The sequence below is a fragment of the Hordeum vulgare genome, chromosome 1H, assembly GCF_904849725.1.
Source record: "Hordeum vulgare subsp. vulgare chromosome 1H, MorexV3_pseudomolecules_assembly, whole genome shotgun sequence".
Classification (NCBI taxonomy): domain Eukaryota; kingdom Viridiplantae; phylum Streptophyta; class Magnoliopsida; order Poales; family Poaceae; genus Hordeum; species Hordeum vulgare.
In genome coordinates, this window is record NC_058518.1 from 9,876,159 (window position 1) to 9,948,247 (window position 72,089).

At 43.3% G+C, this 72,089-nt stretch overlaps 3 protein-coding genes, 1 non-coding gene and 1 pseudogene across 4 annotated transcripts; 1 reads left to right on the top strand and 4 right to left on the bottom strand.

Moving 5' to 3' along the window:
* Positions 1-16,684: 16,684 nt before the first annotated feature.
* LOC123404386 (horcolin-like) lies at positions 16,685-17,825 on the bottom strand. Its single transcript, XM_045098310.1, has 3 exons — positions 17,778-17,825; positions 17,425-17,613; positions 16,685-17,184 (listed from the first exon to the last, which is right to left on the bottom strand). The coding sequence occupies exons 1-3, from the start codon at positions 17,778-17,780 to the stop codon at positions 16,948-16,950; spliced, it is 429 nt and encodes a 142-aa protein (XP_044954245.1). The 5' UTR covers positions 17,781-17,825; the 3' UTR covers positions 16,685-16,947.
* Positions 17,826-24,088: 6,263 nt separating this feature from the next.
* Positions 24,089-26,563, top strand: LOC123442077 (purple acid phosphatase 22-like). The gene is made up of 5 exons (XM_045118211.1): positions 24,089-24,189; positions 24,386-24,500; positions 24,671-25,543; positions 25,885-25,973; positions 26,092-26,563. Exons 2-5 carry the CDS (start codon positions 24,405-24,407, stop codon positions 26,297-26,299), a joined length of 1,266 nt encoding a protein of 421 aa, XP_044974146.1. The 5' UTR covers positions 24,089-24,189; positions 24,386-24,404; the 3' UTR covers positions 26,300-26,563.
* A 10,874-nt stretch (positions 26,564-37,437) lies between these two features.
* On the bottom strand, positions 37,438-37,998 carry LOC123404393 (annotated as a pseudogene).
* A 4,110-nt stretch (positions 37,999-42,108) lies between these two features.
* TRNAV-CAC lies at positions 42,109-42,182 on the bottom strand. The gene has a single exon. It is a non-coding gene; the product is annotated as a tRNA-Val (tRNA).
* A 6,337-nt stretch (positions 42,183-48,519) lies between these two features.
* Positions 48,520-52,014, bottom strand: LOC123442184 (receptor-like cytoplasmic kinase 176). The gene is made up of 6 exons (XM_045118271.1): positions 51,394-52,014; positions 50,407-50,723; positions 50,182-50,317; positions 49,840-49,982; positions 49,623-49,746; positions 48,520-49,209 (listed from the first exon to the last, which is right to left on the bottom strand). Exons 1-6 carry the CDS (start codon positions 51,458-51,460, stop codon positions 48,776-48,778), a joined length of 1,221 nt encoding a protein of 406 aa, XP_044974206.1. The 5' UTR covers positions 51,461-52,014; the 3' UTR covers positions 48,520-48,775.
* Between the last annotated feature and the right edge of the window lie 20,075 nt (positions 52,015-72,089).

The following is a 72,089-nucleotide window of genomic DNA, read 5'->3' on the forward strand; positions in this document are numbered from 1 at the left end:
CATACTTTACTCACAAGGTATCACACTGGTCCAATGGTAGTTAGTTCCAAGTTGAAAACTACATAAGTTCTGAATCATCCATATAGATAACATGAAAATGGAAAATAAAAGGGTAAATAAAAACAATCCATCCTAAACATTTTGCATTAGATAAATTATCTTGAAATATCAATCCCTCTCTAAACTGCACCATCAAAACGTCACTTCATCTCAACACTTCCATGAAGTCAAAGTCTTAATTATGTGCTTTCACTCTCGTCATTGATATTGCCACCCTCCATATGATTGTCACCAGATCCGGCATTGCTTCGAGGGCCCTAAAAATGATCATACTTCTTGTAAGAGATGAAATACACGCGATAATATAACGGAAGTGTTTTTTTAAATACACAACATGTTACAAAAAGAGAGAAGATATTTTCATGGAAACTGTTACCAAATATACAACTTGCGAACATATAAAAGGGTAAATGGAACAAGAAAACAAGGCCCAGACATCTTCTGTACGTAACATGACTTCAGATGTTTTGAATGCTAAAGTTTTTTTATCATGACCAGCTTCTAGTAAATAGTACAGTTTGCAATCAGTATTATCTAAATCAACAAATTAACAAGTAGGTTTTAAAACTCAACACTGATCAATTATGTATAACCAAGGAAAGTACCATTCCTTTACCATCTCTGTAGTCCGTACAAGCAGCAATATATAAGTACTTCAAATCAGTAAAACGCATAAGCACAAGGCAAATTCAATATCTAGGATCAGTGGTTAATTTATAAAAAGGATTTACTTGGGCAATGTATAATAAATCCAAATCTTACATAGCCCATAGCATTTCTCTTCTACGACTTGTAATTACCCCAATTGTCAAATTTATTAACAATTATTAGTTGCACTATGTGAATATTAATTAGCAGGCTAAGAAGCCATGCCCAAAGAAACAGAGAGAACCAATAAACAAACTCATGTTTCTCATACCAGTTCGGGTCCAGTTTGATCAACTTTATCTCGCTGCCTTGCTAACTCGTCATACAAATCACTATCACTGTAGTACTCATGTTCAGAATCATATGTACCCTATATATTAAAAAACAAATATTAAGTATTGGTTTGAGATCAAAAATAGAAATTTACATTAGAATTCAAGTTTCTGGAACTCTACATTTGAGGTCATCATTACTGTTTATCACAATCAATTCGTTTTGTGTTAAACTTACCGACTCATGTTGTGCACCTTCCTCCATTAAAGTATCATAGTCCAGACCTCCTCTATATATCAATGCCTATAAATACACACAATTAGCAAAATCACCTTTCTTTATACTCCTATTCACAACAGTAGTAAACCTTACCCGCACAACTTGTGCCACACCTCGTAGCTCTTTGTTCTCATGCCTCAATTGTCGATTTTCCCTCTGTAAACGCTCTTGTTCACGAGCTGATTGTTCCTGCTGTGATACCCTGATCTTTGTTGCCTTAATAATGGACTTATCTATTTTGGTAAATGCCTCATCAGCAATTCTTAGTCTCCCATGTGGCATTCTACCAGTTGTTTCATAAATGACAGATCCATCGAATTCCGGATGCTCTTCTTGCCAATTTTCCCCATGCATATTTTTCATTCCATTGTCAAATGTTTCCTTTTGCAAGTAAGAAGAACCAGTAAGTAACACGAAGATTGGTAGAAGAGTAGTGCAAAATGGAACTAAAAGGACTACAAACTACATAATATGCACACATGTTGAGCCAGCTATGTAATGCAACCGGATATGAATCTGTAGATTGATTGCTCGCAACATGCATAGGTTCACGGACCATAAAGTATAGTCGCAAAGACTAACCCAGCGATCAGAAGCTTTTTGGCTACACATCTCAACACGTTCATTGCCTCGCTTCAATCTATGAGTGTGCTGCCAAGCACCCGCAAGTCCTGGGTCTTTACCAGTTTTTTGTTTCTGCTTATTAAAAGTGATAAGTGTTATCAAATATTATTATTTAGTATTGAAATATAGAAATATGCATTAGTGAAAAAGTACCAGATACTGGCGCGAAGCCACTATGCTTCTTGCACCACTGCAATGGTAAATGGTATCTCCATTAGCTAGCCTATTCCTCTTCCCACGTAAAGAATTGTTTCTAGACTCCTGAGTACTCCAATGTTCACATAGTAAACGCCAACCATCATCGGTACCAAAGTCATCTGGCTTGGTTGAAATTAATTCTACAACAGTTGGCCAGATATTACCCTCCTCATCTTTTTCCTCAGTTACATTGCCACGCTTGTATAATCTTTTCATAGCTGCCTTCTTTTCCTCATGTATCATTTGCCTCACTTTTTCAGCAAGGTTCAACTCCAAGGTTTCATCTGCATCACGTTGGTCTGATGGATTGCACTTAAAACGCCACTGTCAAAATAATAATGGATTGATTTGAGAACAAATGAATCTACTAAGAAATCATAAATAATAATGGATATCCAGATTACCATCAGACCAATTTAAGTGCTTTAGACTGATGACAATACAAACTGAGAATTATGGTGTAGTGCACTTCTAGTTTTGACAACATAAATGGGCACTTTTTATATGATATAACTACATTAGGGAAAATCAGAACTGTTATTTGTTCCTAACACACATATTAAAGTCCAAGTTTCTAATAAAGTGGTGGGGAAATGAAAAATCTCCAGAAGCTGGCAAAACTAATCAACTTACCCAAAATTCATCTTTAATTCTAGATGCTGCAGTTTGCACTCTTGGGTTGCTGGACCACTTGTAGTCCTCCCAAGTCAATACAGGTTTCTTATTATCATCTGGACCAATTGGTTCCAGATAATACTGGCGTACTAATGCGCCTTGCACCGTGGAGGGTTCACGAGATTTGAACGGGTGCTTTTCCCATCGACTGTCATGAACACATACTTCAAAGCATTAATATTTGAATATGCATCCAAGAAGAACTAAAACACTTTAAAAAGTTTAATACTAACATGCCAGAAGGTACAATGAGAGGTCGATCAATCTCTTCAAGTCTATCACCACTTCCTGTCCTAGACCTGGGTGTTCTAGCCTTCCTAGTTTGTGAAGCTGGCTGAGATGACCCATTATTTCCAACCGAACCAGTGGAAGGTCCATTCCGTATAGGTCTTGAGATAGGTCTATGAGTCAAACGCCTAGTCATCCTGTTTACAAGGCTCCATGCTCATTAGTAGCTATACAAAAATGAGAACAAACCATTATGAAGAACATGTGTGCAGATTAAAATAAGATGGAACACTTTGTAACCACTTAAATTGTAGTGAGTAAAACTTAATATTAGTAAGAAACAACACTAAGAAATGAACTGAGAAATTCCAAAATATCTAATTAACGGTACTTCAAGAAAAAACTATAATAGAATATCTCATGCACTAACAAACTATATGTTCAGTAGTCATCATTATCATATTCTAAATCATGATCCAATGTGGTATCCTTGTCTTCATCCTCCTCTTCTCTTCCCCCCTGTGGAAATTCTTCTCCATCGCTACTGTCATCGATATAGATATTGTCCAAAGGATCCTCCTTACTGCTATCTTCCTTACTGTTGCGCTTTTCTATGGTTTCAATGTCATAGGGATCAAGCACATCATCGTACTGATTTGTAGATGTCCTAATTTCATCAATAAAGTCCCCAACATTTGCCGAGAAAATGCCCTGCTGTGTATCTTCTTGGAAAAAATCATTTTCAGCGGATGGATCATGTGCACTATCATCAAGGTTGCTCAAGCTGCTACTTGGCTGTATCTTGTACACAACCCGCCAATCACGAAGATCATGCCTTTGAGAAGCATATTTCAAATAATAAGCTTGAGTAGCTTGGTGAGCCATGGCAAATGGTTCAAAGTTCGCAAGCCTTGAAGATGGCCTAATCTCCACCAAACCTAATTTTTCTTCACACCTCGTACCCTTAGTTGGATCAAACCAGCGGCATTGGAAGAGTACCATCTCAATTTTTCGCCCTGCAGTGAAGGATAGTTTGATAATGTCCTCGATCACACCATAGTAGTCAAGTTGTTTGTTGTCGGACGTGAAGGATGCCAAACAAACTCCAGTGTTCACTGTTCTCAACCTTTTATGGAGTTTCTCATATCGTTCTGACCTAAAACGAAAGCCATTCACGTCATAGGAACTATATGATAATACTCTAGAACTGCATCCATTAGCTAAATTCCACATGTCCTCGTCAGAACTTGGGTCTTTTTTACATTGCCATCAATAAACAATATTTCAAGTTAGTAAACATAACATTGATCAATCTAAGTCAAGAAATCAATGAGATAGTGATTACAACAGTCTTAAACCAATCAACGAATTCTTCCGTCATCATTTTATCCAGGCCCTCCAGAGACAAATTGGGGTGCTTCGCATACTTCTGTTCAGAAAATGCTCTATAGATGGCATATAATTAGAAAATTATGGCATATAAGGGTGAAGTGTAAAAATAAAATGACTTACTCTCGAAATTTATCAACATCAGAGCAATTGGTCAAAATGTATAGCTTCGCAGCATTCAGTTCTTCACGTGTGAGGTATCGAGACTCACCCCTACCATGAAGGGTGCCTTCATATTGGAACACATCTAGTGAGCAACCATCATTTTGAACCTGCTTTCCTCCATTGTTGTATCTAGACTTCCTATTCCATGTACTGTGAACATGGTCACTGAAGTACAAAGATACACAGTTTGTTATCTCTTGTACTATGCAAGCCTCCACAATTGAACCCTCTACTCTTGCCTTGTTGCGAACTTTCAATCGAAGATGGTGCATTGCCCTGCAATAAATAACTTGAAATAAGAAAATTATAGCTAGAAGAAATCCACAACATTAGATTATTTGACATACCTCTCAAAGACGTACATTCAACGGTATGTCACAGGGCCCCCAACCCTTGCCTCGTACGGGAGATGTACAATTAGATGTTGCATCACATTGAAGAAGCCGGGTGGAAACATTTTCTCAAGCTTGCATAACAGAATAGGAATCTCCTTTTCAAGTGTACGCATCCGTTCTGGATCAATCTCTTTAGCACACAACTGTCGATAAAAAAAACTTAACTCTGCTATGGCCCGCCATTCACTCTCTGGGATGAAGCCCCGTAGAGCAACTGGCAGGAGGCGCTCCATAATTATGTGGTGGTCATGGCTTTTGAGTCCAACAAACTTTCCTTGGGTCAAGTTAACAGCTCTTCTCAAATTAGCCGCAAAACCATCACAAAACATCAATTCTTTGAACCACTTCAGGATGATTAGTTTGTCATCCTTACTCACACAATATTTTGCTCTTGGTTTCTGCCACCCACCATTAGGTTTCTGTATTAACTTAAGTTTTGGTCTGTTGCATATTTCAGCCATATCAAGACGTGCTTTAATATTATCCTTAGTTTTATCCGGAATATCAAGGCACGTGCTTAACAAAGCCTCAGCAACATTTTTCTCATTGTGCATTACGTCAATGTTATGGCGAAGCAACAACTTTTTAAAGTACTCAAGCTGCCACAAACCACTTATGCCAATCCAGTTGTGCCCCTTCCCGAAATCAGCAAAGGTATTTTTTCCATTTTCATCAGGAACAAGGCTTTGGAGCTGTTCATATACCTCTTCCCCGGAGAGGCGCTTCGGTGGAGGATCAAGAACTTTTGTTTTCTTACGGAAACAATTCAAACTCCTACGGAACACATGGTCAGCTGGAAGGAATCTCCTATGGCAATCAAACCAACATGGTTTATGCCCATTCTTTAAGGAAAACGTATCTATGTCACATCCACATATAGGACAAGCAAGTTTGCCATGTGTGCTCCAACACGATACTAAGCCATAAGCAGGAAAGTCATGAATAGTCCATAAAAGGGCTGCCTTCATTAGGAAGTTTTGCTTTCTATGACAATCATAGGTAACAACACCACTTTTCCATAAATCATCTAATTCATCAATCAGGGGCTGCATGAAAACATTTAAGTTCTTCCCTGGATGATCTGGTCCAGGAATTACTAGTGCAAGGATCAAGTTATTTTGCTTCATGCACATTTCAGGTGGGAGATTGTAGGGAACAACAAAGACAGGCCAGCAAGAATATGAGGCTGCTGAAATACCAAAAGGTGTGAATCCATCGGTCGCTAGGCACAGCCGAATATTCCTCACCTCCTCAGCAAAACCAGGAAATTGTTTGTCTAGTTCCTTCCAGGCTTCTCCATTGGAAGGATGAACCATTACTTTCTTGTTATTCCGTGGCCTAGCATGATAGTCCATGTGCTTGGCACTGCTCTGTGACATGTACAACCGCTGCAGTCTAGGTGTTATAGGGAGATAGCGCAAAACTTTGCGTGGTACCTTCCTAGATTTATTCCCTGTGGTTGTTTCCTCGTATCTAGGTTCATTGCAGATTGGGCATTTCTCTTTGTTTTCATTTTCTTTATAATAAATCATGTAGTTTTTGGGGCATGCATGAATCTTCACATATGGCATGGCTAGACTATGCACAAGCTTTTTTGACCTATGGAAGTTTGTAGGGAGTTCTTTTGCAGCATCATCTCCAAGAACATCATGTATTAGGGTCATCGTTTCATTGTAACAAGCTTCTGACAAATTATGTTGTGTCTTAATAGTCATTAGCCGTGCCACAGTAGACAAACGAGTTTGTGATGTCTTCGCATGCAGTTGTGTGTCAGCTTCAACCAACATTTTGTAGAACTTTTGGGCAGCTTGTGTTGGTTCTTCACCTGGAAAAACTCCTTCCGCAGCAATTGCATCAACTAACATATCATCCATTCTATCTACATCTCTCACAAAATCGTCTTGCTCTATGTTTTCAGGTATATTAGGCTCCCCATGACTAGTCCATTTCTCATATCCTAACTGAAAACCATTGGCGCACAAATGGATGGTCATCTCATCCCTTTTGCGCTTATGACGACAGAAACACTTAGTGCACGGACAATGGGATTTCTCATCTACAGTGGCTTCGGGCAATGAAAATGCATGATCCAGGAAATTCTCCAAACCTCGTCTCCAAGTTTCACTGAACAACTTTCCTTTTCTCTCTCTGTACATCGAACTACGGTTGTTGCCCATAGTGCTACACACACACACACACACACACACACACACACACACACACACACACACACACATATATATATATATATATATATATATATATATATATATATATATATATATGTGACAATTTGAAGTTTAAAAATTAGACATATTGAGGCATCAAAGTAATTGGAGGAAAACAACTAAGCACATGTATTAAGTAACATTGGCATGCTCAAGTTACAAATCTATGTTCAGTTTCAGTAAATCTGTATCTGCATCTTGAAAGATTAAAAGTCATAACCAAAAAACAAATTACATGCTGGATAAGCAAACGTGTAAACCGGACATGTGAAAACGTAGTCCGTGAATGGGATGTCATTAAAAGTAGATCAAAAGAACAATGCACAATGGCTAGCAAAGCATAATCACAGTTCACAACGAAACACAATGAGGAATGCAGTTTCAGAAGTGTGATGGCAACACACAAAGTCATAGACCGGGCACATGGCAGATAACAAAGCGTAGAGAAACACACAAAAAAAAGAAAAGAGAGAGATACCTTGGCACATCGCTAGCGTCGCCTCGTGTTATTTCCTCCATCGCCGCGGAAGCAGAGGAGCCGCCGTGCGTTGCTTGGTCGTCCTCGTCCATCGCAGGGGCAGCAAAGGAACTCCTCCTCAAACGTCGTAGATGAAGCAGACTTGGAGGCCGGACATAATATGTTTTGGAGAAAGGTGGATGAGTTCGTTATGATCGGGAGAGGATTGAGGAGACCGCGAAACTTTGGGAAGAAGTGGGGGTGAGGGCGCGAACGCTTTTCGTGCGCGCGCAAAAAGGAAATCAGCCGCTAGCCCACCCGTCCAACCTTTTTTTTCTTTTTGAGAAAATACCAGGGTGCGAGAAGCCCCACCTGATTTTTTTTTGATAATATAATCCCCCACATGAATATATTTTGGTGTCAACCTCTCATTAATTCCTTCATCACAAGTAATAATCCTTCCTTGTTAGCACAGTAACAAAAATTGCACGGACTTTACATGTTAATTTTGCAACAAACTATCCCTGCTCTGTTCTATTGACACAAAAATTTCCCCAAAAAACTCAATCACCAAATTTATTGTTCTTCTTATCAATTCTCAACAAGTTAGACCTTCCAAAGCTCTGAATGCAAAGAAATAAATTAAGAAATAAAAAGTAGAATTAGGGAAGGGGAGGAATATCATGAAACCTGGAAACTGGACTTGGTTTGGTCGTCGACGGCGCCCTGCTTGTCCTGGCCTCTGTATGAGTGATAGTGACGGCGGCGCAACAAACGGTACCAAGCCGCAAAGTCCCTCCTTCATCTCCGCGACTGCAGAACCAACCAGTCCTCGCCGGGTCCCTGCAGCAGCACCCATGACACCTCGGACGCGCGGGGGCTCCCACCACAAATCTCCACCTTCCCAGTCCAGTTCATCTTCACGACCCGCGATCTGGCTATTGCTGTTGCAGCTTGGCGCTTCACCATGGGGGTACTTGGATTCTGATGAGACATGATTTGGATTGGGGCGGTGGCGAGCAAGATGTTGCTTTTTTTAAGGAGAAGAGCAAGGTGTTGCCCGGAGAGCGAGTGGACTGAGGTAAGTGACAAATACTGTAGCTGACCTTATCCCTTCCTCTTCTAAATTAAAAAATGGGTGGCTCTCTATGACATTTCGTTTCTTAAAGAAGGTAGTTGGCACATGCTTCCTATTCACCTACTCCCTTCATCCCAAATTAAATACTCAGTTTTATACTAACTTTAATACAAAATTATATTAAAGTTAAAACACTTATTTTAAATTGAAAAAATCTGTATAAGTTAATTAAGATATTATGCTCCCTAAATAATGTGGAGCCTCTTGGTGCATCAACATCGTGGGGGGCCAAATTCACAAACATATTTCAATTTCACAAATTTTTTTAACTTTATGAATATTGTTAAATTTGCTAATTTATTTCAAGTTTGCACATAATTTTTCAAATCCAAAACTATTTGAAAAAACATGTTTTTTAATATAAAAAATGGAAATTCATTTAAAAAAATATATGAACATATTTTTTATTTAACAAAAAAGTCCAGGTAGTCGGCCTTTATGAGCTAGCAGTGGAGCAAGTGAATAAAAACTAAGAAAACGAGTAAAGAAGTGAGCCTAACTGAGCGGGTGAGAGTTTCGTGTGCCTACCAAATCCTACGTTTTCACCATGGAATGGAAGCTCCCAAGGTTATGTAAAAAACAGTTTTGAAGGGGCTCACACAACTACCATCGGCTGACACCAAAGCCGAAGGACACTTTAACATCAACCCATCATGATATACGAATGAAAAAACGCTACCAACATAATTAAGACCCAAATCAAAACAGAACAACTAATCACAATAACCTGTTAGTAAAAAAAGACACTTCTTCACTGAAGAATGCGGTGCGACGAAGCGCCCATTGGCCTCTAGTATGGTTGATATACTCTTAACATGACACCTCCTAATGTGCACGTCAGTCACTCGTTTGAATTGATCTTTTAGTATACTCGACCGAATGAATATATTTATTGATTGAACTCCATTGTAGTTGGTACGATTGAATTCTTGTCGTCCCCACAAGATGGCATTGGATTTCGCAGATCCGATTAGCAAGTCGGCAATATCGATTGAATTTTAATCCCTTTTTCCTTTTTCAATAATGTTGAAGTTCTCATTTTAATATTAGAAAAAGCAAGACAGACTCTCATCTACTTTAAAAATCCAAATTTGGTTCTTCAACTTATGTTAAAATGATCTGGATTGGGCCTTTTTTGATGCAGATGACAATGTCGCGGCGGTTTCACGCGTGGCATCCCAACATGAAAGGTTGAAAACATAGAAAAGGGTTATGTAGGTCTCATCAAGCTAGGCGAGCGTTAAGATCACTTCGGGGTAGCATAGGCCCTCGGTCCGACAAGTGAAGAGGTCGAGCCGAGTCAACCTACTGGGTTCCTTTGAGATTTGGGCTGAGTCAAGCCTTGGATTCATTCCGCTACCGGAAAAAAGGGTCGGAGACTAACCTAGCTAAACAATATTATTGCAAGCTTTAAAAAATGTTAGAGAATATTAAAAGGGATCAAGAATTACAATATTGTTCAGTTTGGTTAAGCAACCTATAGTTAATGCAACGAATAATTTTTGGAGTTCTAATGGTTATAAATATCTAACAATGAGACTACAAAAGAATGGGATTCTACATATATGTTGTAAAACATCGATAATTTTGGTTTTGAAAATCCTTAAATGTTTTAAAAAAAATATATCCATGCTTTCTCAAGATTGCAACATTCAACATTGACGACGGTTTAATCACCTTTGATGAGATTAACAGTAGGCTATTGAGGATCACTGTCGGGTATATGTATTATCAACGGTGAATATACACCGTTGGTGAATAAAAAGAAGATATGATTATAGAATACTGGTTGGTTTTCCCTACCACGTTTTCACTGTCGACTATTTGCACACACTGTTAGCTATCATGACAAATAACTGAGCGATGTTACCACACCGTCGACTATTACAGAAAACCGTCATTTATAATTACATATAACTTAGAGTTAGTTGTGCCCATCGGTTATGTGTTTTGACCATCGATTATTCGATCAGATACCCATGCGCTAAGAATAAATTGTCGGGTATAACACGGGATAACCATGAATTGCTAAGTACCAGTCGGCTAAGTAGTAACACCGTCGAGCAATACGGTGCATAACTATGTGTGCACTGGAGACCGTCGGTTATTCTTCATACCTCTCGGTTGATGTATCCTATGAACATGTGTGTTTTTATCCCCGTCGGCTATTAATCAAGACCGTCGGTAATTAAGTATCATAGCCTTGTGGATGACTTTAACTGTAGGGGAACTTGGGAACGGTCGGATATTATGGGAATCCCCTATGGTGTGTCGGTTATTTAATTTCACCGTCGAAAAAGATTAGATATCTAGTAGTGACAGTTCACAATTTGCAAAAAACAACATTTCAAATCTCGTGTTCTTATTGCGTTTTGCGCCTTTATTACCAGTAGTTGATGTTTTTTTTGTCACGCAACAGGAAATAACAAGTGGCACGTAGTTGAGCCGGCCCAGGCCTAGGACTGCCGGCATGAAACCCAGCCATTCTGCCGCACTCTGCGGCAGATAGGAGGCCCTGAAAACGAGGTTGTGGCAATCTGCAGCCTGGGCCGGCACAATTCACCCTTCCTTTCAGCATGCATTCCCTCTCCACTCGCAGAAAGCCGAAAATTCAGAACAGTTGCCAAATTCATGAACATGTTTAAAAATTTGGAATAGTCTCAAACTCATGAACAATTTTCACATTTACAACTAGTTCAAAAGCTTTGTAAAATTCAAGAACATTATTTCAAATTCTAAACTTTTGAACAATTAGAAACACATTTTATCTATTTTCGAGAGGCACAACTTCGCCTCTACTGGAAGCAAATATGTGTCTGCATTAGAAGCAATTTTGCATCTTCCATAGAAAAAAACATATTTTTTTTCAAGACGTATATATGTGCCTCTCACAGCAAATCTATGCCTTCACAGAAAGTAAATATGTGGTTCTCATGAAAGCGAATAAAAAGACCCTTCCTTAGACACACAATCGTGCCTCTCACTCAAGCAACCATGTGCCTCCGCGAGAAGCAAATATGTGATTTTGAAGAAATAATCACGTAAAAAAAACCTAGGGAAAATGTGGCAAAAACAAAAACCTAGAAAAGGCAATGCAAAAAACCAAAAATCCAGAAAAACTGAGAAAATATCCATCTAAAACCTACAAATGCGCGTAAAAAAATCTTAAGGAAGCACACAGCGCGCGACACGTGATGACGATCGAGAGCGCGCCAAGTGACATGCTCTTAGCCCACTAAACCGACCCTTGCGGGCCTCCCATGAAAGGTAGACCTTGATAGTTGCTCTCATATTCCCGCGTAGGTCGGGGAGTAGGAGGCCCTCTGAATTCATCTCTTGCGAAATTCAGGACCTCCTATTGAACGCCCCGTGTGCTTCTTGTAGATATTACTTCGCTGAAGTGGTCGTTATAGGAGGTTGGCCATTTATGGGCGTTTACCAAATGACAAAATGTGACGAAATAAATAGAGCGGACAAGGAGTCAAACTCCCGGCCTCACTATCGAGTTGTGGAGTTCTGTCGCTAGTCAGCCAAGCTCGCAACCAAGATTTGCAACTAGCGAAGCACAAGGTCTATAGTTTAAGTCGAATGGCAAGAACGCTGTTTTTCTTCAAAATTTCAATATTTTTGGGGCAGAAATTCTATGAAAATCTGAATAATATATGAAAAATCATCACAAATTTGAAATTCTAACTAATTTTCAAACGTCAACAATAATTGAAAAGGTGAAAACATATTTGAATACTAAGATTTTTTCTGAAATTATGCACATTTTTTGAAAAAATTATATACAATGAAAAAAATTAGATATATATTTAACATTTTTAATATATGCTGCACAATTTTTAACATACACAGTAAACATTTCTGTGATATAGGCTGAACAATATTTAAATATACATTGACCATTCTTTTACATATGCTATACAAATGTTTAAATAGACCTTGAACTTTTTTATATGCGCTGAACAGTTTTGAAATACATGGTCAACATTTAAGAAGTCTATTCAACATTTTTCTGAGATAGGGTGAATTATTTTTTTGTGTAAACACGCACTTTATAAATGCAAAACCAAAGAATTGAAAATAAATAAATAAAATATAAAAATATAAAAATATAAACATAAAAAGAATAAAAAACAGAAAAAAAAGAAAGATAAATAAAGACAAAATGAAACAGAAATGAATAAAAACATTCTTGCGAGCGTGGGCCGGCCAAGTTTCGGCGAAGCCGCATCTTTTTGACGCTGGCGACCGTCAAATAGATAAGTCTGCTATCAACCATATTTTTTTAAAGTCTTGCAAACAAATAGATGCCACGTACGCAAAAAGAGTGCCAATGATATGACCGCTCCACCGGCCACGGTAGATTTTCCATAATTAGAAAAGACCAACACTGTTAATTTGATTTTTTGAATGTTGTTATTGTTTTTTCAATGCTTTTATTTTTCCAACAATTTGTATTTTTTACTTCCGATTTTTTTGGGTATTTTCTATTTTAAATTTATCTTTTCTTTCCATTTTACCGATTTCGTTTGGGATTTTATTTTTTCCTTATCTACAATAATTTAAAATATTCCATAAATACTTTTTAATAGATATTAAACATGTTTCTATGCATTGAACATCTTTAGTAGATGGTGAATTATTTTTAATATATGGTGTATAGGAAATATATAATAAACCGGGGAGGAGGTCTACCTATTCATCTAAAATTTCTTTTAGAAAACCATAGAGCAAAATTCATGGAAATGTATATTAAAAGAAAGTATATTATTAAAATAGATAACCTATAGGAGGAAAAAAATAGGGGGGAGGGGAGTTAGAGGGCGGAAGTTAAGAACTCAGTTGTTTGAAAATAAATAAAAGGTAAACCTTATCTCAAAGATTCAAGGAATTCTAGGAACAAACTACAGGTTCATATGGATGTCTTCTACAAGCGTATAAAGTTTTATGATGAAAGAAATCAACATGTGAGCTGCACAAACATGACAATTTCATGGACTGAAAACAAGTGTACGGTTCACCATTTTCAAAATCACAAATTTGTCTTGTATTGCGTAGTCCGTACGTTAACCTACATGGTCGCCAACTTTACCCACATATGGTACACATCCGTTTGAACACGTGGATTTTTTTTTTTTTTGGAGAATTTTGTTAAACTTAAGAAGTTAAGAATGTGAGTTTGGGAGAGAGAGAAAAAACAGACACTAGTGACTAATTAGCTGGTCTGCTAGTGGATCACCGTGCAAAAAGCTGGCTGCTCCGCTTAAGTGATCTACTAGCCGAGGGCAAGAAGTACTAATTGCAAGTGCAAAACGATGGACCTGGTGGTGAAAGCTACACGTACGTATGTAAGCATCTTGCACTGCATGCCATCTGAAAGTATCGCCATGTGATTATCACCTCTAGGGTTTGCTATGTCGGCACGTGGGGTCGCTGGATTTGATTGGATTGGGCGCCCCACTAACGCGCGTCTGTTGAAGATACTCTGGTCCCCGCGTCAAGCGCTGGAATCGCCGTGGCCGCCGCAATGGCCACCAGGTCGCTGTCGCTCCCGGTATGGAGCCAAGCCACAGGCTCGCCGTCGTATGGTTGAAGAGCCGTCAGTTATATATATTCTCCATCAGTACATCAGATTGAAGACGATGAGTCAAAAGGTATCATTTGTGTTCCTTTTTTGTTGAGGGAATTTGTGTTCCTTCTTTTTTAAATCGACGGAATCGTTGAGAAGGGGGTCATCGGCAAATTTGATCTAGCTGGTCTGTTGTCCTTCTGATGGGCGGAAAGAAAAATAAAGTTTCCAAGTTTTCATCGGATATATATATATATATATATATATACACACACACTTCAAAACTTTCCAAATATATCTGCTACGTATAAAATAAATCAAGAAGCGAAGCAATACTATAAAAGATGTGCAGCCGGAGAGGCGGAGGACATCAAACATGCTCTCTTCACATATATGCACACCACCTAAAGCTAATCAAACCATTGAAGACGCGCCAGTCTGTTGGATCGTTCTGACTCTGAAATTCTTGATTTCCTCCTTTGTGATCGATCAACCCAGCTAGCTATAGTGTATGATGATGTGATTGAGTTGCCGGAACTAACAGCAACCACTTGCTGGTATGTATATATGCTGGCAGCAAAGACAACATATACGAGGAACACAACGATCAGCGGCGGCCATACATGCACTAGTGTTGAACTTTACTAGAGCGGCTCGAAAGGGAACTCCTGTTCCCAAGAAGAGCATATGCCCATTGGTCTTAGCCCCGCAACAACTACTAAATGTAGGCGCCTCTTTCAACGAGGGCTTCCACTCAAGATTGATCATGCAGAGCAATCGTAAGGGACCATAGAGGTCAATTCATTGCTGGTTCCACCTCACAACTCCAACATGTGGCAAATGTTGTGGCAGCACAAGCAGTGGCGCTTCATGAAGGATTGAAGCTACTCCAAAATCTAGGATGTAACAATTTACAAGTGAGGATGGATAATATTATCGTGGTCGAAGCCCTACGTCTCAATGATGATTACTCTATGCTCGCAGCTTCGCTACTTGACGATTACAGAGACTTAATACGAAAATTCGGAAAGCTTACTATCAAGCATTGTAATAGAGAATCAAATGTCGTGGCTTATGAGATAGCTCAATGTGGACGTTTAAACAATCCGCCTGTTTGGATTGATGCACCCCCGAGTATTATTGTTACAACACTAATCGTTACAACGGAGTAAGATGGGATGGATATGGAGATGGTCCTGGCGGTGGAGATGATGTTGATGATGATCACGATGATGCCCGATGTTATGACGATGACGATGGCGACGATTTCCTCCTCCTGGAGGGAAGTTTCCCGACAGGAATCTGCCTGCCTGAGTGCTCTTTCTCTCTATCTCGTCTCCATCCCGAGACGGCGGCGGACGAAGAATGTAGAGATGCCCCTCAATAAATTAGGTCAAAGGAAAATATACGTCAAAGGTGGAGGAAGGGGGCCACAGGCCCCCCACACAGCCTCCAGGCATGTGCCATGCTGGGCCCGCGCCTGGCACCCGTGTGGCCTAATGGCTCACCTCCCGATGGTCATCTTCTGGCTCCTGGGGTTATTTTTCCCGAAAGAATTTCTGTGAATTTTTTGAATTTTTTTATCGATGAAAATTGGGTATCTCTTTGGTGTTTTTGTCCTCCTGTTTCCTGACTCTGGTGATTCCCTCCTCTCGACGGTGAAACATGCAAAATACGATAGAACAACATTCGTATTGCACTCTAATATGAATATATCGATGAATAGAGGAAATTAGGATATAAAATAGTGATGCAAAATGGCAGCGAGGAGGTGCTCAACTGAAACTGGTCGGACGTCGTGCTCAAGATATGCTGGATGAATAAGATGTCATTGTCGTCAAGCTCACTGCCACCTTCTTCAAGCTCGCCATCTTCAAAAGTGCCACCTCCGCGACCAGGAGATACAAGTGTCCTTACCACGGCTAGCTCCAGCGTGGTAAGTTCGTGTAACTCCAACGGCGTATTGGCAGGAGACATTGCGGTGCCAACTCGAAGTGGTGGAGGCAGCACCACTTGGTGACTACTCCCTCTTTACCTAAATAATTATACTCGGGTAGAGAACTAGTCAGTTTTCTCCAACTATAATTATTTAGGTACAGAGGGAATGGAACTTAAACTTAACATATTGTCTTGTTGTAGAGATCGGGTACTTGGTTTCAACTTGGGATGTCGTCCTCCTACAGGTGGCATGTCGTGGAAATTTGCATCATTTTGATGGAAAGGTCAATTAGTCACTTGGGGTGTCTTATCGCGGCAACACGTTCCATATGGACAAACTCACTGGAATTCGATGAACACGAAGGAGAATTTGGGTCGCCAACTGGCTAGGAGTACATAAGATCTTTTCGGTGCCTTTATTCGTTCAAACCTGCGCGTGTTTACAATGCAACACCACAAACTTGCCGCGCCATTCGGTGACATGTGGATCTACTAGGTCAACATGCATGGCGCACACGATCCCAATAAAGTTCACGCAAGCGTAAGCCCTCCGTTAACATGTAAAAAAACATGCATGGCGCACATGTACATGCGCTATAGTGCCGTGCAAGACACTTTAGTGAAAGTTTATTTATTCCAGTGCGTACGGTAGGCACTCCTCCGGTCGAGTGGAGAGATTAGTTGTTGATGTATAACCCAATCGCGTCAAGGACGTCGCTAGAGCGTCCAAAGAAGCCAACGATCTTACCCCCGTCAAGCACCGGGATGCGGAAAGGAGTTCCCTTAGCGATGCCAAATGTGTTGGGATTCCCCTTGTAGGGCACAATTTTAAGAGACGGCACGACGTCGTTGCCACCATATGTACCCATGGTCCCGGAGATTTCCTCCACATAGTTTGTAGGGTCAAAAAATATCTGCAAAATTAGCCATGCCGTTAGATTGGATGTGGAATTCTCAGCCGAGTTTCTTTCTTGTGCAAAATTAGCACTTCTAAGTAGAATTAGCATGTCTCTTCATTTGATTTGCAGGCAAAAAATTCTAATTAATTCCAACAATAATTAAAGCGATTCTTGTGCAAAATTCATGTGAATCATGTGACCATGATGAGAAAAAAGAGAAGAAAAAGGAAAAAAAAAAGAGAGGCACTTATATACCTGGACTTGCTTGCCGCCAGTGCCACCCCACGGACCCACAGAGTAGACGCGACCATCGCTGCCCAGGTAGACGAAGGAGATCGCGTTAATGGTATCTCCGCTACGGATGGTCACACTAAGCATCACACTGGACTTTGTGTCGATATCGCACTCACTGCCACCCTCTCCGCCCCATGTTCCAATCTTGGTCTGAATTCATTATTAAGGAGGAGTACATGAATATATATACCGTCATGAGTAGTATTTATCATTTTGAATGCAATTCCTCCAAATTTTTGTCAAATTCTCCACTCTTAATTGGGCCTTTTCAAAATAAACAAATAAAGGCCCAGATGAGAGGATCGAGCACATACCATCTTGGCTTGCAGCAAATTGTGTATGGGTTTCGAAGAATGATGCACTTAGCTGGATGGCTTCCTTGAGCAATCAAGAGCCTCCTATATATAGCCTTGTACCCCCTACTGCACTACCACAGAATCGGCATCTAAGGGCATGTACAACGCTGTACAGTCAGCCGTCTATAACAAGTGCCAACTAAGATATTTGATTATGTGGAGGAAAGAGAAATAGGAGAGAGGACTAGTCCGTCGGTAGAATTACAGACAGTCGATAGCCCTGAAATCTCGTCCGCTATCGACGGTCTTTTCCCGTTGTACCGAGGCTGTCTGCACTCTCGTATTTACCCCTTCACGAACGATCAAATATTTCATTGGTGTGAAGCTCCAATCACTCTCGCCGGTGGTGACAGTCCTTCAGGCTTTAAGAATGAGGAGGGAAGATGGTGTGAGCAGCGGCCGGCGGCAGGCTGTGGCGATTCGCCGGCGCCGCCACCAGTGCTTAGCTGACATTCGCAAATCCGCCGCAGGTCCGCATCTCGTCAGGCATACATGTCACTAGCGCCCAGATCTCCTTCGTGTTCACCATGGCCGCAGTGCAGACGTTCTGGCTGCCGTCCTTTAAAGCAAAGTCCGGCTCCGTGTATGTTCAAATGACTTCACGGTCCACCCATGACATGCCCGATGGTTTTGGCAGATTGGAATCATTCTTTGAGGGATTTGATTGCATGCATACCGGACAAGAATTACTCTATAGTTTTTCTTGCCCCGTAATCACGCCCCTGCTAATTGTATAGGCATCTAAACAGACGCCGCGTTGAAGCAGTTGTCTTTAGCCCAGTCTAGACATGATATGGCAGAGCACTACAGACAACTACTGTCTAGACTATTGTACATGCCCTAACGACGGTCCCAAACCCCTCCACTCACGGATTTGGGGTCATGTCACTATCCAAAAATATCGGTGGTACTAAAAACCACCAATGTTGTGTGATGATCAGGCATGGGCTCTAGCATTATGTGAGGTTTATTTGATCCTCGGATTATTGTCAAAGGCCTCGTCTCGCGTGCAAGTTGTTCCTACCCGCAGGTGATCAAGGCCAGGTCGCTGGTTCCTTCCGGTGGCTACTACGGCGTTAACAACGAGGATTTTCCCTGTATAGGTCTATGAGGGCGACACAACTGATGCTCTTCTCTTCTTTGTTCTCTTCAGCAGCGGCACACCTGCAACCAAGCGAGCAATGGTGGATTCAGTTCAGAAGGACTTTCTTGTGCATTTAGATGTACTTTGAAGGTTTTACATGGTCTTCCCTATAAAAGTGATGCCAATTGTTCTACATCAGGATATTTTCTTTCCACTCATTTTTCTTAATTAATATAATCCGGATATTGATGTGAAAGAAAAACCATTGAGATTGGACTGTTCTTTTTTTGCAGAACACGAAAGAATATTTTTTTTTGCCGGAAGAGAAACTAATGTTGATTGTGACCTAGAGACACCTGCAAACATGTCAATGGTTAGACAAGATGCAAGGTACGATACAAATACCTTTACCTACATTCAAACAGAAACTAGTCATTGTCACCACCAATATTCCTTCCAGAGACCTAGCAGGACATTAATGCATTTGTAGCAAATTAACTATGTGGATAAGAAGGTACATTACTAGTAAGCTTTTGTATTTAGTGTCAAATTCACCAAGCTCGATATATTTCTGATGCCTAGACACAACATATGCATAGTCATAGATTAAGGAAGAGCCAACTTTTGGTGAACTTCTATCTTGGTTGTACGAGCTTTGATCATGCCAAATCACAACTCTAGATAAATTATGTTCAAAGCCTGCATGAATTCCATCTTGGTAAAGGCACACATCATCCCAAATATCTATTGATTTGTCAAAAATCAAAGTAAAAGGAAACCACTCGACTATGTGTATTCTGCCGAAAGTCAAAGTAAATGTAAACCAATTGATTATGTATCTTCATTCTAGGTTGACGATCGTGACCATGCTGATTCTATCTACAAAAAAAACTGGTGACTTGATCATCACCGGGGCCGTGCTTTCACCACCATGCGAGACCATGAAAGCACATACTTCCTCCATCACAGTATATTGGGCGTATCTCACAGGGCTCTGGGACCTAGATGTTTTTCTATTGGTAGGAAAAATCGAGCCGACGAGCTATAGAAGCGCCTAATTAATCGCAAAACTGACGCATTAGTAACCCCCGTCTACTAAACAAGCGACTTCCTCGCATGCATTGGTGGAGACGGTTTCCAAAACACACTAATTAATAGGCTAATTAATGTCATACGCCTTATTTCCTTCTAATTGTGAAAAAATATCGTTTTGGAGATACGGCTAATATACTGTGATAGAGGGAGTACTATATATAAGATTCCTCCACTCGCATATGTGGACGAAAATTCCTGTAAAAAATGGCTTACTGAATAAGGTTGCGTAGCTCTTCCAACTATCAAAATCAGATAAAATGGAACATATACTGGCCGTCTACATCAATAACGAGTGGTATGAGTGGTAGTAAAGAATGTCAATGAGGAAAAGGCTTGATAATTAAAATATTCTATCATAAACTATTTAACGTTCTCTCGTTCTCTCTCTCTATATATAATTAAAATATCCCATAGTTTGACTTTTGAAATATTCAGATAGTGCATCAATTCAATATGATATCAGATCCAAGTGTTCTCAAGTTTAGGACCCGGCCAACACACTATTTAGTATAAAATTGTTGCGGCCTTTCATTGTTCACAAGTACTTGCACGTATGTAATATATGATCTGTTATACTTATGGTTCTTTTATGCTGTAGCAACTAACTATTATTTTCATGTTCTTTATTATCTTACTTTATGGTAACTGCTTTTTATGCAACAAACTTTTACATCACAAAAAATTAACTTCCCTTTCTTCATTTTTTTTTCTCTTTTTGACACCAAACCGATTCCACAACAAGAAGTTACACTAGTGGAAAACGGGCCTTTGGCCTAGACCCTTTAGTCCCGGTAAGCCACGCTACGATATGAGATGCTAAGCCACGCTTAAACCTCTTCCTCTTTATTTCTACTTATTCTAAAAGGCTAGCAACTATATTTCCTCGTTTAGACCGTGCGGTACTAATTTTTAGGATCATGATTGTATTTGATATACTGTCGTATAACATAGATGAGCCATCCATGGATGTACGGTGATCGATGCACAACCGCTTACAGAGAAGGCGTGCATTCTTTTCGAGATGCAGCCGATGCGAACAAGCATGGTGGTGGCTATATGTTTTGTCCATGTGTTGAATATCGGAATGAGAAGGATTACACTTCCTCAAGAGTCAATCAGAGCCACCTGCTTCGGTCCGGTTTTATGTCGGGCTATAATGTTTGGAGCAAGCACGGAGAAAGAGGGGTTATGATGGAAGACGACGATGAAGAAGAAGAGAACGATGATGACAACTACCGATCTATGTTCCCTGAGTATGCTGATACCGCAATGGAAGACAATGAAGAAGAAGATCAGGATGAAGAACGGGAACCAGATGAGCCCGCTGATGATCTTGGCCGGGTCATTTCTGATGCACGACGAGGTTGCGGCACAGAAAAGGAGAGGTTGCAGTTCGAGCAGATGTTACAGGACCACAACAAATTGTTGGTGAATCGGGACTAAAGCCCCTTACGGGCCGGGGCTAAAGGCTCCGTCTCCACTAGAGTTAAACACTTGCACTTAACAGAATTTAACCCTATGAAAGCCCACGCTATATATATATATATATAAGATTGCTCGCCGGCATATGTGGAGGAAATTTCTTATACACAAATGGCTCACCGAATAAGGTTGCATGACTCTTCCAATTTTCGAAAGGTGATAAAATGGAACTATATGCTAGCTGGTCGTCTCCATCAACAAGGATGAGGGGTATGGGTGGGACCGAATAATAGTTAGACGCATTACAACACACATTGTCTTTCCTTCTTTGAGAGGCGCAACGGGCAATATGGATTTTGTATGCAGCCATCTGCAGACGGTTACTCGGGCTATGTACACCGTGGGTGGCTGGCAGCTTACTATTTGCTACATGAAGCATAGTCGATATATGTTTCTCTTCTTCCGTTGGCAGATTTTTATGTCTATTTTGCAATAAAATAGTTGTGCGCATCTATGGATATAGAGGCCGGGGCTCAACTCCTCTTTTTGAAAAAACACGAAAGAAAATTCTTCCAATGCCCACACTATAGAAAAGATTACTCAACTGGCATATGTGCAGGTAAATCCTTGTACACAAATGGTAGATCAAGTAAGGTTGCGTCACTCTTCCAACCATATGACGGCCATCACCATCAACAATGAGAAGGGATATGGGTGGCAGTGAAGAATGCAAAAGAAGAAAAATGGAACCATATGCCGGCCGTCTCCATTAACAACGAGGAGCTGATAAAATGGAACCATATGCCAGCCGTCTCCATCAACAATGAGAAGGGATATGGGTGGCAATGAAGAATGCAAAAGAAGAAATATGAAACCATATGCCGGCTGTCTCCATCAACAATGAGAAGCTAATAAAATGGAACCATATGCCAGTCGTCTCCATCAACAAATTATTCAATATTCTCTTATTTATATATAGGTAATTTTTTGACATGGTGGTGGACTCTGCATGCTTGAATACTTCTGAACTTCTTGACGGACCACCCCGATTCTTTGTTTTTCAGGGAGATTATTTCTAGCATGATTTTTGAACTGGTAACTAGAGAGATGCATGTTATATATCGTTGGATAGCTACAAAAATTAATCAACTTTTTTGTTCAACAAGTCAAATATAGTAAACAATGTTTTCTCAAACTTGTCTATTTTTTATTGTATTTTGGGCGCGATTTTCAAACTGCTATTCGGATTTGTTGAAATGATATGGCATTGGTAAGCTGTAGACTAGGCGGAGCTTTTTCATTTCATTCATTTTCCAAATTTCTAAGCGATTTAAGAGCAGTTTTCAATATATTTTATTTCCTTTTTGCATTTTTGATTTTAAGCACTGTTCTTGGAAATTATTTTCAAATTACTTATTGATAAGTAGGAGATGATATGGCGTTAGAAATATATTGACTTGCTCCAACGTATTCGCCTAGAAAATTTCCAAACTCGATACAGCTTATGATTAATTTTAAAAATACAAAAAAGGGAGAAACGAGTCTACACCGGAACGGCTTGAAATTTGCCATGGTTGTGGTGCTCGGGTGGAGCGAGGCAACAAGGGAGTATCAACTTAGACTTATATATCTACCTATTGCACGAGGTAGCGGTCGATTTAGACAAACGAAGCTACTAGGGATGATTTCTAGGCGTAAGATTTCTGCCTCAGGAAAACAGAGTATTTGAAGTGTTTTGGATATGGCAGTGTACTTCCCTTTATTTTGCATGTGAATTTTTCTGTCCTAATAGAGAAGATTTTTATTAGCACACAGTTTTTGTCGTAATTTTGAATCACTTATCAGAATAGTGCATGATATACAGTCGAAAAACCGGGGAAATTCCGCTTCTTTTTCATGTTGATCATTGTTTATGGTAATTATTGATGATCTAAGAGCTGTTTCAAGTAAAGTAAATTAGCACACATTATTTGCACATTATCTTTTCCCCTAACCACCCTATTTTTGCATTATTTTCTCATTATGGAGTTCAACGTTTTATAGGTTGATTTTGCACTAGATTTAAATTAACCTGTTGGTCCAAATACAGTGGAATGCAGTGGATGGTAGTCCAGTACCAACATCATAGAAGCTCAGCACAAAACTTGCAGCAGTTTAGCATTAGCACGGCGCTCTTCAACCACGTGTGCTGCTCTACTCCGCGAAACCGGCGTACAAGCCCAACCGTGGGCCGCGCAATTATATTGTTATCTTTTTATGCCACCTCTTATATTGTTATTGTTGATGGCATGATTGAGAATAATAAAATATGGTTTTCTAACACTCTACATTTTTATGCTCTTTTATTGAAACGGTGTTTTGCCTTGTTTTCAGACGGATGTGTGGTTAAAAATAAACACTCATGTTTGAGTCTTCGTAACCCGTACAAATATGTCTGTAAAATACATAAATTGATAAATATCCCAAATAGACGTTCATTACCTATAATTAGGACACATGGCTAATCTCCATTCTCTGCTATTTTTCCACCAAGAGATATTGTTTACTGTCTTATTCCTTGCAACCGAGAGGTGTAAGATTCCCTGTGGAAACCCACTACTTTCTATATTGCTTATTCACAACATACGATGCAGAACTTTTCATCCCATGGGTTTTGTAAACCACAACATCACGAGGATCACCCTCTATAAATACAATACATCCAATGCCCAATTGTCTCGTCAGCGAGGACGATCTCCCACCCCATCTCTTGTGGCATTCTGGCCATTGGTATTTGATTCCAATTCCCACGCTTCTTTCGCTCTACTTCAATTTGATTTTAAACAGAACAATTATTTAAATGTCTTCTTAGCTCGTTTATAGTTCTTTGGAATAAGTATGAGCTACAACACAAATCTTACTTTGGATGAAATTTCGTTCTTCTTAGTTATTCCCAACCAAGCTAAATTATTACATTGATCTTCAGACATCGTCAAACGTCGGTGATGTTCAGGCGCACCCAGGCCGATGAGTATGTCCGGCCGCCGCCGAGACCGCTGGTGTTGACGGCGCAAAACAAGCCGCCAAACTATCCACAACAGGTAAGGGTCGATCATAACTCTTGACTTGTGGGGTGCTTGGAGTTTGCAAGAATTTGGAATTATTAGTTGCTTTCACCTGACAAAACTTGGGATTTTTCTCGACCCTTATAAACTTCACTCACGTCTTGGAACTTGAAAATTGAAATGACATGCATGGTAATTACGTTTAGGTGCACATTTCAAGCGTGGGAAGCAAGCACATGAGGATCTCGTGGGTCACCGACGACCGGCGTACTGCGTCTGCGCCGTCGGTGGTGGAGTACGGCACATCTCCTGGGAACTACACGGCGTCCGCCGAGGGAAGCCATACGACGTACCGCTGCTCCTCCTACTACTCCTCCGGCGCGATACATGAGGTGACGATCGGCCCGCTCAAGCCCAGCACCACCTACTACTACCGGTGCGGGAAGGTCGGCGACGCCGACATGTCCCTCAGGACTCCTCCGGCGAACCTGCCCATCGAGTTGGTTGTCATCGGCGACCTCGGGCAGACGGGCTGGACCAAGTCGACGCTGTCGCACATCCGCGACGCAGACTACGACATGCTGCTGCTCCCCGGCGACCTATCGTACGCGGACAGGGTGCAGCCGCTGTGGGACTCGTTCGGTCGTCTGGTTCAGCCGCTGGCCAGCGCCCGGCCGTGGATGGTGACGGAGGGTAACCATGAGAATGAGCATGAGGATGGGTTCGTCGCCTACAACAATCGGTGGCGCATGCCGCACGAGGAGAGCGGCTCCAACTCCAACCTCTACTACTCCTTCGACGCGGCGGGCGGCGCGGTACACGTCCTCATGCTGGGCTCCTACGCCAGTTTCGAGCAGGGGTCGGAGCAACATGCATGGTTGAAGAGGGACCTCGCCGGCGTGGACCGGCAGAGGACGCCGTGGCTGGTGGTGCTGTTGCACGCGCCGTGGTACAACACCAACGAGGCGCACCAGGACGAGGACGTGGGCGAGAGCATGCGCACCGCCATGGAGAGGCTCCTCTATGAGGCCAACGTCGACGTCGTCTTCGCCGGACATGTCCATGCCTATGAGCGCTTTGTAAGTGGAGTAGTACTCCTCTATATATATTGTGTACTCTACATCTTTTCTACTCTTCAACCATCCCCTAAATATTTGTTCTTGTTGTTGGAAAACACTAATTCAAATACTCCAGCTACAAGTATTAGGAAGTACTCCCTCCGTTCCAAAATATAAGACCTTTTAGAGATTTCACTAGAAGACTACATACGGAGCAAAATGAGTGAATGTATACTCTAAAATATGTCTATATACATCCGTGTGTAGTTTATAGTGTAATCTCTAAAAGGTCTTATATTTAGAAACGAAGGGAGTAATAATTAATCAAGCTAACTAACTAATTCCATGCATGCATGAGGTAGACGAGGATCTACGACAACAAGGCCGACGCCCGGGGTCCAGTGTACATCACCATCGGCGATGGTGGCAACAGGGAAGGCCTTGCTTCCAAGTACGTGATTGCTACTGCTCTTCATTCATCTGCGCCGTAATTAATTAATACTATAGTATTTCAAATGATTTTTCTCTATACATACTATATGGATTCTTCTTCTTGTTTACTATTGAAGATTCATCAAGGATCACAAGTCGGCGCCGCTTTCCTTGTTCCGTGAGGCGAGCTTCGGACACGGGCGACTGAGGATTGTAAACGAGACAACCGCCGTCTGGAGGTGGCACCGTAACGACGACAAGTTCGCCACCGTGGCCGACGAGGTCTGGCTGGAGAGCTTGGCTACTCCAAAGACACCAACCCAGCGCCGGTCGTTGCACAGATGAGTTGCAGGGTGCCACCACTCGATCCACGTTGGCTTAACTGCAACCTATCAGAATTGGATGGTTCACTACTATCTTTACCTAATAACTAAAAAAAGAGCCCGTGCGTTCCAACGGAAGAGAAAATAACACACGCTTTGAACGCAATATATTTTCACATGACATCACATTTGTGTTGCCGACGATGGCTTTAGTGCTCACACAATGAAAACACATTTGAATATACAGTCACTCGGAATAAGATAAGAAATACGTTGTTTCTCCCCACGACGTTTTCCAAAGGTGTGCATGTGTTGTTAACGATGTTTTCTTTTCACTCAATTTGATTTTAATTTAATGGATGTTTATTGCAATTCGTATCGTCGTCGGAAAAAAAGAGAAAAAAAAGGACCGTGCACTACAGATTAAGTTTGCATCAAAAATAATATTTAAGAAGTATTCAACAGCTAAAAATAACATCCTATTTAGATTCTACACATTTTTTAATCAAATTTCATATATAACATGTTAAAATCAGAGTTACGGTTTAAAAGATATGGATAATTTTGTTTTAGATAAAATGTGGATTGATTAACTGAAAAGTTAGGATTTTTTTGTTAAAATATGGAGGGCGGGTTGATTACCTGAAACATCAGGGGGTTTTTGAAAAAAATACAAAAAAAGATTCATTTTCTGACTTAAATCCGGACTGCAGGTTGATTACCTGAAACATCAGGGGGCTCCTGAAAAATGCAAAAAAAATAATCATTTTTTGACTCAAAAACGAAGTACGGGTTGAATACTGGAAAAGCGAGGGATAGTTTTGTAAAATGACCGGTTTCGAACGTTTTTCTTCGCCCGACCAAGTTGTAGTAGAGGTTGGAGCCGCAGTGATCTGCCAAGGATGAGCCCGGTATCGTGCAGTGATCTGCCAAGGACTAGGCCAAGTCCTCACACATCAGACTCAGATCAGAAAATAGATGGAAATTAAATAGTACCACCATGCTTTTTTACATCAAGTCCTACTAATTTATATACGTTCACCAGTTGCAAGGTCAACAAGCCAACAAAAGAAAGATGAGATATTGTTCATAGTTAACCAGAGAGATGAAAGTGTCTGCCATGGCTCACAAAAAAAGGTAGCCTAAAGGATGAACTGCAGCCTAGAATTGGGTTATTCAGTTGGTTCCCCGGAGTAGTTCACTACTGCATACATCTACATATAAAAAGAACTTTAAAGCCAGGTTAAAATATTTATCCTAGCTGGTTTTGTCACTGACTGTACGAAAATGGCTGTGATATTGGTTTTTATCTCACACGCTTCTATGACTGGATGTGGTAACAACACAATTCAGCCGCTTCTCTACGGAAAATTTAAAAATCAGGTTTTATACTATAGCCAAAAAACAGATAAAGAAATAAACATATGTTTATGTGTGTATGGACTGTTGGCCCACCCTGACCTAGTAGGTTGGGTCCGCCACTGCAACAGATACTATCTATATTACTATCTTCGCCATAGTTTATAAGGCACAATTAAATTATTAACCCATAAAACCATCATGCTACCTTCTCGTAATCACATCACATCCACCTTTTCAACATATGCAATACATCTCCAGATAACTTAAGCCACTAGTTGGATATAACATCTTAAACTTTGTTGAAACAATAGGATACATTATGCAATATGATAGTAAACTATAAATGCATATATCTCCTACTAGTAACATCTTTAATTGCAGTAGTCAATTGATTCTATCTCCAACAAAGTTCAGTTGTACAATCAAAGTTCAGTTCTACAATCAATTTTAGAAACAAAAACTTTGATTTCACACAATCAAATAACAAACAATTGTATTCATTTATCACCTTCTCAATGAATTCAATTGATTTCACTGGATTCTCAATGAATTCAATTGATTTCACTGGATTCCACAGTTCATAAATCATGTCTTGCAAACCATGTCTCAATGAATTTCACACACCTTTCATAATTCATTCCAAATTCATTTCATCCAAAAAAGAGTGAAATTATATTTCAACAACTATTTCAATACATATCACACTGAAATAACAAATTACAAATAAAAGAAATCTTAGTTTCATACATTTAAAGAATTTATTTCAAGAAAATAGTTTCACAACTTGCAACAACACATTGAAATATGAGTTTCAATTGCTTGCCACAGATCAAAATCACTTCGAGACAGCGATTGCCACATTTTACTTCTCATCAAACATCACTTTCTTCCATAAGCTATATTCCAGTTTCAGCAGGTCATAGTTATTCATCCATATGAAAACTAGTCTTCATAATCAGCAATTTTTTTCGAACTTCCAATCATGCAACTTTGTATCTGATGGGGGGAAAAGCAAATCTGTTTGGGGGAAAAGCAAGGTAGAGGGGAACGGGAAGCATTACCACATCCACATGCAGCAATCAAGATTCTAATTAAAAAACCTAAGTCTCATTAAATCTCTGTAGCATTCAAGCACATCCCTAGTTTTTGTATTTATTGAGACAATCACATCTACAAACACCTCTACCTTGTTTTTGTATTTGCTGTCAAATACAACCACATCCCTAGTTTTAGTATTTGCTGTCAAATACAAAAACAATGGTCTACAGAGATGTTAAGCATTAACCCAGAAAACCTCATCTAAAAAACCCCCATCTATAAATCCCCATGTAGAAACCCACATCTAAAAATCCCCCATCTATAAATCCCCATCTAGAAACCCCCATCTAGAACTCCATCTAGAGAAGACCCCATCTACAAATCACCATCTAAAAAACCAAGTAATCTAACCCTGCATTCTAAATATTAGAAGGAAATAGAACTACCTCCTCATCGCCAGCCTGCACAGCACCGCTCGAGGCCGTGACCTTCTGCTCCGGCACCTCCTTCTCAAGATCCGCAGCAGCGGCAACGGTTGCGGTATGTCCCGCACCTCCCTTGACGTCGCCAACGTCCTGCACCGCTTCTGCCGCGGTCGCTGTGCGAGGCCTCTCCTCCAACACATCCCCGGCCGCAGCGGCGACAGCGCGACGAGCGTCCTCCATTGGGTGAGGGAGACGAGAGTAACGGGGAGACAAGAGCAACGGGGAGACGATGCGACGGGAGAGAGAGAGAAGACGCGGTGGGAGGAGCGGGAGACAAGGCAGCGAGGGAGACGATTTGGGGGGGGGGATGGTGGGGGCGATGCGCCCGGAGGCGGTTCCCCACCTCTTAAACGATGGGACACTTCTAGCAACGACGGCCGGCACGTGCTATCCAACGACCGCCGTATGCACACCTCTGGTTCCATTTTATCACCTTCCCAAGATCCGCGTACGTCGATCTCACCATCATGTACAACGTGATCGTGGAGGAGGTCTTCTTCCATAGCTAGTTAGCTACGATTGCTACCTACTGTTCACCCCTCTGCCCAATGTCGTCTTCCTTCATGGCAATGCACTTTGCTTCCACGTTTGAATGATGTGGTTTTTCCGCACTTAATATATGGCGAGGCAACATATTAGCACTAGTAGAAAAGAGGTCTTTTGTCCACTTGATGAAATCCCAATAGTCCTGGTTCACTCACGAACCGGGACCCATGTGAACATAGGTCCCGGTTCGTGAGGCCAGGGCGCCGGCCGAGCCACGTGGGCCATTTGTCCTGGTTCGTTTGTCACCTTCGGTCCCGGTTCGTTTGTCACCTTCTTTCCCGGTTTCAGACATGAACCGGGACCAATGTGTCTCGCTCCTGGACCACAACCAGTAGTCCCGGTTTGTGGCTGGAACCGGGACCTCATGTTGTCCTTTGGTCTCGGTTCCAGCCATAAACCGGGACCAACGGTTGGCCTATCTATACCCCCGCGAGCAGAGCAGTGCACTTCTCTGTTTTTTGGCCGGCCGTGGGAGAGCTTTGTGGTGCTCTAGCTCATCTCCTATGCACATTAGGTGTTTGCTGAAATGCCCGAGCCACACTTAAGCTTTCTCCTTTACAAGCTCCTTGTCCAAGCTCCATTTTCATCAAGATTTGTGTTGTTTTTAATACACTTTATTATATAACGCACGCAGATGAACCGTCAATGGATGTACAGTGACCGACGCACCTCCGAGTATATTAATGACCTGCATAATTTTCTTGAAGCGGCTAAGGCAAACAAGAAGAATAGTTTTATGCATTGTCCATGTACTGTCTGTGGGAATACGAAAGAATTCTCCAACTATAAAACCCTTCACTTCCACCTGCTTCAGAAGGGTTTTATGCCACACTATAATGTTTGGACCAAGCACGGAGAAAGAGGGGTTATGATGGAAGACAACGTAGAAGAAGAGGATGATGAAAACTACCTGCCCCCTGAATACGGTGATGCTGCAATGGGGGAAGCTGAAGATCAAGAGGAACCAGACGATGTGCCCGATGATGACCTTCGTCGGGTCATTGTTGATGCACATAGAGAATGCGAAAGTGAAAGGGAGAATTTGAAGTTCGATCGCATGTTAGAGGATCACAAAAAAGGGTTGTATCCAAATTGCGAAGATGACAACACAAAGCTCGGTACCACACTGAAATTGCTGCAATGGAAGGCAGCCAATGGTGTATCTGACAAGGCATTTAGTTCTCTACTGAAATTAATGAAGAAGAAGCTTCCAAAGGATAACGAATTGACTGGCAGTACGTACGAAGCGAAGAAGGTTCAATGCCCTCTAGGATTGGAGGTGCATAAGATACATGCATGCCCTAATGACTGCCTCCTCTACCGCGGTGCGTACGAGGATTTGAACGCATGCCCGGTATGCGGCGCATTGCGGTATAATATGAGAAGAGATGACCCTGGTGATGTTGAGGGCCAGCGCACCGGGAAGATGGTTCCTACCAAGGTGATGTGGTATGCTCCTATAATACAACGGTTGAAACGTCTGTTTAGAAACAAAAAGCATGTCGAGTTGATGCAATGGCACATAAAAGACCGTAAAAAAGACGGGAAGTTGAGAGCACCCATTGACGGGTTGCGGTGGAGAAAGATCAAGAGAAAGTGGAGCGACTTTACACGTGACCCAAGGAACGTATGGTTTGGTTTAAATACCGGGACCATACTGGCATGCAACTTTCCTTAATTTCCTGATATCAAGTAATCATTTTCTTTTCCTGGCAGGGTTTGAAAGAAGTTCACGAACAAGGTTCACGGTATACCCAAAGAGTTGCAATTTACGCACCCCAGTAAGTAGTACTAGCTAGTTCCGCGCATCTCTAATTGATTCAAATTTTCATCAATATATCATTACCATGCTTTCTTATCAGTTTGATTGAACTTTATATATTCTCGTAAATTGATTGTACTAGGTAGTTGGGACTGAAAAATGTGCATACTACGTATGCGAGATCATTCGCCTCTCGACCTCTCAGCGGGGCATCTCTGACGAACAATTTGAAGTACGTAAACAATATTCACAATTTTATTTTATATATTACCATCAATTATGTTGAGTTTTATTCATATATATATATATGTGCATGTATTGACCCCCTTCTTTAAATTATATCTGAAAGAAGCGGGACGAACCCCTATCAGATGATGACATACGAGCAATTCAAGAGGAATTGGCGGGATTCTTTCTTGACCACGTCATACCTAAAGACAAAGAATACCATGTGAGCTATTTGTGATTGGATCTTAGATAGATGATGTTAGGCATTGTAAAAGATGTTAAGTATTGTAAATGATTTCCTTTATTTTCTTATTAGCTAGCGTCATGTTCTCTCTATATATATAGTAGCTAGCGTCGACCAAGCACGGAGAAAGAGCGGACACTTCTCTCTATTAGCTAGCTAATACAATATGAAACCACGAACTTAACCGTCCACCCTCCCCCCCCCCCCCCCCCCCCCCGCGTTAAAGAAACCCAGCTCTGGCCAGATGCTGACGCGTGGATGCCATGTTGTCCCGGTTGGTGTGACCAACCGGGACTAAACGTCCTCCTGCTCGGGCTCCCCGCAGTGGCCACGTGGAGACCATTCAATCCCGGTTCGTAAGCGAACCGGGACTAAAGGTTTTGGGCTTTAGTCCCGATCATTTAGTCCCGGTTCAAGAAACTGGGCTAATGGGCATCTGAAACCGAGACAAATGGGTCATTTTTTACTGGTGTAGTCTTATCCAAGGAAACACCATATGTCCAAAGCTTGGTGCAACCCCAACACGAAAACATTTTGTGTATTAGTTCCTCATAGCTTGGATTCTTGCAATGTTGACACCCTCTATCCTATGGCCGAGTTGTGACGCACTTCATTCCTTGCCGTCGAATCCGACTTAAGGTCAAGATCTTGAGGTGCCCAAATCCATGCATGCAACATATCTCTCATATGTTTGCAACCACACTGCAATATTCTCGGTTGTCATCGCCCGCCCAAAGTCATTCCAACCCTGAAACATGCATAAGCAGTAATAGAGAAGGACACTAAACAACACATGCACAAAAAAACACATTTATATAACCTAAGCCCAACTCTAGCAAGAGGAGGAGGATGCGCAAACGTTGCACTCTATGTATCTGCTTCCTCACTGGCAAACACCTCGGATGTACCGTACACCTGGCCGCCACATTATCGTTCCGTACATCCCATTCATCCACCGCGCAGGTACCATCAACTCCCACAGATTTCCTTCCGAAAAAAAAAAAAAAAAAAAAAAAAAAAAAAGGAACTCCCACAGATTTCGTTCGTGGGAGTCACCACACCGGACAAGTGTTTTGTGACATGTCCGCCCTAAATTATTGATAATTTTTCTCCCTTCTTCTTAGCAATGTATTCGGACATGGAATAAATCTACGAGCAATAAGTTGAATCGTCTGACAAGGAAGATTACACAGATGAAATAGGGATGATGCAAACGGTCCTTCTAGACACAGAGCATGCAGAATAGCATGTTCCAAATTTCAAGGGGTTGGTCATGGATCCTCGAGTGCTGAATCTAAACATGGCATCACTACAGGAAAAAAAATATTACACCACTTACTATGGACCGGCTTATAAGGTGTAAGCCAAAAGCCACATCGAAAACAGTCGGCTTGTATATAAGCCGAGAAACTCCATGTAAGCCGAGTGCCAACGGGCACACGGTTTATACATGAAGGCGTCCTGGTACTAACGGCAAGACACGTGACCGTTCATGTAACCCTAGGACCAACTGTCGCACGGTTTATATATAAATCAAGGGTTGAGTCCGGTCACACATGTTATATATAAACTAAGAGCATCTTCAACAGCCACGCTTCGCGTCGCGCGCAAAAAACTTGTTTGCCGCGCGCGCTTCGGCTGGTTTAGTGCGGCCGCCAGCCCTGGCTCCAACAGCCGCGCTAAAATGCAGCGCGCAAAAAATGCAGCGCGCGCGACTCGCCAGGCATTTCACATATATGACATTTTGAACACAAAATGAGTTTGAAACATTCATCAAAAAATGCAATGAACAAGTGAGCTCGCCGGCGCTTTGGTAGCCGCCGCGCCCGTCAAACGCCGTGCAAGCTTTTTTCCCCTCGCCTTCGAGCTGCCGGAGCCGTCCGCCGCCTTGTTCTTCTTCTCGGATGTCTTGCCCTTCTTCGGCCGCACCGCATTGGGGAGCTTCGAGGGGGCGGCGCCGGCGCGCCGCCACCTGTCGCCGTGGTCATCCGCGACGGCAAGAAGAGGCTGCGCGCGAGGCCGATGCTCGGCGGAGCTCCGGCGGTGGCGAGGCCACCGCTCCCCGCGCTAGGGTTTCCGGCGGCGGCGGGGGAGGTGTCGTGGCTGTACAGTGGGGTGAGCGGGGTGCCGGCGCGTGCGTCCATGGGTGCAGTTCGCCGGCGCCGGCACGCGCGGGGCGTAGGAGGCGGAGAGAAGAAAGTGCGGCGCGAGCCCTCGAGTGTAGCACGCGCGAAAGCGGACGCCCCAAATACACCGCGCGAGATAGCGAATCCGACCGCGAGCCCAACTCCTTATAGCGCGCGCGCGGTTATTGTGCGCCCGCTGGAGCCACCCGTCGGGTTGCGCGCGCGCTAAAATGGCCTAATTTTCGATGCGGCGCTTGTTTAGCGCGGCTGTTGGAGATGCTCTAAGGACCAATGTGACACATGGCACATATCTTTGCCGATTTTCCAGCAGATATAGTGTGCCTTCTTGAAGCCGAGAGCTATTTTGCACCACTCGGCTTACAGGTTGTTATAAGCCGATTGTTTTGTAGCTGTCGGTGCTCAGAAAAACATAAGCTGAGTATCTGAAAAATAGCTCTCGGCTTATAGGCTTTTGCACGGTAAAACGTGATTTTTCTATAGTACATAGGTGACTAGTTAGGTATAGAAAATATACAAATTTGTATTTTTCAAAATCAAAGTGTATATCTTGGAAGCCAGCAGGGGTAGCTTTCAGGATCTCTTTTATTCTACTTAACCGAAGCTTGGTCTAATTAATGAGTTTGACTCTATGACCATTATAGAGTATATTATCTTGTTCTAGCTATTGATTGATTAGTAGCAAGCTACACATGCTTCTATTATTTACTCGCTTAGAGCATCTCCAACAGCCGCGTTATACAAGCGCCGCGCCGTAAAAAAGGTTGTATTTAGCGCGCGACGCGGCGGCAGCTCCAGCGGGCGCGCAAAAATTGCGCGCGCGCCATTTCCAATTGAGCGCGCTGGCCGAAACGCAATCCCGCGTCCATTATTTGCTGCGCCGGCTCCCGCGCGCGCGACTCTCCCGCGCTCGCTCCTTCTTTCTTCTGCGCTCTCTCCTGCTATCTCCTGCGCTGTGCACTCTCTGCGCTCGCTCTGCACTCTCGCGACCGCCCCATCCGACCGCGCCGCCGCCCCCATCCGACCGCGCCGCCGCCGCCGCTAGCGCCACCGTTCGGCGTTGCACCGGCCTATCCCCGAGCCGCCGCCGCCGCCCGCGCCCGCCGGCGCTTCCCCGGCCTGTCTCCGGTGCGGCCGCCGCCCGCGCCCCCCGTTCAGGCGCTTCCCCCGGCCTCCCCGCGCCGCCGCGCTTCCGCCCCACCCCTCCTAGTCCGGCCGGCCCTCGCGCGCCTCCGACGTCCGAGGAGCAGCGCCCCACCGCTCGCTGCCGCGCCGCGCCCGCAAGGTGTTCGACAAAACGCCTACAAGGTATGTATTGCTTCAAATTTATGAATTTGGTGCATGTTTTGAATTGTAGTTTTTTATAGTATAGTATTGAACATTGTAGATGAGTTCGTCGTATGATTCTTCCGAAGAAGAATTTGATATGGAAGAGGAGGAGGATCTTGCAATGATCATAGCTATGCATATCAATAAAAAACCGAAGCACGGTGGTTCGGTTATGGGTCGGGAAAAAATTGGAGAGATAGGATTGATGCCCATAACAGATTGATGAAGAACTATTTCGTGGAGAATCCCACATACCCGGAGTCGTATTTTCGTCGCCGGTTTAGGATGAGCACAGACTTGTTCAAGCGCATTGCAGAGAAACTTGCGAGCCATGACCGGTTTTTCCAGCAAAGGAGGAATGCCGCCGGAGAGCTCGGGCATAGCACCTTTCTGAAGGTGACAGCCGCTTTGCGTATGTTGGCATACGGTATCCCGGCTGATTTAGTTGATGATCACTTGGCTATGGGTGAGAGCCAAGCCATCATGTGTGTCAAGCGCTTTGTAGTGGGAATTGTGCAAGTGTTTGGCGAGGAGTATTTGAGATCTCCCACTGCTGAAGACGCCGCAAGGCTATTGGCGATGAACAAATCTCGCGGCTTTCCTGGCATGCTTGGCTCAATAGATTGCATGCATTGGAGTTGGAAAAATTGTCCAAAGGCATGGCATGGGCAATTCCACGGCCAAAAAAAGGGTTCCACTATAATCCTTGAAGCGGTGGCTGATCATGAGACTTGGATTTGGCATGCATTCTTTGGAATGCCTGGATCTTTGAATGACATCAATGTTGTCAACCGGTCACCACTGATGAATAAGATTGCGAATGGTGAGTTGCCACCGGTGCAGTTTGTAGCAAATGGCCATACGTACAACTATGGCTATTATCTAGCGGATGGCATCTATCCAAAGTGGCAAACCTTCGTGAAGCCGTTGAAAAAGCCAGAAGGTAAGAAAAATCTTGATTTTCACAATGCTCAGGCGGCTGCTAGAAAAGATGTGGAGAGAGCATTTGGGATTTTACAAGCCCAATTTGCTATTGTGAGAGGACCGGCTAGATTTTGAGATCAAAAAATGCTTTGGTACATCATGCACGCTTGTGTGATCATGCACAACATGATCATCGAGAATGAGCGTGGCCAAGATGTAGACTACTCACAGTATGAGCTCTTGGGACATCCCGTGCGAGTGCGACAGAGGGCTGAAAGGGTTGCCCGTTTTGTTGCCTCGTATCATGCCATTCGGCGTCCCGCAACACACAATGATCTTCAGAAGAATCTGATTGAAGAGTGGTGGGCATGGCATGGACGACAAAGAGCATGATTTGATTGCTTTATTTGTATTGTATTGTTCATGAACTATTGGTTGTGTTTATTGCATTATTTGTTGTACTGAACGAGAAATTATTTGTTTGAGTTGTAATAACTATTATTGTTGATTTATTTTGTTTGTTTGATCGTTTTTTTCACTATTTTTTGAAATGTATACGTGGTTTGTGCCTGCTACGCGCGCTGCATTTTTGGGCACTGCTGGAACGCGGCGCGTGCGCTGCATTATAGCGCGGTTGTTGGAGCCAGCGCATATCCCTGCGCTAAACTAGCCGGCGCGCGCGCTGTAAAAACATTTTTTGGACGCGGCGCGAAGCGCGGCTGTTGGAGATGCTTTTATTAGAGCATCTTCTTCCTCCCGATTGAACGCATCAGCATTGCTTCCAGAGTTCCAGATCCAACTTTTTTTTCTTAGTAAAGGAGGTTAAGACCCACGGCCTTTGCATCAGTCGATGCATACAATCATAGATCCAGATCCAACTGGAGATAACCTCCAGCTCCGATCTTCCGACCGGAGGCCGTCAACACAGAGGAGGTGATCCAGCTGGTTGACGTCGCCCTGTCGGCGGACGAGGTCCTAGCTTGTTGCCGGTGGCGAGGGTGGGCGACTATGACATGGATGACACGAAGGCATCCTTGCTGATGGCATCATCGTCGTAGTGGCCAGGTTGGGCAACGGCCGCTCAGCTCCTCCTCCTCGTCATGACACAGGTACTGGCGATGACGACCGGAGTGGAACTGCCGCTCAGACTTGTTGGCTATGCTATGGCCGGCGATGGGACAGGAAACATGCGTGGAGGAGGAGCGCGCAGCCTCCACCAGCGAGGCCGATCCCTCCAACTCCAAGTCCGAGCTCACCTGGACTGGACGTGTTAGCTGCCACATGTCGGCACACGTCGGCCGATACGTGAAGCACCAGGAGATCGATGCGTGGAGCAGTCCCCGGCGAGGAGGTGCTGCCTCTGGAGTCGGGATGCCGATCGAGACCGACGACGGCGAAACGCAGGGCGTATCTTCCGTGCCGGACCCCATCTCGATCGGCGCACGCCGGCGAAGAGGTGTGGGCCGAGGATGCCAAGACGACCGACGACGGCGTATCTTCCGTGCCGGACCCCATCTCGATGGCGAAGAGGTGAAGACCGACGACGGCCGGCGGGGAGGTGCCGCCCGGGGACGACGAGACCAACGCCGGCGAATCCTCCTTGGTGCCACCAGCTTCCTCCTCGCACAACACAGGTACGAACCTACCGCCGGGATTCATTCCCTTACATACGTGCTCGCGCTAGTGGAGCGTCCAATCCAATTAAATCCAACGACCCCACGTGCCGACATAGCAAACCCTAGAGGTGGTAATCACATGGCGATACTTTCAGATGGCATGCAGGGCAAGATGCTTACATACGTACGTGTAGCTTTCCGCTTAAGTGATCTACTAGCCGAGGGCAAGAAGTACTAGTTGCAAGTGCAAAGCGATGGACCTGGTGTGAAAGCTACACGTACGTATGTAAGCATCTTGCCCTGCATGCCATCTGAAAGTATCGCCATGTGATTATCACCTCTAGGGTTTGCTATGTCGGCACGTGGGGTCGTTGGATCGGACGTCCCACTAACGCGCCTCTGTTGAAGATACTCCGGTCCCCGCGTTTTAAAAATTTATTGAACGCGATATTTTTGTGCTGCTGTTGAAGATGCTCTAACATGTTATCAGTTATCTGAGAACCACATCTTCCACTCCTTCCCTCTCTTCCCTACGTCGCCCCGTCAAGAGCACCTCCTCCTACGATCAGCCGTTCGAGCTCCCGGTTGCCACACAAACCCTTCCCACCATTATGATTCAGGGCATACGCGCATTCGCGACCACGTCCTGGTCACCCTGGATTGTGATAAGGAAAACTATAGCCTCTAACACCACCAGTTTCTCTCGGCTAGGCCCTCGATCGCCAAGTTCGGCCTCACCGATCACGTCGACGGCTCGCCGGCCCAAGCCACCTCCGATCTCCAACGCCACGGTCACCCCGTCGGCCTTGGAGATCATCAATGAGCACAAGAACTCGGCGTACTCCATTTGGCGCTCGCTCCGCTCCCTGTCCCGCAGCAACCGTGAAGCCCGGATCACAGACCTCCTCGACGAGTTCCAAAGCTTCATCCAGGCCGAGCTCACCGTCGTCGAGTACACCTCCCGCCTCAAGCAGATGGCTGATACTCTGTGGGACCTCCACCATATCATCAAGGATCGTGACCTCGTCCATAATGCCTGCGTAGTCTCGACGAGTGTCTTCAACACGCCGTCCCGCACATGACCAGTGGGCGGCGGCCCTCCTTCGTCAAGCTCCACTCCTTCTTGTAGCTAGAGGAGCAATGCCTTAGCCGGTAGGTGCGCAATGCCACCCGCATGGCCCTCCTCGCGCAGGCCATCACATACTACGCCTTTCGCCCGCCACCACCTGCGCCCACGCTGCTCTCCTTCCCTTCGGCCCTCCTCGATCCCAACCAGCATGGTGCCGACGGTGGTGGCTCTAAAGGCTCCAGCAGATCTGGTGGCTCTCGGGGTGGTCGTCAAAACGAGCGCAAGTCAAATCCCTACACTCGACAGGGCGGCTCCTCCTCCGACAATGGTTTTTCCAGTGCGTCGGGTGGCTCCTCCTACGTTGGTGGCTTCGTCCAGTCCTAGCGCGCCTCGACCACCGTCGCGGGCACATTCTAGGGCATCCTTGGTGCATAATCTTCTCCACGCACGTTACCTTTGTGGAGACCGTGTTTCCTTTCAAAACTCTACCCCGAACCCCTTCAAACTAAACCCGGGAAAATGTCGCGCACGGACGTGTTTCAGGCTGGGCTTGTAAAAGCCCGACATTCATTTCTCAAGTCCGAGCATGACCCGAATCCCGAAATACTCTTTTTTTTCAAGCTGAGTCCGCCCCGAAATCAAGCCCGAATCCCGAAATCCTGCCCCGAACGTTGTTTTTGGGTGTGCGCACGTGCAAGCCTGGCCCGAAGTCCGAAAGACTGGACCAAAATACAAAAAAAAAAGAGAAGAGAGGCCTGAGCCCGACCCCAACTACCTTTTGGGCTGAAAAACAAGGCCCGATCTTGACCCGACCCGGCCATGGTTCTTTGCTCCGGGCTGCCCATGCCCGGGTCTACTTCAAATGTGCGTGCATCCGACCCAAAGCTGCACCCCCTCACTAGTGATCCACGTCGATCGTGCATGGCCTGCATGGCCACCGCCCCCGCCTTCCCCTCCTGGATCGCCAACTGGCTCCCCCATGTAGCGCACACCGTCACCCACCACTTATGCGTCCCCGCAGCCCACTCACCTCTTGCCACATGGGTCGTCCTCCTCACCCTCTCCCTTGATCCACCCTCGTCCCAGCCTTCTACTCTGACGCCCTAGTTCGTGCACCGCACCCAATGATCAGGCGCGCATGTCATGGGATCTTTCAGCCAAATCCTCGTTATCCCAACCTTGACATCTCTACCATCTCCCTCTTCCCTCCTCCGTTTGTGACACTCTTCGAGACCTACACCGGAGCACCACCATGCATGTAGTCTAAGTCCAATGCCCTCATGGCCAACTCCACATGGACACTTGTTCCTCGCCCACCTCACACTAATGTGGTTACTCGCAAATGGGTCTTCAGGCATAGACTCAACGCGGATGGTTCTCTCATACGTACAGTACAAGGCTCGTTGGGTTGTCTGGGGTTTCGCTCAACGCCCCGGCATCGACTTCGACAAAACTTTCTTTCCCCTGGTTAATCCAGCAACGATACGGACGATGGTCACTATCAAATGCTCTCACAGCTGGCCGGTGCACCAACTGGATATTAAGAGCACATTTCTTCACAACGTCCTCGACGAGCAAATCTACTGCTATCAACCCGTCGGCTTTGTCGACACTACTCACCAGGATCATGTGTGTCGCCTCTCCAAATCCTTATACGGCCTCAAGCAGGCCCTGAGGGCTTGGTTTTAGAGGTTCATCACCTGTACCGTCACCATTGGTTTCGCTGCTCCATATTCCGATGACTCTGTGTTTATACCATAGTGGGGTAGCGACACTCTGTACCTTCTTCTCTACGTCGACGACATAGTCTTTGCTGCTTCATCGACGACACTTCTTCGCCTCATCATCGAACAACTACAACACAAGTTTGCGATGAAGGACGTGGGAGCCCTTCATTACTTCCTCGGCATCCAGGTTCACCGTAGATCACGTGGGATGTTCCTCAACCAGACCCAATACGCCGAGGAATTTCTTTAGCGTGCCGACATGTCCAGCTGCCACCCGGGGACCACTCCAATCGACACCTCACCCAAGGTGGCTGTCGATGCAGGTTGTCTCTTGGCCGACCCCTTCAGCTATCGTAGTCTCGACGACGGTCTAGAGTACCTTACTATGACACGTCCAGACTTGGCGTACGTGTACGCCGTCCAACAGGCATATTTGCACATGCATGATCCTCGGGACAGTCACCTTGCGCTCCTCAAGCGCATCTTGCGGTACGTCCACGCCACCACCGCTCACGGGCTCCTGCTTCCGACCTCCCCGTCAACCGAGATTGTTGCCTATTCCGACGCGGACTGGGTCGGCTGCCCGGATACTCGCCGATCCACATCCGGATACTGTGTCTACCTTGGAGCCACCCTTGTGAGCTGGTCATCCAAGCGGCAAGCCATCGTCTCTCGCTCCAGTGCATAAGCGGAGTACTGCGATGTCGCCAATGCGATCGCTGACTGTGTTTTGCTCCGGTAGTTCCTCGGTGAGCCTGGTTGTCCCCCCTGAAGGCCACCGTTGTTTTTTGTGCGAGCATATCAGCCGTGTACATGTCCAATAATTCCGTTCATCATCAAAGGACCAATCACATTGAGCTCGATATCCACTTCGTCCAAGAAAAGGTGGCACTAGGCGACTTCCGCATTGTACATGTCCCCACTACTCTACAGCTCGCACATATCATGACCAAGGGTTAGTTTTGTTTGTCCGAGTCTTACAGCTAGATGTGAGTTAGTCAGTTGAGCAGTCTTGTATATAACCAAGTGTAAGTCCGGATAATGTATACAGTATGTTGCACGACCTATTACTTTCTTCTCAGTAGTAAAACCTTTAAAAAGACTTATATTTAGAAACGGAGAGAGTAATACTCTCCAAAAAAATGTCACAAAAGAAATGTATATAGTATGTTGCACGACCTATTACTTTCTTCTCAGTAGTAAAACAAGACTTATATTTAGAAACGGAGAGAGTAATACTTTCCAAAAAAATGTCACAAAAGAAATAGATTTCTAAGCCCAGGTTCGAACTGGGGACCTTTAGTGTCTGAAACGGAGAGAGTAATACTTTCCAAAAAAATGTCACAAAAGAAATAGATGTCTAAGCCCAGGTTCGAACCGGGGACCTTTAGTGTGTGAGACTAACGTGATAACCAACTACACCACCCAGACAAGTTGTTATTGAAAGCCAAGTACATCTTTATTAGAAACACACTTATGCAGCTGTTACATTCTTAGACCAAGTGATTGCCTTGATAACCTTTTATGGTGTTAAAGGCTTAAACCTCAATAGCTTCCGTGGATTATTCTTTTATGGTGTTAAAGGCTTAAACCACAATAGCTTTCGTGGATTATTCAACACTCTTTCTCTTATTTTAGTTAATCTGCATACTAGATAATAACTTGGGCATTGTTGTGGGAATTGTTTGATTATGTGAACATGAATACTTGAATTAATAATATTTTAAATATATGAAAATGTAAATATTTATTGAACATAAGTACTACTCTTCTTCATGCATGATTGTCATGGTTGCATGTTAAGATAAATATGTTAATGAGGATTAACATATTTATTGGGAATCTCCCTAAAGAAAACAGGCGGAGCATTGGATTTTGGGAGGGTGTGAACTAGCAGATCCCGCCTTGAACGTATTTTCAATCCATGAACATTGTTTTTGAATAGTTGAACATATTTTTTATTTGTGAACTTTTTTATTTGAATACTTGAATATATTTTTCTAGAATAGTTAACATATTTCGAATTCGCAAACATTACTTGAATTTGCAGTGAATAAATTTCGTATTCATGGGCGCAGGGGTGGACGTTTAAGAGGTGCAAAGCCCAACAGGGCATGTGTAATTCAGAAAGGAATCGCTATCACCTAATCAAAAGAATTATTGCTTAGTTAACTATGATTAAATGACATGTATGCCGTGACGTGAGGGCGGTGTGCTGTGACTGCATCATCATATCAAAAGGCGCAGTCACTATATGCGCCGCGCGCGCTACGTAATTCCCTTCTTCTCTATACGATCACATTCAATACTCGTAGCGTCCATGTTCCATTGGAAACGCATAAGAGCAACTCTAGCAGACTCCCCATCCGCCACGTCGCCGATGTCTGTTACGTACACAAGAGACAAGGCATAAGACATAGCACGCGATCGATCTGACGATTGGAAACGTATTTTCCTATAATATCTGCCACACACACACACATACGTATTTTTCCTGTGACCACGAAGCACATGCACGCAGTCTGACCCGACTCCGACGTGGCCAGGTCAAAACATATGCACACTGAATATTTTTCTTTAACATTATAATTTATATGCACTGTGAATATGGTGATGTATCTAGCTGTTTCGATCGCGATCCACTTGTCTGAAAAAAATGGAATGTACCTACATATACATGATATATACTACTCCATCCGTTTCTAAATATAAGTCTTTTAAGCGATTGCACTAAGAGACTACATACAAAGCAAAATGAGTGAATCTAACCTCTAAAGTATGTCTATATACATCCGTACGTAGTCCTCTAGTGAAATCTCTAAAAAGACTTATATTATGAAACGAAGGGAGTATCACAAATCTACCGGCCGGTCACATGCATGCATAAAGTTGACCAAGAAAATGCGCACCAAGAAATCATAAAGAGATGTTTAATTTATTTTTTCATGCTAATATGTGTCTCATCCATAATTTCACAGCTACTTCCTTCATTTTTAAATATAAATTTTTCTTAAACAAATTACTACAGACTATATATGGATGTATATAAATATATTTTAGAATGTAGATTACTTATTTTAATTCATATGTTTTCACTAATAAAATTTCTACAAATACTTATATTTAAAAATAAAGGAAGTATAAACAAACGTGAAAAGGTCTCGAAAAAAATAAGAGAAAAGGACACGTCCGGTGCAGAGTACGGACAAGGCAGTAACCACTAGAATGACTAATGATGTACTAGTGACGGGCATCTCTTTATAGTTATATAATAATACTCCTACTTGCATTGCATACGTACATATATGGGCGTGTACTGCACACAAATTGCGGAACGGCCAGCAGGTCTACGTTCACATCGTATTCTATCAGCGAAACAGAAGAGTCGAACAATATATTTTTTGCATCGAAATTGAGAGCTTTATTAGAGCATCTACAGCCGGACCCCTCAAACTCTCTTCAAACATCTGGGGAGGTCGCCTGGTCACTGTCCGGTTAGAAAAAATCGATCCAGACTGACCTCTCAAACCGCCTCAAACGTCCGGGCTGACCGGCATCCTCATTTTCAACCCAAATATGGGATGGATATAAGGGAGCCCGGACACGCCTGACACGTCGGACTGACGGTTTGGCCCCATGCGGACTCGACGGGCCGACGAGCGCCTCGACAGTTGGTGCGGTGTGAACGCCGCATGGCGCCACTCCGGCTCCCCGCCCAAGGTCAGGGCCGGCTATTTAAGCCGTCCGACGCCCCTCGGCCCTAGCACATCCGCCTCCTCCTTCTCTCCACCATCACCCGAGCCCGTCCGCCTCATTTCACAGTTCCCTCTCCCCCAGGATGATCCGGCGGCTCATCACCACCTACGCGCAGCTCACTCCGAAGCGGCGCCTTCAAATCGAGGCGGAGATCCAGGCTCACCGCGGTCTTCCTCCGGACCCGTCGGAGACGGAGGAGGAGGAGGATGACGAGCAACACCAGGAGGAGGAGCAGCCCGAGGCCATGGAGGAGGAGGCTCCCGGCTTGAGCATGGTGAAGGCGTAGACGGAGTTCGTCGTCGGCCAATCGAAGGAGATGGCGGAGCAGCAGGCCATCCGGGATGAGGCCGAGGTGGAAGACAACCGCCGGCTCATCCGACAGAGGTAGGCGAAGGCCGACGCCCTCTTCGACGAGTTGGACACGGAGATTAAGGCGAAGGAGGACGCAACAGAGCAGCCGAAGGCACCGAAAGGGGCGGAGGGGCGGAGCTGCGGCAGATGGTCATTTATCCGTCGAAGGGCACGAAGATCGTCGATATCTCCGACGAGGAGTAGATATGTTGTACGTAGTATGTAGGTTTTATTTCTAGCATGTTTTTTGTATGGATTTGAGGATCCTAATATAAGATGTCTGGATGTCGAGTGCAATATTTAAGGCGTGATCGGTACGTCTCCGCGGACGCGCCGTCCGCGGACATTTGAGGGGTCGAATATGAAGGGTCCGGTTGTAGATGCTCTTAAATAACAAGCATCCGGTTACAATCTGCCATACTAAGAGCATCTCTAGCGCACACTATAAAAACTCAAACTGTAAAAGTGGGATATGGGTAAAAAAAAGTCATTTTAAGGGTCAATTTTAGCTATGTACGAATAGAAACTATAAAAGAAACTATAAAACTGTGGTAAAGAGGTCCTTCCTCTGGTCCAGCAGCCGCCGCCCCTTCCTCCAGCCATCCGTGTCGGCCACACCGGCCGCGTCTAACCCCGTCGACCACGCCCCGTCGCCCGTCAGCCGGGCCCCGTCGCCCGTCAGCCGGGCCCCGTCACCTGTTTGCCACGACCCATCCCCATCGGTCGCGCCCCATCACCACGCCGGCCGCGCCCAGCCTCGCCGGCCATGCCCCATCGCCTTCGTCGTCAACGACTTGCTCCGCTGCCAGCCGCGCCAGCCGAGTCGTGCCCCTTTGCCTGCCACGCTGGGAGGATTACGGCAGCCAGGCTGAGGTCATGGGAGGCCATGGCGAGGTCGAACTCGCCAATTCAACCTGGTGACGATCGATTGCAGCGTCCAACGGACTTTTTCGGCGTGCGGTGATGAATTCCGGTAAGTTTAGGGCGGATTCCGGCAAACTCCGCGGCGGCATGTTTGCTCCGACGAGGTTTGACCGGTATACGGGGTCCCCTAGAATCGGCCTTCCAACCTTAAAAAATAAGGATTTCCGGTGTGGCTTTACCGTGCCCCTTAAAAATTTACGGATTGGACCACTTTTATAATTTCTGTTCTACACACTTTTTGCAATCAAAACTGTAAAACATAAAAAATTTATGGGTTTGACCACTTAGACATGCTCTAACAAGAAAACTTAGGCTAGACCCAAACATTACAAGACACACGTGATTGATTTGACAACTTGGTACGTACCGTACATACATATATAATACTAGCAAATATGTCCGTGCGTTGTACCATGACAAAAAATAACCTCATACACACACCCAACGTCATCAGCAGATCCTTTAAAATCGTTAATGATATTGCATGAAAAGGAACATGATAAGTGATGTTACACAAAAACATTTAAAGGTGATGATTTTTGAAATGTATTCAAGTTGTTTACTCTTTATTACAACAAAAATATCTACCTACTGCTATCTCTTTACGCCTTTATTGCCTCTCCTCCTGAGTGATAACAAATATTGCATTAGGATAAAAATAGAGAAGTACATTTTAGTACTCAATGACAACTTGTGCATAAGTGCATTATTTTTGTCTTGCTGATATATGTGTTTGCACCTGTAATCTAAGTCATGATTTAATTTAGTTTCAAACATATTAGACGTCTCTACCGAAAATAATCAATTTATAAGGACATGCATACCAGATGTTCAAGGTTGCATATCATCGTCGATATTGTTAAAACAAATTGTCATAGACACAATTTCAGACAATATGAAAATCAACGTTAGGCCACTGGTTTACATAAAGCTTGTATCAGTAGTTTAGTATACATCATCGTATAGGGGTGGGTTATTATGCAGTGTGCGAAATAAAGAGGATGATTGTAGACATGCTGTCACCTTTAGCATATGATAGCTAATAGGAATCGACATCCCAGCCAATAATAGCTTTTGTGAAAGCATCAAACTATCATATGTACACAATTTAAATGATGTATGAATATATACAATATGCATTATCAAAAATACCCCATATAAAGAAGGTATTAATTAATGTTGCATCTTAAACCTAACTTTAAAAATGATTGACATGCAAGATAATAGCTTATCTGAAATATAAACATTTTTCAGAAAATTTTCATATGTAACATGTAAATTTCGACTTTGGATTTGAAATATATCAATTTTTAATAAGTATTTGAATTTTCCTGATAAAAGAACAAAAATAAAATAAGAAAAATGGGTTTTTTAGAAATGATTGACATTCAAGATAATATACATTTGAAATCTACATATTTTTCTGAGCAATTGTAATATATACTATGTTAGATTTCAAATAGGATTTGAAAGATATGAATATTTTAAAAAGTATTTGAATCTGGCCAATAAAAAAAAATCAAACTAAAAGGGTAAAATATGAAAGATATGAATATTTTAAAAAAGTATTTAAATCTGTCCAATAAAAGAAAAATCAAATATAAAAAGGAAAAAAATGGGATTGTGTGAGTTCAAACCTAGGTCTCCCAGTTATGAGGGTGGCGCTCTAGCCAACACACTACTAATGTCTTTACAACACTATAGCAGATCTCATCCTGATAAACGAACATGCGCCGCAGCGACTTGTAAAGTAAAAATCGGATCGTTTGTTTTCTCATTTTTGAATGACATAGTGGGTAATTTACGGTAATCTATACCTACTACTAATAAAAGAAACATGTATTCTTGGTCCGTCGTGACGTTTTGCAAAATCCCCCCGAGTTTTATTATAATGAACCCGCAGTATTGGTATAAGTCAAAAAAAACGGTTCGCTTGATGTTTATGTCTGAGGTTTCGATCGAAGGCAGGACCTGGACCTATCTATCCATCCGATATTGTATTTCCTCTGGCGGCCGTCTGTTCTGCTCGTTGTTTCCTCTAGATCTGACAGAAGGCCTCAAGGCCGTCTGTTCTGCTCGTTGTTTCCTTTAGATCTGATAGAAGGCCTCAAGGAGGGAGATACGGAGGTTTATGGAACCATGTAAGTTTTCAGATGAGATTAGTTGGAAGAAAAGGAAAATTTCTCATGCTGCCATGCGAGAGTCAAATGTGGATGGGTTTCCTGATGCCCCGGTTGTGGCAACATTGGTGTAACAAGCATGCTTTCTTCTTTGCCAAATTCCCATCCGATCTAGAAATATGGTGCGTATGCATGCGTATGCATTTGATTTTTTCCTCCTGTGCATTGACTTGATAAGTATAGATCCCGATAAGCACTGATGACCAATGATGCCATAACATAAGATCCAGACTGAACCCACCAGACTAAAACATAAAAGATAATTTGGCTGAGTTTAGCTAAAAAAATGTAATTTGGCTGAGTAAAAGATAATTTGGCTGAACCCACCAGATTAAAAAGATCAAAGTGACTAACTGTTTTAAAAATACAGAAGCTGATTTTCCCAACATTCTCTGCAGCATATACCACTACTGTACTACTAGTACTATATATATACATATATATGATAGAAGTGGAATTGAGAGGTTTGTTTTCACAACATTATTCTCTTGAACGTTTTCCCATCATTTATTGAAGGGTTTGGTTTAACAGTCTGCATGCATCTGAATCAGATGATGTAAACAAAACCTCTGGACCTTAAGTCAGAACCAAAGCGACCAAGCATGTACTACAAAAGGCACTAGATACAGACTAGCTACAAACTGGATAGATACAAGCTGTACATACCAACACTAGAACCTGCAAACGTATAGACCTAAATCACAGCCACAAAACATTCACAAATCCGATGCCTCGTCGCAGATAGCCTCTAAAACCCTATTGTCCCATACATACATTACACCTGAACTCAACGGATCTCTCTGGCAGGACCGATCAAGCCGGCCTCAGCGAAGCAGGCCTGTTGTTGCTCCCTTTGGTCGACGACGGTCTCGAGCCGGTCATGCTCCGGCTGCTGCTCGGCTTCCTTTGCAGCTGCGGGTGAGGGCTGTTCCCTCCCTCCTTGGCGTCGTGGAGCTGCTCCAGCGCCACGACGACCTGCTCCATGCTCGGCCTGTGCCTCGAGTCCGCTGAGAGGCATTGAAGCGCCAGTGACGCTGCCTTCTGGGCCTTGGCGAGGGAGTACTGCCCGCCCAGACGGGGGTCCAGCACGCGGAAGATGCGCCGCTTGCTCGTCAGGTACGGTCGCGCCCACTCCACCAGGTTGTGCTCGCCGGTCGGCTGGTTCTTGTCCACCGCACGCCGCCCCGACAGCATCTCCAGGAGGACCACGCCGAAGCTGTACACGTCGCTCTTCGTGGTCAGGTGGCCTGATCATGGAAATGTTGTGGCAGGAAAATTAGTTTAAGTTCGGCATGATGGTCGATGATGACGCTACCGGAGTGACAAAACAATCACGTTCAACATCGGTGTGTTTAGATCATGGAAATGAAGCAGATATTTGTGCAGGTGGCCAAAAAATCAGTTAAGTTTGGCATCTTGGTCGATGACGCAACCAGAGTCACAACGCAATCACGTTTCAGGTGGGTCTGTTTAGGTATTCAGCAAGATATTTGTGCAGATGAGGACTGAAAGGTTGTAGCCGAAAAATTAGTTAAGTTTGGCATCTTGGTCGATGACGCAACCAGAGTAACAACACAATCACGATTCAGGTAGGTGTTGTTAGATTTTCAGCAAGATACTTGTGCAGCTGAGGATTCTGAAAGTGGAATGACCAACCGACCTGTTGCAAGGTATTCTGGTGCAGCATACCCATATGTCCCCATCACCCTTGTGGACACATGGCTCTTGTCACCGGTTGGTCCGTCCTTCGCCAGGCCGAAATCTGAGAGCTTTGCGTCGTAGTTCTGAAGAAGAAATTGCATGATTATCAGATCGGCCGATAGAAATATTTTGCGGACACAAAGGAAATTATCCTTCAAAGGTGTGGATATATATACCGCATCTAGGAGGATATTAGAGGTTTTGAAATCGCGGTAGATGACTTTGGCCTTGTCACTGTGGAGAAACGCGAGCCCTTTTGCTGCTCCATGGGCAATTTTCATCCGGAGGTTCCAAGAGAGCGGCTGGAAATGTGTACTCCCTGAATGTTTGAACACTTTAGCATCATTCCTTCAAAACTACTCCCTCCGTCCGGAATTAACTGCCGCTGAAATGAGTGTATCTACACACTGAAACGCGCCTAGATACATTCATTTCAGGGACAGGTAATTCTGGACGGTGGTCGTAGAGAATAACAACCGGAGAATAGGAATGGGATAGGTAGAAGACCAGGCACTTACTCCTGAAGAGATGATTCTCTAAACTCCCACGAGGCATGAACTCATAGACGAGAAGCCGCTGTTCGTCTTCGACACAGTACCCGACAAGCTTTACAAGATTCGGGTGCGATAGTTGTCCAAGGTAATTCACTTCAGCCTGCGTCCCAAAGGAAAAGCATGTCAGGCACAATGCAAAACAGAAATAAAGAGGAAATCCCATTTCCAGCAGGCGAAACTGCGACTAACCAGCCATTCCCTATGGCCCTGATAGCTTTCCTGGTTAAGCTTCTTCACAGCAATGACCATCCCGGTGCCCGGTTTAGTTGGGGCGAGGGTCTTCTCATCGATCCACCCCTTGAAGACTGACCCAAACCCTCCCTCGCCTAGCACGCTGTCCGGCCGGAAGTTTCTCGTGGCGGTCCTTAGCTCATTGAAGGTAAAGGCCTTGACGTTCGCTGACTCCAGAATCTCACCCTCGCTCCGTTGCACTGACGCCGCCGAGGCATAGCTGCTGGAGCTGCTCAAGGCCGCCCCGTTCCTGCTAGCATACCTGGAATTTGCCCCTGATCATCACACAATGGTGCAGAGTTTCAGAAATGATTCAATCAATCGCATTTTAGAATAAATAGGTTGCTGTCCCGTATCGTTGATCTTGCCTGCCTAACATTGAATAGAAAATAGGCTTATCATGAACAAGTTTACAAGTTAGGTGGGACTAAACATGGAGTATTTTCTTCCTTTAGTTTGGCTTAGGAAAGAAAACCGAGCACGCAAAAATGGACAGTCAATAACTTTGAAAGGAAGCTCATGGATTCAGCCATAAGCAGCATCGAAACTGGAGTATTTCTGATTTGAACTGGCCACTCTGGAGAATCAGAGGAAAAGTCGGATAGAGTTAAGTGAAGCATTTTACATCCGAAGGTTCCTCCCTCCTTCCTTACAGATGAAGCAGCCCGAGATCGAGGATGAGTCCAAGCTCACGACAGATCTTCCAAAGGACTTTGTTCTAGGACGGGCCAGATTAATCCGGCGGTTAACTGGATTTGCTGGCTGGCTGGCCTATAGTGTAATCTTGATCCGAGTAAATAAATGGAACGAAACCAGCATGAGAATCGAGACTCCAGAGTAGTACTAGTACTAATTCCCGAAGAAAGATAGAGAAGAGATGCAAAGCGCAGAGCTTGCGCGGAGCAATCAGCCTGCTGGGTAAGGATTAGTGGTTCAAGTAAGTACCTGAGGGGGAGGAGGATGAGGAGGAGGAGGTGTCGGAGCTGATCTTGGCGCCCCAGCAGTTCCCCATGGGCAGGGCAGGGCAGGATCGAGCGGGCCTCAAATCGAGCCGCCGCCGGGGATGGAGCAGCCGGCCGGTCGGTGAGAGAACCCAAGCAATCGATCGATCGGCCGGACGGAACCACGGCGGACTGCGCTCGCGCCCGAATCAGAACCTCCTCCCCTGACCTCTGCTTCTGCTGCTTCTAGAGCGAGGGAGAGAGGGAGAGGAAGAAAGAAAGAGAAGGACGGATGGGGAATCGGAAGCGGCCGGCGGTAGTAGAAAGTATATCTGACAAAAGGCCTCTCCTTTTCCCCGTGCGCCCCAACTTTCTCCCCCCGCCACCGCCGAGCGAGCGAGCGAGCGAGAGAAAGGTGGAGCCGGAAAGCGAGCGGGCGATGGGACGGTGCGGGCAGGGGGAGGAAGGAAGGAAGGAAGGAAGGAAGGCGAACCCGATACACTGCCGGTGGTGGGCGGGGCCTGGTTCTAGAAGGATGGGGAGGGAGCCATTGATGGGGGGTGGTGTCGAAAAGGGGCGTCGCCGTCGACAGTGGAGACGATGGCGGGCGGGGCCCCGCGTGAGCGTGACGCGGCGTCGTGCTCTTATTTTTCGCCCTCTGGTCTGGTCTGGCTGTGTGGAGTCCAGAGGGGCACGGCCCAATCCAGCTTATGGGCGGGGCAAGAGATCAAACAAAACTAACACGTAGGCTGCTCCCAATGCTCCATTTTGAATAGGTGCTAAGCATGCCAACAAGGTAAAAAAGTAATCCTATATGACAATCTAATTAAGAAAAGAGAGACAAGTTTGGTGTTCTAAGAAGGAAACGGTGCTAGTCACGGAAAAACTATGCAAAGCATTAAAAAAAATTGAAGGAAACTAGCCTATGCATGCAAGACTTTAGTTGCTAAACGATTAAACGAGGCAACCTTAGCAACAATAAACTAATCACCAATGCATTGAAGAAATATGGTTTCTTAACATATTTAATGCTCTTAGCACCTCGCTTAGCACATTTGCGTTGGAGGAAGCCTTATATCGTCACAAAAGACCCTCCGTCCAGAATAAATGTCTTAACTTTAGACGTAACTCTAATACAAAGTTGTACTACTATCAAAACTAAGACATCTATTTTGAAACGGAGCAAGTACTGTTATATATTACCAAAGTACGTGCAACTTAATGAAAATGGAAAACGCATACCTTCAGGCCACTCATAGTGGGAAGTATCATATAGTGTATGATACTACCTTCGTAGTGCATAGTATCATATGCGCGTTTGTTTATTATCATGCATGACACAAAGCAGTATAGCATTTAACATGATACGGTATCTACCTATGTTACTCTGACATTCTCTTTCTTCTTGAAGTGGCTTGCGGAGAAGAAGAAGATCAACGACAGTAGGGTGCAGGAGGTGACGAGGACGGCTGCGGTAGCAGATCATGCGGCCAACATGCAGGACGAGCTGGATGAGGAGGAGGCATGTATTGTCACGTCCGGCCAGTGATCCGACAAGCACCCCTTCTCATTCGAACATTGATTTTATTTTGGCATGTTCGGTTTGTTAAATTGTGATTCGATTTGCTTTGTTTTGAACTGTTGAATCCGAAAAATTTGTATCATATGATCGACGTGCATGGATTGCATGGGTTTGAGGATTGCATTTGAGATATGTGAATATGCGACACAACATAAAAGAGGCCAACAGATGATGTCTGCGGATGCGTCCGAACGCGTCTGCGGACGTATAGGGCACCGGACTTGCAAGTCCTGTTGTTGATGCTCTGAAAGAGAATATTCAAATTCAGACGGTCAATTCAAACCTATCAAACAAAATCAAACGGTCAATTCCGGCTATGGCATGAATGCATGATTGCTTGTCTGTACAGCGTCACCGTTCCTTTCCGTGTTTTTGTCAACTTGAAGGCGTGTACTAGAGGCATTCAATTGAGGACATCTCCAATAGCTGTAAGATAGTTATTGATAAATTTTGTCACCTAGGATATATGATGATGTGGTCACAAATAAATGAGAAGAGAAAAGTTATATGTAAATTAACCAACAACTCTTGCACAAGCTCCAAGGTTAAATAGAAAGCAATTGCATTTATTCTCTTTTCTTTTATTGGATAATTTAGATGCAACCATTAGAGTATTTGTATAATCCCTTGTTGGTTGATGACATGAACAACTTTATCAACAAAACTACGTACTACAAACTATTAAAGATGCCCCGACCTATATATTTCCTCCTCGTTTGTCCTCACACATAGATGTGAAAGTTGGTCATCCAACAGAACTCGCATACAATCTTAAAGGGTTTCAAACTAATTAAATGAGTTATACGTAAACTGAATGATTTTTATATAAATCATATAATTTGGATAATTTTTTTAAAAGGCGGCCGGACCTAAAACCTATCCTACAACGACGCCCGTCGTTCACATCTTTGCATTCTGCATTAGCAATCACGTCCTTCGTCTATCGTCTTCACGAGCGCCGATGAGGTTCAACCCCCGTGAAGTGAAAGCGCGGTGTCCAACAAGAAAGAGTAGAACATGGGAGGCGGACCGTCCCACTTGGGCCACAATATCATGTCGCCTCCCATTGCCCTACTGATCCTTGAAGGAGTCTGCGACCAATTCGTCGCTGATGCCGGTGGGTCGATGATGGATGTGGATGGACCGTCATTGTCCACATACCACATGCATCGCTGAAAGTTCGACGGCGTCGCGTAGGACACATAGCTGACGACTTTATTGTCCTCGACCGCCTGCGCTGCCAACGCGTGTGCAACCGGGTCCGGCTGTGCCGTCTCTGCGTTGTGAGCGGCGCTTTGAGCATGTGCGTCCTAGTAGATCGCCTCCTCACTTGTGCAATCATCGTAGATTTGGTTCTTCGCTAAGAGCATCTCCAACGGCAGCGCAAAAAATCCGCGCACAATAATTTTTTTAGCGCGTCATTGTAGCAGTTTTGAAGCGCGGGGAACGGAGCATCTCCTACAGACGCGCGCTAGTGCGGCGCCCAATCCAGTCCGATCCAGCGGTCCCATCTGCAGCCGCTCAGAGTTTGCTGCGCGCGCAAGCTGGCGCACCAAATATGCTGCGCGCAATAGCGTTTTTAAACGCGCGTCCAAAAAATTTTAGCGCGCGCAGCGTTTTGCAGCTTCTGCTGGAGCAGTCCGGCGTCCAAAAAACGAATTTTTTAGCGCGCGGAGCAGCTTTTGGGCTCCTGTTGGAGATGCTCTAACCGTGTTGCTTTGAAAGGGACATGTTGTACCATTAAAGATTGAAAGGTACAACATAGAGCGTGGTTCGATGGATACAAGATAACATTAAAATTTAAACAAGTCAATTTCGCGGCATGATTGCCACGCCACGCGGCCATGTGTGTGTACCGTGTGGGTGTTCTTCATCAATTTGTTTATGTAGCATGTACTTCTTTGAAAATTGCTTTTGGAGGCCGAGCTTTATGAAAACCTTTAAATTCAAACTTCAAATTTTATGAAAATTTATATTTTAACATTTCAAAAAAATCTGAAAAAATACATAGATAGATGAAGCTATAATACACAAGTGTGTAAGTTTTCAGAACAAAATACGTTGAAATAAGAGCTATGCAAAAAAAACAAATATTGGACTTTTTAACACGTACATGTTACTATTCATCATTTCAGACTATGAATTTATCTTTTTTGTACGGATCGCGTTTCAAAGTATTTCGACCTGAAATTTTACACACAGACGGATCACAACCTTGTTTAGTTGTATATTTTTTAGATACTTTTAAAAATAAAATTTATGAATTTTGATTTTTTTCAAAAATTCCGGCCTCCATCCAAAACACCATTCTCGTACTCCTTCCATTTTAAAATATAGACTTATGTTTAGAAAGGAAGGAATGGAATGGTCCCATTTTTTGAGATGTGTATATATAAAAGTTAATTTCTTTTTATTGCTAAATCAATGTATTTTAATGGACTGGTCCTCTTCAAAAAGATTTAACAATATTTGACCTTTTTCATTTCATTTTCCTGGCTCCGTCACTTGACTGCATGTGCATCAATTTGTCTGGCTGTGTGGGAGTCTAGTGGGGCACGGAGCAGTGGCCAATCGAGCTTATCATCGGCGGGACAAAAAAAACTAAGCAAAACTTATCGCCACAATATATATGAGCATAAAACAAGTGCGAATGAAAATTAGGCCTAAGGGCTCGTGTGCCAGCATATTTTCTACTCTGAGTATACTCCCTCCGTTCCTAAATATAAGTCTTTTAAGATATTTTACTAAAAGTCTACATACGAAATAAAATTAATGAATCTACACTCTAAAATATGTCTATATACATTCGTATGTAGTTTAGTAACGAAACCTTTTTAAAGAATTATATGTAGGAACGGAGGGAGTACATTTGATGGTTTAGCATCGAGAGTGGTTCGATGGATAAAAGTGACTATTCAAATCCAAACCAGGTCGCCGACCGTACAACGCGCTCCGTCCTTTCGTGTACGTATTTTTGTTTATTCTATAGTATAATTATGTGGCCGATACATGCGTACAAGTACGTGCGACCGATATGAGTGGTTAAACTGTGGCGCCCGTACATTTTTTTTTTGGGAATAAATGGTGTCCGTCGTCTACTTCTTTATGTGCCCGGGAAAACGTCTTTAAGTGAACGGCGTCGCGATCAAGATCATCAACAAATAACGGCCACATGACACCTGTGATGAGCAATCTAAATAATATTTTTTAAACAATGCATCTTCATTCGTGGGCGAGGCAGGATTCATGCACCAACTTTTTATTTTTCTCTCTCTTTATATTTATGCCATTTACATGTATCTGGCCAATACAGTTTGTAAAAAACTGAAAAATGAACGGCGTATGTCCTCTGCCACTGTTCTGCTTGGCTGAGAAAATACAGTGTGAACGTGTACCTGCAGCTCGCCCCGCAACTATCAACGTTCGTCAAGCTTTTTATTATCATGCGTTGTACTCCCTCCGTTCCTAAATATAAGTTTTTTAAGCGATTTCACTAAAGGTCTACATACGGAACAAAATGATTGAATCTATACTCTAAAGTATGTCTATATACATCCGTATGTAGATCACTAGTGGAATCTTTACAAAGACTTATATTTAGGAACGGAAGGAGTAGCAGGTACATGTGTATACGTATGTACGTGCAAGTGGAAGTATTTTATATGTGTTCCCTGCAAAAAAAAAGTATTTTATATGTGTATAAATACATGTCCGTCAAGAGTACGACAGATACCAAGATCCGTACATGGATCGTTTGGTATGTCTACGTGTTTTAGGAACTTGTCTCGTCTTCTCGTTTCTCGGCGTGTATTTCTGTTGTCAAACTTTATGCGTGTGACCGGGCGGTAGGATACATGCCATGCATATGCAAGCATATGTGTTTGTTTTCAAGTGGATCGCGTCACGGTCGATCGAGATCGACAAAACAATGGTTTCACATACATGTATCGGCAACATTCATGCATCTCTTTTTCCCAAGTGTGAGGAGCATTCATGCATGAGGCACGATTCATGCACCACCAAAGGTCCTGTGTGCCTATGTTATGACCTGGCCGCGTGGGAAGGGACGTGCGTTACAGCGGGAGAACAAACATGACACCCTAATAAAAAATGTATGGCTCAAGAGCCATCCCATCCACACGTCTACGCCTCTAATTAAACAACGCACCATCCGTGCCTTTTCCGTTTATCCTTCTTCCCATCACGTCAATGTAACTAAGAAGACAAATAATTTTTATGATGGAGAAGATAAATAATGATTGATAGAAACCTACCCACTATGAATAGCTTAGATTAGCTATTTATAATTTATGGGAGTATATACTACAGTAAACAATCATAATTTAATCAAAAAATAACTTCTTTCAAAATTATGTCACAACGGATTGCTCTAAGTCCACCGACGAATATACATCGGTTCTGCAGGAAGTCAACCACAAGACCGGGATCAATTTGTGCCAACAATTAATATACAACACTATAGATTAATCTTAACAAATAATTTACTGCAGGTGTGTGTAGTTGATACCCAGAAAGCTATGAAAGTTACAGGAGTGTTGGACACAGCAAATGCTGGACAAAATGAAGAGCGATGAAATTCTAACAATTTGCAAGAATTTGGAATAGGTCCCAGTCAACATGAACTTAGTAATTCTACAATTACAAAAAGGCAGGATAGTCCGCTGCAGCCAGAATAGTAAAAGGAACTTGGAATGTTCATGTAATGTTACTGTACGTTCAAATCGACACAATCACCGAACAACGGTTTAACAAGAATTTTTTTATGTGCAAGTCTAAATATATATTTAATGGCTCTTGCACAATTAACTTGGTAGTAGAGAGACTATATATACGCTGAAGAAACCATGAGCATCGAGATGGTATGGCTTATTGAAAATTCCCACTACGGAGTTCAGTCTGGATCTTATGTTATGGCATCATTGGTCATCATTGCTCATCGGGATCTATACTTATCAAGTCAATGCACAGGAGGAAAAAATCAAATGCATAGGCATGCATACGCACCATATTTCTAGATCGGATGGGAATTTGGCAAAGAAGAAAGCATGCTTGTTACCCCAATGTTGCCACAACCGGGCATCAGGGAACCCACCCACCTTTGACTCTCGCATGGCAGCATGGGAAATTTTCCTTTTCTTCCAACTAATCTCTTCTGAAAACTTACATGGTTCCATGAACCTCCGTATCTATCTCCTCGAGGCCTTCTGTCAGATCCAGAGGAAACAACAAGCGGAACAGACGGCCGCCAGATGAAATACAGTATCGGATGGATAGATAGGTCCAGGTGGAGCCTCAGGTAGAGCTTGACAGTGGTAGGGAATTGGAATCCTGCCTTCGATCGAAACCTCGGACATAAACATCAAGCAAACCGTTTATTTTTTGACTTATACCAATACCATGGGTTCATTATAATAAAACTCAGGGGGATTTTGCAAAACGACACGACGGACCAAGAATACCTATTTATTTTATTAGTAAAAGTATAGATTACCGCAAATTACCCACTATATCATTCAAAAATGAGAAAAAAAATGATCCCATTTTTACTTTACAAGTCGCTGCGGGGCATGTTGGGTTAACAGGATGAGATCTGCTATGGTATTGTAAAGACATTAGTAGTGTGTTAGCTAGAGCGCCACCCTCATACCTGGAAGACCTAGGTTTGGACTCACACAATCCCATTTTTTTTTCCTTTTTTTATTTGGTTTTTCTTTTATTGGACATATTTAAATACTTTTTTAAAATATTCATATCTTTCATATTTTACCCTTTTACTTTGATTTTTTATTTTATTGGCCAGGTTCAAATAGTTTTTAAAATATTCATATCTTTCAAATCATACTCGAAATCTAACATATTATATATTACAATTGCTCAGAAAAATATGTAGATTTCAAATGTATATTATCTTGAATGTCAACCATTTCTAAAAATCCCATTTTTCTTATTTTATTTTTGTTCTTTTATCAGGAAAATTCAAATACTTATTAAAAATTGATATATTTCAAATCCAAAGTTGAAATTTACATGTTACATATGAAAATTTCTCTGAAAAATGTTTATATTTCAGATAAGCTATTATCTTGCATGTCAATCATTTTTAAAGTTAGGTTTAAGATGCAACATTAATTAATACCTTCTTTATATGGGGTATTTTTGATAATGCATATTGTATATATTCATACATCATTTAAATTGTGTACATATGATAGTTTGATGCTTTCACAAAAGCTATTATTGGCTGGGATGTCGATTTCTATCAGCTATCATATGCTAAAGGTGACAGCATGTCTACAATCATCCTCTTTATTTCGCACACTGCATAATAACCCACCCCTATACGATGATGTATACTAAACTACTGATAGAAGCTTTATGTAAACCAGTGGCCTAACGTTGATTTTCATATTGTCTGAAATTGTGTCTATGACGATTTGTTTTAACAATATCGACGATGATATGCAACCTTGAACATCTGGTATGCATGTCCTTATAAATTGATAGTTTTTGGTGGAGACCTCTAATATGTTTGTAACTAAATTAAATCTTGACTTAGATTACAGTTGCAGACACATATCAGCAAGACAAAAATAATGCACTTATGCACAAGTTGTCATTGAGTACTAAAATGTACTTCTCTATTTTTATCCTAATGCAATATTTGTTGAACATCACTCAGGAGGAGCGACAATAAAGGCGTAAAGAGATAGCAGTAGGTAGATATTTTTGTTGTAATAAAGAGAAAACAACTTGAATACATTTCAAGAATCATCACCTTTTAATGTTTTTGTGTAACATCACTTATCATGTTCCTTTTCATGCAATATCATTAACAATTTTGAAGGATCTGCTGATGACGTTGGGTGTGTGTATCAGGTTATTTTTTTGTCCTGGTACAACGCACGGACATATTTGCTAGTATTATATATGTATGTACGGTACGTACCAAGTTGTCAAATCAATCAGGTGTGTCTTGTAAACTGCTATATTGTTTGGGTCTAGCCCAAGTTTTCTTGTTAGAGCATCTCTAAGTGTTCAAACTCATAAAAAAATATGTTTTACAGTTTTGTTTGCAAAAATTGTACAGAACATGAATTATAAAAGTGGTCCAACCCGTAAAGTTTTTAAGGGGCATGGTAAAGTCACACCGAAAATCCTTATTTTTGAAGGTTGGAAGGCCAATTCTAGGGCATCCCGTATACTGGTCAAACCTCGTCGGAGCAAACATGCCGCCGCGGAGTTTGCCGGAATCCGCCCTGAACTTGCCGGAATTCATCACCGCACGCCGGAAAAGTCCGTTGGACGCTGCAATTGATCGTCGCCAGGTTGAATTGGACGAGCTCGACCTCGCCATGGCCTCCCATGACCTCAGCCTGGCTGTCGTAATCCTCCCAGCGCGACAGCAAAGGGGCACGACTCGGCTGGCGCGGCTGGCAACGGAGCAAGTCGCTGACGACGGAGGCCACGGGGCATGGCCGGCGGGCGACAATGCGTGGCCGGCGAGGCTGGGCGCGGCCGGCGTGGTGATGGGGCGCGGCCGACGGGGACGGGCCGCGGCAGACGGGCGACGGGGCGCGGCTGATGGGCGACGGGGCACGGCTGACGGGCGACGGGGCGCGGTCGACGGGGTTGGACGCGACCGGTGTGGCCGACACGGACGGCTGGAGGAAGGGGCGGCGGCTGCCGGACCAGAGGAAGGACCTCTTTACCACAGTTTTACAGTTTCTTTTATAGTTTCTATTCAAGCATAGCTAAAATGGACCCTTAAAATGACTTTTTACGACCCGTATCCCACTTTTACAGTTTATGTTTTTATAGTGTGTGCTAGAGATGCTCTTAGTATGCACTAGTGGAAAACGGGCCTTTGGCCGGGACCCTTTAGTCCCGGCCTGCTTCTGGGCCGGGACTAAAGGCCCGGCCACGTCGCCCCAATTCTCAATGCCTCCCTCAAGGCTTTAGTCCCGGCCCGTAAGGAGCCTTTAGTCCCGGTTCGTGTCCCAAACCGGGACTAAAGGGCTACGCGGTGGGCAGTGGTGGTGGCAACCGTTCGTATCCCCCTTTAGTCCCGGTTGGTGGCTCAACCCGGGACTAAAGGCCTAACACGTGGCGTGCCGTAGTGGTGGCAACCGTTGGTATGCCTCTTTAGTCCCGGTTGGTGGCTCAACCCGGAACTAAAGGCCCAAACGGTTTGCATCCCGCGTCGTTTCGGGCGATGAAAAGCACGAACCAAAGCAGAGTCGCCATTTCTCTGTTTCTTCTTCTCTCTCGCTCTCGCTCTCTGTTCTTCTCCTCTCTTCTTCCCTTCTCTTCTTCCACCATGCCAACTCGCTTTGAAGAGGTGCTCGCACATGGCACGACCATGCTCGATGTCGTGTACACGAACGAGAGCAGGGAGATGCCGTTTTTTCTTGAACAGTTGAAGGAACGATGGCTTGACGCCGCAATGGATCATGAGAAGTTCTTGGGGCTTGATTTGGAGTACACGGCCGATCAACACGGTGTTGCCGTCATCCAACTATGCTTCGCACACCATGTCTTGATCTCCTAATGGGCGAGGTAAGTTTTGAGGCTTTCTTTGATCCAAGATAATGACATTGTAAGTTTATTTGTTTCAATCATAGTTGGTTCCCTTCAAATAGTTGTAGTGAAACAATTTTGATTAGTTGAAGGGGAACACAATCTAATTGGAATAGTGTTCCATAATCTGAAAAATCGTATTAGAATCAACTAGTGTTTAATATGTTCCATTGGAATCATAGTTGGTTCCCTTCAAATAGTTGTAGTGAAACAATTTTGATTAGTTGAAGGGGAACACAATCTAATTGGAATAGTGTTCCATAATCTGAAAAACCGTATTAGAATCAACTAGTGTTTAATATGTTCCATTGAAATCATAGTTGGTTCGCTTCAAATAGTTGTAGTGAAACAATTTTGATTAGTTGAAGGGAACACAATCTGATTGGAATAGTGTTCCACAATCTGAAAAATCTGATTGGTTCAATATGTTCTATTGAAATCATAGTTGTAGTGATACAATTTTATGCGGTGTTCTTTGATCCAAGGTTATGAAAATTGTATATAGCTAGTGATCTCTCTAGGTTCAATTGGATAGCAATATGATATGTCATAGTCATGAAAATTGCATATAGCTAGTGATCTCTCTAGGTTCCATTGGATAGCTATAGTGATATCTCTAGGTTCCATTGCATATGTTCTATTTGAATCCTAAAGATAATTTTCTCTTTAGTTGTAGTGAAACATGTTTCCTTATTGCAGCAGTATGTAACATTTGTTCCATTTTAATTTGTTTCTGTTGCAGAAGTGACAAGCAATGTCCAGAACTCATGGACTTCCTTCGCAGCTGCATCACTTTTGCTACCGTTGACATAAGGAACGACAAGCTGAAGATGAGGCACAACTTCGGTATTGAGATACCAAATGGTTGCCTCATTGATCTCCAAACGGTATTCAGGCTTCGACATGTCAGGACTTCGATGGCTCATATTGCAGTTGCCTTGATCGACGAGGAATATGGTGATATGAAGACCAGTTTCCCAAAGTCTCAGCACAAAATTTGGGAGAAGGTCCCACTTGATCGTATCAACATTGAGTATGCAACAAAAGATGCATACGTTTCATACGAGTTGTACCGCAAGATTCGAGTCTTCAACTATGGCCAGCGTCACCTCGAGGAAGGTGGACATTCTGATTCAGACGATTCAGACGAGTAGTGTTCTCAACGTCGAACACTTGTATATATATCTATGGTAGCTATTATTATGTACTGTTTGGACTAGTATCATGTACTGCTTGGACCAATTTATATATTTCTAGTTTCTGTTTGTGCCATTATAGTTTCCAAATTTGAATGGTTTAGCCCTTTCTAACTTCATTTGCTACTTTTGAATGGTTTAGCCCTTTCTAACTTCATGGTATCATGCATTTCGACCACATATATATACAAAAAGTCTTCAGTTCAAATAAGTTCCAAAAATGAAATCCCTTTTGTAACAGATCTGTTTTTGATTAAAACAACCATTTAAAAATGAAAGACCATTAGTCCCACGTGGCGTGCAGCGGAATCACGTGGCGTGCCACGGAACCACTTTTGTTGTGGGGGTCGCTTTCCTTCTTCTCCTTGTGCTAGATATTTGTTATGCATTAGGGAAAGAAAGAATAGCGACCATCATCGACGGTCAAAAAATCAGGTGAGGGAGTGTCCACCATACATGAGAGAAGAAGAATGCCGACTGTTGTTGTGGGGGTTGCTTCTCCTTCTTCTCTTTGTGCTAGATATTTGTTATGCACTAGGGGAAGAAGGAGTAGCGACCATCATCGATGGTCGAAAAATCAGGTGAAGGAGTGTGCACCATACATGAGAGAAGAAGAATGTCGACTGTTGCTGTGGGGGGTCGTTTCTCCTTCTTCTCCTTGTGCTAGATATTGGTTATGCACTAGGGGAAGTAGGAGTAGCGACCATCATCGATGGTTGAAAAATCAGGTGAGCTAGTGTCCACCATATATGAGAGAAGAAGAATGTCGTCTTTTATTGTGGGGGTCGCTTCTACTTCGAGAGAGATTGTCCATTTTGTACACGAAGTGCATCCAGTTTTTGTCGTAGCCCTCTCAACTTTTTAACACATGCTATGTGGGTGAAATAATGATAGCATGCCAACTTTCAACATTTTCAGAGTTCATTTGTAGTGCTTTTCAATTGCAGGGTCAACTAGCTCAAAAAAAAAGTAAATGCACGAAGAATACCAAATGAAGTCAGAAATTGTTGAAATTTTGTGATGTGCCTTTGAATGGTGCATTTTGAACACACACAAAAGTATGGAGTTCAAATAAGTTCAAAATAAATAAAATCCCTTTGTAAGAGATGAGTTCTCGTTCGAAGCGCTGATACTTCGAGAGAGATTGTCCGTTTTGTACACGAAGTGCATCCAGTTTTTGTCGTAGCCCTCTCAACTTTTTAACACATGCTATGTGGGTGAAATGATGATAGCATGCCAACTTTAAACATTTTCAGAGTTCATTTGTAGTGCTTTTCAATTTCAGGGTCAACTAGCTCAAAAAAAATAAGTAAATACACGAAGAATACCAAATGAAGTCAGAAATTGTTGAAATTTTGTGATGTGCCTTTGAATGGTGCATTTTGAACACACAAAAAGTATGGAGTTCAAATAAGTTCAACAAAATGAAATCCCTTTGTAAGAGATGAGTTCTCGTTCGAAACCCTCATACTTCGAGAGAGATTGTCCGTTTTGTACACGAAGTGCATCCAGTTTTTGTCGTAGCCCTCTCAACTTTTTAACACATGCTATGTGGGTGAAATGATGATACATGCCAACTTTCAACATTTTCAGAGTTCATTTGTAGTGCTTTTCAATTTCAGGGTCAACTAGCTAAAAAAAAAAGTAAATGCACGAAGAATACCAAATGAAGTCAGAAATTACTGAAATTTTGTGATGTGCCTTTGAATGGTGCATTTTGAACACACAAAAAGTATGGAGTTCAAATAAGTTCAAAAAAATGAAATCCCTTTGTAAGAGATGAGTTCTCGTTCGAAGCGCTGATACTTCGAGAGAGATTGTCCGTTTTGTACACGAAGTGCATCCAGTTTTTGTCGTAGCCCTCTCAACTTTTTAACACATGCTATGTGGGTGAAATGATGATAGCATGCCAACTTTCAACATTTTCAGAGTTCATTTGTAGTGCTTTTCAATTTCAGGGTCAACTAGCTCAAAACAAATAAGTAAATACACGAAGAATACCAAATGAAGTCAGAAATTGTTGAAATTTTGTGATGTGCCTTTGAATGGTGCATTTTGAACACACAAAAAGTATGGAGTTCAAATAAGTTCAACAAAATGAAATCCCTTTGTAAGAGATGAGTTCTCGTTTGAAACCCTCATACTTCGAGAGAGATTGTCCGTTTTGTACACGAAGTGCATCCAGTTTTTGTCGTAGCCCTCTCAACTTTTTAACACATGCTATGTGGGTGAAATGATGATAGCATGCCAACTTTCAACATTTTCAGAGTTTATTTGTAGTGCTTTTCAATTTCAGGGTCAACTAGCTAAAAAAAAAAAGTAAATGCACGAAGAATACCAAATGAAGTCAGAAATTACTGAAATTTTGTGATGTGCCTTTGAATGGTGCATTTTGAACACACAAAAAGTATGGAGTTCAAATAAGTTCAAAAAAATGAAATCACTTTGTAAGAGATGAGTTCTCGTTCGAAGCGCTGATACTTCGAGAGAGATTGTCCGTTTTGTACACGAAGTGCATCCAGTTTTTGTCGTAGCCCTCTCAACTTTTTAACACATGCTATGTGGGTGAAATGATGATAGCATGCCAACTTTCAACATTTTCAGAGTTCATTTATAGTGCTTTTCAATTTCAGGGTCAACTAGCTCAAAAAAAAAATAAGTTAATAGTTTGGATAGTCAAAATAATTAATTTTGAAAATATAAAATACTTTTGCATTATTTATTCAATTTCAAACACTTTTCATTATCATAGTTTTGTCAAATTCTCAAATATGCAAAAAGAATTTTTAATAAACATAGTTTTTAATTGAAAATAACAAAATAGATAATAGTTTGGATAGTCAAAATAATTAATTATGAAAATATAAAATAGTTTTGCATTATTTATTCAATTTCAAACAGTTCTCATTATCATAGTTTTGTCAAATTCTCAAATATGCAAAAAATTTTTTTAATAAACATAGTTTTTAATTGAAAATAACAAAATAGATAATAGTTTGGATAGTCAAAATTATTAATTATGAAAATATAAAATAGTTTTGCATTATTTATTCAATTTCAAAAGCTTTTCGTTATCATAGTTTTGTCAAATTCTCAAATATGCAAAAAGAATTTTTAATAAACATAGTTTTTAATTGAAAATAACAAAATAGATAATAGTTTGGATAGTCAAAATTATTAATTATGAAAATAGAAAATAATTTTGCATTGTTTATTCAATTTCAAACACTTTTCATTATCATTGTTTTGTCAAATTCTCAAATATGCAAAAAGAATTTTTAATAAACATAGTTTTTAATTGAAAATAACAAAATAGATAATAGTTTGGATAGTCAAAATTATTAATTATGAAAATAGAAAAAAATTGAAACTATATGAGAATTTATATAGAAAATTCAATCTAAATTCTTTTGAATTTAGATTGAATTTTCTCTATAATTTCGAATATAGTTTCAATTTTCAGTGAGTTTAGGCCCGTAAGCCTGCTTTAGAGAGGAGCTCGATGGAGAAGCTGCAACGGGGCTTATAAACAAGTGTTAGTCCCCCTTGCTGGGCGAGGTGGGACTAAACTTATCGTGCAGCCGAGGAGGGGCTTTAGTCCCGGGTGGAGCCACGCCCCGGGACCAAAGACCTCCTTTAGTCCCGGGTGGAGCCACGCACCGGGACTAAAGGCCCCTGCTTCCCGCCTTCTGGTCTGCCCGAAAAAGGGCCTTTAGTCCCGGGTCATGGCTCCACCCGGGACTAAAGGGTGTCGTTAGTCCCGGCTCGAGCCCCGAACCGGGACAAAAGATCCTACTATATATACAACACGGACGAAAATCCAAATCCAAATGCCATTTCGTTCTCTTCTTCCTCTCGCTCGCCTCTCCTGCCCGGCGCGGCAACGGACAAACTCTTCGACGCCGCCAGGCTGCCCGCCGTCGCCGTCGCCCTGCCGTCCTCCTCGCCGGTGCCGGACCTCCTCGCGCGCCCTTGTCCCCGTCGTCGACGCCCTGCCGTCCTGCTCGCTGGCGCCCTCCCACTCCGGTAAGCCCCCACCCCCTCCTCCCCATGCCGAACACGTACGAAGGACGAGCCGCCGGCGCCCGCCGGCGGGGACGCCACCGTCGCCGTCGTGCCGGTGAGGAGGAGAAGAAAAGAAGAAAAAAGAGAAGAAAAGAAGAAAAAGGGAAGAAAAGAAGAAAAAGATTTTTTTGTCATTTAATTCCTATTGTTATCAGGTTTGTGCTACATTATGAGGGTTAGTAATATTTAGAATTAGGAAAAAGGAAAATAAGAAGCGGAGGAGAAGAAAAGAAGAAAAAGGAGAATAAGAAGAGGAGGAGAGGAGAAGAAGAGGAAAAATAGAAGAAGATGAGAAGTAGAAGAAGAGAAACAATTAGAAGAGGAGGAGAGGAGAAGTAGAAGAAGGGAAGAGGAGGAGAGGAGAAGTAGAAGTAGAGGAGAAATAGAAGAAGAGGAAAAATTAGTTTAGGGTTACAAGAAGAAGAAATATTGTATAGTGTATATGCTTAAGTGTTAATAGTGTTTCTTAGATTATTGCTTAATTTTGCTATTGTATATGTTTAAGTGTTAATAGTTTAATTTTGCTATTGTATATGCTTAAGTGTTAATAGTTTATTTTTAGCAAGAAAATTAATAGAACTAGTTTATTTTTTAGTTCATTTTACAATGCCTATCCCGCATCCTTGTCGTCGACTCGACGGAGGACACCTGCTTGATCAGAGGGGCCCTGTCCGGGACTGGGCTCTGCCCGGCTGGTATTGGGAGGTGCTACCTTCCGGGGGGCGTAGATTGGTGCGGAGCCAGCCCGTCGTTGACCCGATCCTTGTTTGGTGGCGGTTGCGTGGGCCAGTGAGGGTGCCGAGGCTTCCGGACACCGCGGAGGTGGTACGTCACCGTGTCAGCAAAGAGGATGAGCACGTCCGTCGCTACATGGTTGCGTTGGAGGGCAGGTTCGAGCATACCTGGCAGGTTCTTCGGGGATCTCACTGGAGCTATGATCCTGTGATGGTTCCTTCTCTTTGGGTGTCCACCGCCCGCACCGATACCCGTCGGGCGCTACCGTTCTAGATGTATCAGTGATGCTATATGTATGATAGTATTCGAGGAGTATTAGTGATAATATTCGACGATGTACGGACAAAAGAGATGATGTATTTGCTTATAATTGAATGCATGCTAATTTGAATACTACTTTATTTTACGATTTGGTTTTGCTTATTGAATGCTCAAATTGGAAAAGTACTCCTACTTTGAATACTATGCAGAAATCTAGGAGTCCCGGGTGGAGCCACGACCCGGGACTAAAGTTGTTTTGGAACGGAGTTCCTGATAGAATAATTCTTTTTTGGTACAAAGGTTAAGAGAATCCGTTTTTTGCAGAACTATGAATCCACATATGAGGAACCTCGAAGAGGAAGAACTTCTCGAAGATATAATCAAAGACGGCCCCGACGTTGAACCAGCTGAATCTCCGTCGTCATATCTAAACCACGACGTTGGAATGGAGGTCGAACGACATGAAGATGAAGCCGATGGGGCAGGAGATAGGTCCAATGACGAAGAAGGTGATAGCTCCACTGATGGAGAAGCCGGTGAAGAAATAATAAAGTCCGGCGAGGTATACATATGAAGTTCGACAATCACTTGTAATATGTGAAAAATATTGGAGATAGCTCTATATTGTATACATATACATTCATTTGACGAATATTTCTCCCTCTTAGGCCTCCACATCGAGCAAAACTACGAAATGAGGCCCGACTAGAAAGTTGGATGCACGGACGCATTACACCTTTGAGGTGATATTGCCTACGGGCGAACCCAAGCTTCCTAAGAATGCTGCTGACACATTCAAGAAGCAATGCGTAGTTCTCGTTAGGGATCACGTCCCGATCAGCGTTCGGGAGTGGAACAAGCGCAAAGGGGCAGCCGATAGTGACTATGTCGCCGAAAGGTACAAAGATAATCTTTGGAATGATCTCATGTCACATTTCAACCTGCCAGAATGTGAGAATGAAGACGCCGCAGACAAACTGAGGGCCAAAGTCAAGCAGTGGACTCTAAAGAAGATGGCCGAACTATTTCGTAGCTGGAAGAAGAAGCTATGGAAAAACTATCTGAAGACAAAGAAAGTGCCAGTATTCGAGGGGTATCTAGCCAAGCAGGCGAATCACTGGAAGGCATTTCAAGAGTACAAGGAGTCAGAAGATGCCCAGGCATTATCAGAAAAGAACAAGATAAATGCCGACAAGAAGAAATATCACCACAAGCTGGGGCCAGGGGGCTATGAGACTGCCATCCCAAAGTGGGATAAGAAAGAGCAAGATCTGGTAGATAAAGGCATCGTACCTGAACCACTCCGTGATGAGTGGGAATTGAGAGCAAGAAATTGGTTCCTTGCGCATGGTGGGTCGTACGACGAAAAAACAGGGGACCTCATCTGCAATGACGGTCTTAGGATACCCAGGGAGAATTGGAAAAGGATAATGAAAGAAATTAAGGAGGGAAAAAGAAAGTTCACTGCAGATAGAGAGAAAGATTTGCTCACATTGGTCCTCGGCAATGACGAACATGGAGGACGAACGCGAGGCTTCGGTCCTTCTTACCCGTGGTGGCTTGGGTTTGCCAGAGACCAAGACACTTACAGAAGCCGAGAGAGAGCAAAGAAGCGGCAGCAGGATGAGGAGAATGACAAGTTCAACCAGTTGCTTGCCAGGATTAACGAGCAACAGAAGCAGATTGATGAGCTTAGAGGAGTAGCGCGCCAGGAAGATCCTGCACTTGATATTACCGGCGCCCCATCTAAGCGGAAAAGCAGCGTGGCTGAATCTGAGGCCCCGCCCGACGATACACAAAGAATGATAGAGGGCGGTCCCGGCTACCCCGTGGATGGAATCAAGGAGTCAACATCATGTGAACTCCATCAGAAATTCAAGAACATATCCATGAAGGTGGCCGTCGGATAAGCTTTACCTTCTGGCCCTGATGCACGCTGGCATGGCCGTGAGATTCCAGCTGGCTTTGCTAAAGTCGGGGTGGATGACGGGGTTTCATGATATGGAGCTCGACATAGCTGGACCCGAAGATGAGAGGACACTCGAAGAAGTACTGGGTGGAGTCATCCTATGGGACAAGAACTACATCAAGCTTCCAGGCTCGGCCCCAAGGACAACACCGCCTCCGATTCGTCGCAGGTCACCTACACCTCCATTACCTCCAAGCCCTCCACATGACGTCGGCCAGCACAACACGAGTCCATCTCGATCACCGCCGCCGGACTTGGGTCGTCCGTCTCCGCTGCCGCCCGCACAGGATACTAAGCGGAAGCGTGCCACCAAGAACGCTCCGCGGATGATTCCTAAGCGACGGAGCCCCCCAAAGCGCAAACGGTCGCCCCTCCCAAAGGCACCTCATGCTAATCTTCCTATCAGACCTTATGATCGTACCCCCGAGGAAAACGCCAGGATAGCAAAGGAACATCATGATGCGCAGATGAAAAAGAAGGAACCCGAGCCCCGCCCGGAATACACCGAGAAGCAAATAGCATGGGCAAAAGACTTCATAACCCTTCCGTCACAGTATGACTTACACCATAAGCTTGATGACTATACACGCACATTGCAGAAGGAAGTGAAAAAGAGCAGATCACGTGCAAGTGCAAGTGGGAGCAAATCAAGTTCAACTACAAGCAAGAAAAAATCAGACGTTCCTCAGCTTGGACAACAGGCCAAACAGTCGATCCCACCCCTCAAGGTGTTAACCGAGAATGTTCCCCCTCCGGTGCAGGGGCAAGCTTTTGAAAGAGCAAAGGAGTTGGCGGCTGAATGTGGTATCTCGGTTGAAGATTTGCTGGCTTCCCAAGACGACAGGATACACAAGGCTGTGGTAGCCCCTAAGCCACAGTTTGTCATGGGAGAGCCTTTGGTCAGCAAAGATGATCTCCCAACAAATATGCGTTACTTGCATCAATGGTACTTAAGTGAATCAAAGAATGGGAGAACGATGATCGTGCTGAGTGTCCCACGGGAGTACTACGGCCGCTCCGAAGAAATCCATATCGACTTTGATGAACTCTTCCAGATGTACAATGGCGACGCCCTCGACAAATCGCTTATGAGTTGCTATTGTGTGTAAGTTTTTCAATTCGTTGTCTACATATAACTTGTTTAGTTATTTCAATTCATTGTCTATATATAACTTGTACTCTATTATGCAGAATGAAGATTCTGGATTGTAAAAGTAAGACCATCCTAAATATTGGGTTTATTGACCCAGATAAAATACATATAGCGACGCTAACTGATAAACCCAAGGAGACGGAGGAAAACCTTCTAAGGTTTCTAATAGATCAAAATTTCTGTCACCACATACTGTTTCCATACAACTTCAGGTGAGGGTCTTTACTCTGTTATGTCCATTCACTTATAAGTGTAATTGATAAGTTACTGACACACACACATATATATATATATACATGTGCAGCTTCCATTGGATTCTGTTGGACATTCAAATTGATAAGGGAAGAGTTGATGCCTTCGACCCATTATCGAGACCCTTGGAACAGTTCCAAAGCCTGCAGGACATGCTCCAAGGGTAATTTTAATCATTCTTGCGCTCTATCGGTCTCTTTCGATGATTTTCTGATATATCAATTAATGAAAAACTTAGCAAATCATTATCCTTGTCGGGCAGGGTTTGGAAGCGGTTCAAGTGCGTGACTCCCGGTAACTTCCCTGAGAAGCTGACCTTTAGAGCGGCTCAGGTAAGTAGTAGTATGATATACTTCTATTAATTTTCAATACATTTATGATGCTAGATTATTATTTTGATTATATATATTCTATTCTCGTAAAGTGCGACCAACAGCCATGGGGAACGCATCTATGCGGATACTATGTTTGCGAGACCATTCGCACGTTTACCTCTGAGCTCAAGGATCACAGATTCGACGTAAGCAATGAACATTCACACCTCTATTTTTACCCGTCATTCTTTGTTATCATGATTGATATTGATATTCATCTCCTCTTCTTATATAGCACACGGCCATGAGGACGAAGGTCCTACCAGAGCAACGCGCGATTGCTGTTGCAGAGGAGCTTGCGGGATTTCTGAGGACGGAAGCTATAGATGACAAAGGACGATTTAGTGTAGCTAGGGGCCATTACTGATGTTCGTCCATGTAATCAAATAGACGGGCTCTAGTCCCGATAATTCAGATCTCCATATAATTGTATATATATGCTCGCTTGTAAGATAAGTTAATCTTATATATATATGCATAATTATTTCTATTTAAATTATATGAAAACTAATTCC

What these genes read in the sequence shown, in the direction of transcription:
- LOC123404386 (XM_045098310.1), bottom strand. An exon ending in CTGGCGGCAAGCAAGTCCAG is followed by an intron (nt 17,185 to 17,424) that starts GTATATAAGTGC and finishes CTAATTTTGCAG; the next exon opens with ATATTTTTTGACCCTACAAA.
- LOC123442077 (XM_045118211.1), top strand. Translation starts at nt 24,405, where the DNA reads ATGTTCAGGCGCACCCAGGCCGATGAGTATGTCCGGCCGCCGCCGAGA. An exon ending in CGCCAAACTATCCACAACAG is followed by an intron (nt 24,501 to 24,670) that starts GTAAGGGTCGAT and finishes AATTACGTTTAG; the next exon opens with GTGCACATTTCAAGCGTGGG. An exon ending in AGGGAAGGCCTTGCTTCCAA is followed by an intron (nt 25,974 to 26,091) that starts GTACGTGATTGC and finishes TTACTATTGAAG; the next exon opens with ATTCATCAAGGATCACAAGT.
- LOC123442184 (XM_045118271.1), bottom strand. Translation starts at nt 51,460, where the DNA reads ATGGGGAACTGCTGGGGCGCCAAGATCAGCTCCGACACCTCCTCCTCC. An exon ending in AGAGAATCATCTCTTCAGGA is followed by an intron (nt 49,983 to 50,181) that starts GTAAGTGCCTGG and finishes TCAAACATTCAG; the next exon opens with GGAGTACACATTTCCAGCCG. An exon ending in ACCAGAATACCTTGCAACAG is followed by an intron (nt 49,210 to 49,622) that starts GTCGGTTGGTCA and finishes TTCCATGATCAG; the next exon opens with GCCACCTGACCACGAAGAGC.